Raw genomic sequence first — 72,089 nt, 5'->3', positions numbered from 1 at the left:
ATAATGTTGGTAACACACTGATGTTTTAGTTGTTGCTGAGCAGTGCTTGCACTACATCAGGGACTTTTCAGCTTCTCACACTGCCCTGCCAGGGAGTCGGCTGGGGGGGCACAAGGAGTTGGGAGGGGACACGGCTGGGACGGCTGACCCCAACTGGCCAAAGGGGTATTCCAGACCATAGGACGTCATGCTGAACAATAAAACTGGGGGGTGTTGGCCGGGGGGTGGCGGCTCGCTGCTCGGGGACTGGCTGGGCATCAGTCAGTTGGTGGTGAGCAATTGTTTTTTATTTGCATCCCTTGTTTTTCTTGGGGTTTATTTATCTTTCTTTTTGTTATTTTCCTTTTCATTACAATTGTTATTATTATTATTATTATTTTATTTTATTTCAATTATGAATCCTTTCTTATCTCAACTCATAAGTTTTCTTACTTTTACCCTTCCGATTCTGTCCCTCTCCCACTGGGGTGGGGAGTGAGCAAGCAGCTGTGTGGTGCTTAGTTGCTGGCTGGGGTTAAACTATGACAGACTCTTTAAAACAAATGTCGGTAGGAAGAAATTTCAAATTTACTTAGACTAACTAGCTTTGAGACATGACTAAGCAGGGTGAAGTGGAGAGAGGGATTCTCCTCCAAGTGCCTGCTTAGTGGTTGCAAAATCAAACATGATCACATCATTTCGGTGGTGTATCTATTAGGGTTCATGTTGTGTTTTAGCCATCATGGTCTAAGGCTATAAATAAGAGAAGTTACTTAAGGAAAGGTCACACTTTCATTAACCTAATTGCTATTGTTGGGAAAAGGGTGCTTGTTGAAACTGAAGACAAACTTTTGGGATCTGAAGGCGGGACAGCATGTTTTGCGACTTGTCTTTTTTTCCTTCTGTGTTTGGTAAAAGAGAAACCAAATCTCTCTCCCTACAGACCTACCTTAGCAATATCCTTCATAGAGCACATTTTTGATTTAAGGAATAATTTGCGGTGGTGATTACTATGAAATTTACATCACCATTGGTACCAAAGAATGTGACCTCTTTGTTTGAAAGTATACTTCAAAATAAAAAGTGCATGAAGATTTTTTTTTGTCTTCTGTTTGGCTCCTGTTCCGTGTTGTAGCTTGGGGAGCTCTGCAGAAAAATCACAAATGAAAATTTGATTTTATCAGAGGAATGGGAGGTTTGTGATGTACCTCCCCGAGGATAAAACATCTCATTTAAAAGGAAATTAAATTTTTTCCTAGGGCTTTTAAAAACTATTATTGCCTACTCAAGCTTCCATTCAGGCAACAGTAAAAGAAGGCTAAATATTGTCTAGAGTCTTCAAAGCTAAGTGCTCCAATGTCTTTCCTCTTAAGCTGCCTTTCAAGAAGTGGCATTTCTACCACTTTGCCAAGCAGACCAATGCAGAGAGGGTCTGCAGACACATAAAAATACTGTGCACTTGCCAGGTGTCTTGATTTTGTTATTCTTAGGGACACAGCCCCTCCCTATTTAAACTCCTGTGAGCCACTGGTGTGGAATAACACAATTCATTTTGGTAATGATATCAGAATTTGGCCTGGAATCTACACAGGGACTACGCATACAAATATCTTCTTAAGTCTGTGGGCTTTTTCTTTCCGTCTCACACCAATTCTTTGTATCTCTTACAATGGCAAGCAAAAAGACAGAAATCTCAGAGAGCTCTCCATGAGCAGTTTTATGTGACTTCCATGGCCTCAAAGTCTCTTCTCCCTCCATGTGTAACAAGTTAAATAAGAAATTTAAAAAGAAAAGGAAAAGGAGCACTTACAAATGCCCTGTTGAGGCTCAGTCTAGTTTTCCTCCTCTCTCTCATCTGCCTTTTCCAGAATGATTCCTGAGGGGAAAAAAGCACTTAAAATACACTCTTGGTCCTGATCCAAGTCCCACTGCTTCCTCATTCCTCCGATGATCAAGACAAAAAGCACTTAAATGGGCTCTTTGGGACAAGTCATGCATCTCCTCTCTCTCATCTACCTTTATGCTCCAGGAGGTAAAGGTGCTTGAAAGGAACAGTTTTGTTGATACTCAGCTCAGTTTCCCTCTCCCTGCCCTGCTCGTGTTTTCAGCTGATTCGGTTTTGCAAGTCTCCTCCTCCCCGACAAAATAAATCTCACAGCATATGATATCATGCTAAAGATCTTGAACTGAATGCTACCTTATGGCTTTCATTGCGTTAACGATTGCTGCGTGGGGGAGATACGGATTTTGCAATGACCCGGTAAAGTAGCTGGCATGTCATTTTCTGCTTCCTCTTCGTAGCAGAGATATATCAAGGTATTCAAAACATTAGAACTACTCTTTACTATGCACTGAACCATTGGCCAGGAGCAAATTCAACTTTGTGAAATTATATAAAGGCCAAGAGTATTTTAAGTGCTCTGCTGTACTGACGGTGAAAGGCGAGGCAAAGAGCGCAACGCAGAGGCTGGTCGCAGGACGCTGGGGCTCCCTTCAGCTGCTGAAGCAAAGGCATCTGCTACTGCCGAAGTGCCTTCAGGTATTCCTCACCCCCTCCAGCTGCCAGCCCAACAGAGGCCAGGGCTCCATAGGTCTGCATCCCATCTGCCGGCACTTCGCATGTCCCAGATACTCTTGGGGCATTTAGGGGCATAAGATGTTTGGGCAACCTCGCTGAGCTCTGAGCTCTTTCCATCTGTCTGTGGAGCATCAGACTCTTCTATGCAAAGGAGAGCTTAGATAGATATGGCTAAGAAGTAAGAAGAAAGCTCACTTTCTTCTGCTTATGGTTACATAAGAACAAGGGGAGAGGAAATCAGGAATCAGAAATAAAGCTTTGCAGTAAAATTGGGTTGTCAGCCACTGGTGGTAGAATGAGGAAGAGAAGAGAATACATTCAGTCAGTGTTGTCCTTTTCATCACAGTATTTTTAAGCAAACCTCATTTTTTTTTACTTAAAAAAAAGACTTGCAGACAATTTCCTATCAAATCAAAATCAGAATCAATCTAATCCAATCTAATCAATAAATAGGAATGCTCTGCATCATGTTCATGGCCCCCCAAATTCCTGTTTTATTAGAGTTTTCACTGAAAGCAATGTTTTAGAATCAGCTCTACCATGTCCTTGCCAGTCTGCCTCAGTGGAAGGAGGCAGATCTGAAGGAAACTGTTCGAGAGAAACATCTCCATGGAAGGAGGAGACTAGGCAGCAGGAAACCGTGCTGTGGGTGTGAGACTTGAACAGCCACGAACCCTTTCTGTGAGAGATGTGCAATGCAGCACTGTCATCAACACAGGGCCAGGGTGGTTCAACACCAAACTGTCCTCCCTTATGGCTTCAATTAAGGAATTAACTTTGCTAGCTGGTTGGAAGGGTAGATTTTGATTCTCGGTATAGAACAGCTCTAACAGAAGAACACAAGACAGCTTGCTGGAGCTTCAAGGAAAACTTGCCACAGTCATGTACTCTTCTTTTGGATGGGTCCCCAGAGCAAAGTTTGGGACATATGTCCAGATAAGATATGTGCACTGCACAGCTTAGCACAGCCACTGCATCTCAGCTTTCTATTGCTACAACAGGCAGAACAAAACAGCTCCCATTGATTTTAACAGAGCCAGTTGGGGTCCTAATGAGTGTATCTAGCACAGCAGCTCTGGCTCTGTACCAGCAATGTGAATGTTAAGAATTATGTATATGTGAAGGAGGGTAGTTTGTCATATATTTCTGGAAAGTAGTTTAAAAACTTGGCTTTAATAATGGGCACGTTGACAGCAACTGGGCTTTGCTGGCCAAATCCCTCAGATATCAACCACTCTAGCTTCAGAACTATCTTGACGTCAGAACAAAACAGGCTATTTACTTTTTGAAGTTAAATTAAATCCAGAGAGTATGATGCCATTACAGAGCTGGAGTCCTAGGCCATTTTGTCCAAATGAGCTGAGCAAGGTATAAGTTATGAACAACTCCATAAAACGCAGGGGCCAGTTTTCATTCCTGTGGAAATCAAGAGCAATATCAGTTAAAAAAAGAGTCTATCTGGCCAGTGATGCTAGAGAAGAGCAGCACTAGAGAATTTACAATGCAGAATACATTTCAAACTTATTTCTTTTTCACTCCTCACCATTGCAAATGGGATTGTTGGCAAATAATTGAATCTTCAGATAGTGGTGTAATAAAAGATGATTCTTTCCGGTGAATTAAATCAGTTAAATAATGCTGCTCCAGGTTTAGGTGGGGGTATTCTCCCGCTCTGTGGTGGGCTCAGAAAGTTTCCTTGGGGATCCCCAAGAGAATCTGGGAAAAGAAAGTACCCTGGAGAGGAAGAGCCATGGCAGATATCCTGCTGCTTCTGTTCCCCTTCCGAAAGCATCTTCCTCTTTGTCACCTGATGGAGCCGTCATCCCTCCTGTCTTCATGCTGTTTGCTTGTTCCCCGTGCAGGCGCTCTCCTCACTTGCTTTGGTGAAGCTGCCCCAGGTCCCCTGTATCCCGAAGTGTTGGCACATCCCCTGGCACAGGGACCTCTGCCGCACTGCCTGCCGGGGCCCTCGGCTTCCCTGGGGTCTCTTCTTGCTGCAGAAACACGCTGGATTTATACAAGGTGATCGCTGGGCGGCCTGATCTTCTCACTTGTTCTGATCCTGGCATACAGGCAGCGAGCGCGCAGTGGCCAACCTCATCGTCTGAGCATATCTACTCCAGGGGCCCGTGTGGTGGGAACCAGAGGAGCTCCGGGCCCCAGCCAGCTCCAGGAACGTGCTGTTTGTGCCATTGCTCCTCTGCTTAGACAGAGTGAGTCCCCTCAGACAGCTCCTGGGATGCAACTCTTAGCCCTCCCATGGGCAGAAATTTCGCCTTCGAACCTGCTCCCCTCTTGAGATGGGCAAATCTTCCTCAGAGGGCTCTGAGACCCCATCTCGAACCAGCTCCCCTGGGAAATGGAGGTCTTTCTCCTTGGTGGAGGCTGAAGAGGGGAGTGCCAGCGAGGAAGGAGTGCCCTGGTGTTCCCTGGGCACTGGGCAGACACAGTCAATGGGGGGTTGTTATCCTGGGATTTGGACTGCCCTGAATCCGTCCTGCAAAGCTGTCTCGAATACAGATCGCCTGCGAATTAGTATGTGCTAAATATGTATCAACTTAGACAATAGAAGAAGCTGGCTATTTCTGTAAAGAATTAAATTGAAGAGACAATTATAATCTTTATGCCCTTCAGAAAGGATGAAATAAGCAATTTAACGATTAGTGTAAATGAACCTTTTTGGCTCTTCTCTGAGCTCTACAGAGAGTCATAACAATTCCCAGTGTTAGGTTCATTTACGTAGAGCTTGCTTGTGTTAGCTGATAACACAAAGTAAAGGAGGAAAATAGCTAAAACAGCAGGCAGACGAAACGCAGCTAGCCTGCTCTGTGCCACCAAAAATTCACATTGTAACAGCTGCTGGAAAAGCCTTCTTCCATCTGCACCTGTCCTGGAGACATTACGGTCCCTTCTGCAAACTGCAGACCTGAACACAGTAATTTATGCTTTTTTGATCTCACACTTGGCTACTGTAGGACAAGCAAGAGCTTTGGGAAAAGTACTGCTCAGCCTGATTAAGAAATTCCCTTGCTAGATAGCTAACTCATAAGAATTCATGATTTCAAGACTCCCTCCAGACCAAAACATTGTCTCCATAGCAGTGTGTACAGGCTCAGTGCAGGACATTACGCTCTTACAGAAGAGTTTCTTCCTCTCCTGCCTAAAGTAATGGAAGCCGACTGGCCTTGAAACCAAAAATACTTGCATATTCGGCCAAAGGTATTTCAAAAGTCTTCCCAGAATTAAAAACACTAGCATAAATCCTCCTAAATAGGTGCTTTTGGAAACAGACAAAAAGAACAAATGAGGCAAACTAAAGAAAATGCACAGATTTCACAGAAATGTTACAGGGTGCTTGTGTACCATTCAGTGCCAAGAAGTGTGAGTACCAAGTTTATTTCTTTCATATAGTATTTGTATCACTGTGATGGCCATTGTGGAGTCGCTGAACAATGACAGGTAAATGACGTGTTGTATGGTTGGAATTCATGATAAATGCCATTCTACTAAACCAGACTGAGGGCTCAGAAGATGGGGTCTCCACGCCGGGGTGGCTACCAGCGGTCTCTCACAGGGCTACTGCTCGTCTCCCGTCTACCCCATTTTGTCTGTGCAGAATGGGAAATCTCAGATTTGCTTTATGTTGCTGCCCTGGAGTTACCAGTCTTACCTGGAATTGCTAAATACCAATAATGTATGAAAACTTACAACTGAGTAATAGAGTCCTGATTCTATAAAAACACACACATGGCTGCCTGCAAGCATAGAAGATCTGGTGGAACCAGTTGTGGATATAAAGGCTCTTGGATGGTAAGTGATGCGAGAATAGGTCTTGTAGCTCTTTCATTAGTCCTTTCATGTACTCTGTAAGGCTTCCAGCAACCTCTGTGGGCCGCATTTTTCAACTTTCACAAGGGTTTCAACTTAAGGAAACCCAGTCTTGCAGTCTTGTGATAAATGCTTATTCTCTGGGTAAGCACAAGAGAAAAATGCACATGCTAGTATTTTATAAACATGCCATGAAAAGCTGTTTTGTAGGATAGAGCAGAGAAGTTAAATTTTGCAGTATTCAGTCCCACTTGCAGAATAACAAAAGATGATAGTTGAACAAAAATGCTATTGTTTCGCTGGGAAGCAATTAGGCTGGTGATGGCAGGTCTCAGGTGAGAATGTAGTTCCTCAGTGAGCTATAATTACCTGCTATTTGCCAAAATTGCCATTAGAATAAGAACACTGTCATGATTGAAAACCCTAATTACCTAGGATTTGGAGGTTTGTGGAAACTGTTGTGTTTTTAAAGGGCTAAATACGCTATTAATACAGGTTTTAAATTGGAACTAAATTGAAGCATCCCACAAGTTTTATATGATGTTGTACTACCATTGCTTAAGACGTTGAAGTGCTGGATTTTTTTATAAAGTCTTGATCATAATGGAATAATTTTTCTGGCTGAATTGGACCCACATTGCAGTGTTTTCTTTCTCTTCCAAGGGCCATATGCTTTCACACCGAGAACAAATTTCTCCCTTTACATGGGACAGATCATGAATAAAAATGAAGTGTTGGAGAAACAAAAATAAATGTGACTATGATTATACCATGTTTATGTCCACAGTGGAGAGATGAAAGCAATAACACAAGGCTGTTATTTTAGTAATTATAAAACCAGAATTTGTAATGATTTAAAGGGTAACTTCATAAGAAATATAAGGGCAACATGCTTTGGAGAAGGTTTCAATGGAAGGATCGAAATATTTAGTTTCTTGAAATTGCCTGAGAGGAGGCTTTTACTCTGTGAAATTCAGGGACCCAAAACCGTGGTGGATCTGAATACTTAAGCCACTCTCATACCTCTGGTACCTGAACACTCAGCTTGTGATTTGAATTCAATTCCCTGGGTAGCCATGGGTGAAGGAAATACTTGTATTATTTACACACTTAGAGAGGCAGAATGGCCCATAAGCTTCAAAAGCACTAAATGGTCCTGAATATAAAATAAATAACGTGTCCATAACCTATTAGATTACACTGTAATGTTAACACAGGCAGTTAGGCAGGCACAATAAAAAATAGGTCTGAAGAGGTGAATGGTATGTTTCAAAAAGTGCTAAAAACTTTTAGCAGCTGTTTACCAGGTTTAGTAGAATGAAACAGGTAGACTATGCAGAAGAAGAAACATCTTTGCTCTTAAATGACTTCTAAAAAGCTTTTTTTTTTTTTACTTGGTAAGCTGCATAAAGTGATGAAAATGTAGCTTTTTGAGATGAGCTTCTTATTTCTTACCAACCATGACAGAAAATTAATGTAGCAATCCTTGTGAGAGCTGCCCTGGGGATGTCTAAAGGTTGGTTGAAATTTGATGACAAGGCTGAGCAAAGAAGAGACATGGAGAGTGGGATGAGTAGAAAATGAGGCAGATGAGAGGCAAACCTGCTGCAGAAATGATGATAACATTGTGGATGGATTTGTGAAGGCTAATGTAGAGAGAATGAGTAGAGGAGGAGGCTGACACCATTTGAATGAACACAGTCCAATTCTCTCTTGTACTGGGGTCTCAGTGGATTTATAGCCCTGCAATTCATAAGAAAAGAAACTATGTTTTTTGAAGTGTGGGAGGGGAGCTTTGATAATCACTGGAACAATTTTTTGAGGGTCATCGCGAAGTCCTCAGTAACAGAGATCTGCAAATCAAAACTGAATGCCTTTTTTTAAACTGAGGCATTTGTTCATAAAGGAGCTTCTGGGTTCGGGCATGGATCAGATGACAGGCTGCCATGGTTTGTGTCATGTGAAAGACTGGACTGGATTATCACAGACTTTCTTTCTGGCCTTACTTTTCCACTGGTGAAGGTGAGAAACCTGCCAGCTCCTGAATCTCAAGTTCCTTATTTGTATATTCATAGAATGAACTAGTAAAAACTATTTGTACTAAATTCAAATACAAACTGAAGAGCTGAAAAAATGAATCATGAGAAGTCAAAATAAAATTCTTCTAGGCTTTTGACTTTTGTCTCCCTTCACAGTCATACTGGGAGAATAACATAAGGGCTACTATAAATCTCATCTTCTGATAAAGTTCATTAACACTGTCATCTCCAGTACCAGGCAGTACTCAAAAAATGTACCACATTAGCTACACGAAAGTACATAATCAGTTGCCTCCTGTGGATTTATGTCTGTGTAACTTTGAAAACAGAGTTTGGTCAATATTCAGTTTTTAAAACCACTGGTCATAATACATGGAAGATGAAAACTCTGCCTTAATAATCTGCACTAAACCACTTCCTCAGCTCATCAGCTTCACCTCCTAATTACAGTAATTAATTGTTCATTAATAACACATTATGACTATATTAACTTTTAATTGTGTTGCTTAGTATTCATATAATTAAAAATTGATAGCCTTATTCATTATTTTATTAATTAAAGTTTAATTATATATTTGTTTTTTAATAATTTCTCAGTGCAGATAGGAATAATGTTTCTTTAGGCTGTGGGCTTGGAAGGATTGAACTTCTTCCTGGGCTCCAGTAAGCTAAAGAATCCACTTTTCTGTCACAGGGAGAAATATCTTTTCTATGGCAGTTAGATGAGATTAGACTGGGGAAATTTTTTTAGGGAATGATTGGACACACGGTAGGGTACTGATGTCTACAACAATGGGCCTTTTGTGAGTAGCACTGGGGGAACACAGTTCAAGTATCTTTTACTTGAAACATTCGCAGGGAAAGATTTTGAAAATTGAAAATTGGACTATTTTTATGCTAGTCTAGCAGAAAGCACAGAGGAAAAACAAAAGAAGTACGGAGCAGAAGGCTCATATTTCCCTCCTGTACAAAATAAAGCCTCGCTGAATAGGAAAGGTCAGCAGTCACTCTAATACTGTTTAAGATGGTGTGGACCTGAAGAGAAAATTTAGTAACAGACTTGTGTACAAATGTGTGTGGGCACACATCTGCATGGCACAACACAGATTTAAGAGGATGATACTGTACAAAATAAGAACAGTATAGGTCATTCATTTTCAAGATAATAAGCAGAAGAATATGTAGTTCTCATATTGGAAAGCAGAAAAAAATGGCCATTACTTTGATAAAGGACATTGTAGTTTTCACCCGCATGTTCCCTTTTGCAGTCCGCCTGAGCTGTCACCCGCCAGCTTCTGCCAGCTTGGTCGTATAGACCCACTGAGGTCTGTAGGAAGGACAGATAAATGCTGTGTAACTCTGAAACATGTTTTATGTGGTAGCAAAAAAGACGTCCAAAACCCAAGCAAACAACTCACAAGGAAACTTGTTATATGCCGTCTCAATTGTCATGGGTCCTTTTGCTGCATGGCACGCTGCCACTGGTGGTCAGTATCAAGACAGACCATCAAAGGCATGTTTTGGGGAGGCTCATAAAGGTCCGGCAGAGATGTGCCCCACTGTCCCCAAGGTAAAAGCCATCCTGGGAAGAGCAAATCTCTATGCTTCTCTAGCTGTCAGTAAAACAGATTCCTACGTGGATGCCTAGCTGGATGGTGAGGAAAACATCAAAAAAACCTACTCAGATGTGGACCAGAGTAGGATATGGGGCAGAACAGTGTATGACAGTCCAACCACGGGCTGCAAATACAGACAAAAAGTATGTATTAGGAGCACCTGGCACACCTTAGGCATATCTCCAAAGGACCCTTTCGTAGCTGTGAGAGCTGGAAAGGTTTGCATTGATAAAGATCTGACTACCCAGGGACCATCAGCCCCGAAGTCCCACCCAGCAGCTGTGATGTTGAACCAGACCCCTTGGCTGGGCTGGGGAATTTTTCAGAAAGTCACATACTCTGAATTTTAAGAACATCATAGGAGCAGCCATGATCAGAGCAAAGCTTTAATTTTAGACAAAGATGCTATTTCAATGAAGCCATGAATGTACTCTTTTCTTGTATTTTTACTTTTCTGTGAGCTAATAACTTCCATATACCAAATACTGCCATAGAGATGAAATTAAATGGAGTCATGAAGAAAAAGAATGAGGGATTTCCTGAACTAAGCAGAAACAGGCTAAAAGAATGCCAAATGTGTTTTTTTTAGGAATTTTTCACTATGTTGTACTGAGTACTGTCTACAAGTAATGCCAAGTGAGCTATTTTCCTGGCAAGTAATATGCTGGACTGCAACCATGAGTTCGATTATTGCTTGTACCTCTTGATGATGAAACATCTTGGCTTTCCTTGAAAAGAAATATGGCTTTCTGCTGTGTAGAGAGAGACAGAGGTTCCTGGACTTCAGTGACTGACGCAGAAACCTTGGAATATTAAAAGCTTGTCTGAGAGCCTCAGTCACTCCTGATTGTGTCCGTCTCCCACTCCTGCCCGGGGGAGAGTGGCAGATGGGAGAGACCAGGGAACAAACTGCCGGAAAATATCTTACCAGTGCCAGTGATGTAGAAAAGAAAGATGGGGGAAATGACTGATCACTGCAGTCGAAAGAGGCCAAGTAGAGTTCCTACAAGGTGGTGTAACTGTGGCATTACACAACTGACATTTGATCTGGCTGTCCCAGGAGGGCGATTCCTGCGGCTTATGATCAATGGTTTTTTATTTGATGTGGTGAAGTGTTGCAAGGTGGTACTTGGGCAATACCAATCTCTGAAGAAAAAAAAGATAAAAACAAATAACTTTATTAGCTTAAAAAATAAGAGCTAAATTCCATTGTCACTCATTTTAGTTAAAAATGGTTGGAAGTAGTCAGATTTGACTGGCATGACTAACAGTGCTAACCACAGAAGGATGAGTGTAAACCAGCCTTTCAGAGGTCAGTGAAATTTTCAAAGTTTCCACTCAATGACTGTGTACATTATGTGTGGTGCAGCAACATGGTGAGGGTCTATTAACCAGTGCTTAACTAATGCTAAATAACAATGACATTCACAGAACTACATCATGAATTTATTATGATATGGGCTATTAGAGAGAATACAAAATGAAACTGTAATGAAGGGACATATAAGCCTTTATTTTAATCTTTTCACATGCCCAAATATTTTTTTCTGGAGATCAGCTTCTGCATGGCAGAACAATGTGTTGGCTGGCTGAAGCTCTGCTAAAAGAACCCTTGAAAAACAGATGACAAGCAATTGTCCTCCGAGCAGGGATCTGCAGTGCACATGCTTAGGTTTGAGTTTCAGAAACAAGCTGAGGGATTTTCTTAGTTTCTCCTCAGAAATGACAGCTGCGTGCAGAACAGCCCAGGCAGCATGATGAGTTTATATAACATCCTGGAAATGCAAGATCTCTATGATGGCATCGTACAAGGAAATGTGGTTGTTTCCATTTTACAAATTGAAAAGATCCACACCAGCTTAATGTGGAGTGTGATCTGCATCTCCCCAAAGTCATCGTGCAGCCTTTCTTTCCATGCAAAGGAACTTTAGATTTGACCAGTTGTGCAGATGTGAAAAGTGAGATCCGAGGGGCCAGCTTTGGGATTTCAATGCCTGGAAGTAGGTGTCCAGCTCTAGTAAGATTATTAGGCAAGTAGGTCCCTTGTAGCACGGAGCTTGGCCTGGGACCTTCTCACAGGTGGGACTGACATGGCAGGTGCCAGCTGAGTATAAGCAGTGTTGTGACTTACCCTGTTATCACACAGGAGAGTAGCCATGCATAAGAAGAGTGAGAGAAGCAGTTATACTAAATTGTGGGGAATTTCACAGCTTTGCTTCAGTCAGAATCCAGAGGGGCGGGCAGGTGAGGTTGAAGAAAAACCTGTATTTCGCAGTGTCCTCAGGTCCAGGTGTTTGTTCCATTGCCAGTTCCTCACCCAGGTGAGACCTGACCTTTGGTTGACTCTCTTGGTGCTCTCGCTACCATGGGAAGGAGACCAAGACATGCAGCCCAGATGGGGACAGCAGCGTGATCTGGGAATGGAAAATCATGGCACAAGAGCTTGGGGCATCCCTTCACCACCAGCCAGGGTTGCAGGCTGAATCACCACAGCGAATGAAAGAAATAGGGAGAAATTTCAGAATCTGGGTACACTGTGCTCCAGTCTATTCTGAGGAGTTCCCGAGGTGGTACGAGACTACCTGAGATTTCTTATGTAATGAATATTTTTTATTAAAGACAGAAACTGTCTCTTAGTATAATCAACTTTCCAGTTGCTTAAAAAACAAACAAAACCCCAAACCAAAATCAGACAGTGGAGCCACAGTAAGTAGTGTGAACTGTCTTTTATTCCATTCGTCTTCTCAGGTAATTGAAAAGACAAAGGTAGCAGAAATAGATAAGCTTAAAGACACAGTGGGGTTTTTTTTTTTTGCTTTGCCCAAATTGCGACTGTATAAAATCAACTGACAGAAAGAGATGAAAGTCCCTGAGAGAAGGAGCAAAACGGTCTCCAGAATAAAGCCACAGTTGTAAAGTGGAGAGGAGGAAAATATCAGTGCAACCAAACGTTAGATCTGTTGTAGGTGATACATAAAAAGACAAAGGAAATCATTAAAATAAGAAACATATTTGATAACTAAAGAACAGATGTGGTCATTATCTTCAAAGACCATAAAATTATAGGAAAAAAGAAGAGGGAAGAATTTGAATTCAGAATTAATGTATAAAAGACGACAGGCATGTTATGTGGGATGGATGAAGGAAGGATAGCAGTGAATGGAGGGATGGAAATAAAAACAATATGAATATCTATAAATATTTCTTTCTCAGCTCATCCATCACGGCTGTCAGTGATCACCCAGCCTTGACAGGCAACAGATTAGGCTCAGCTACAGGAAGAAGAGAAGAAAATCCTTTAGTTAAATGCTCTTCTTGCCACTGCTATAGCTACAGCCCCATTCATTTTAACTTGGAAACCGTTCAGGCTTCTAGACAAGAATGAAAATACACTCCTGTGATCCAATTACTATGAATTTTCAGGTGATCAGCCCCCTAAGAATATAAGCTGGAGCAGGCCATAAAGCTGTCAGATGATCTTTGAATTAGGTGCTATGAAGCAAACACACAACCGCCTCATTTGCTTTTTGAAGTTTGCTGTCCTCCTTGTACAGTCTTCCTTGGAGGAAAACGCACTAAATCCAGACTGGAAGTAATAGAGACACACAGAGCTGTCACCAAGCAGTCTTTCATAGGGGAACACAGCAACTTCTTATGTCCAAGTAGCTGAGGAGAAAGGGCTCCTCGAGCCTTTGTTTGCTGGGCACCAGGTGCAGCTGCATTTCCTACAAGAGCCTCACGTTGGGAATGTGTGCGACAAATGGGAGAGGGACGCTTTGCGGTTGAGGAGCAGATGCAGATGCCTACAGCTTTGCAGGTGCCCAGAACTTCTCAGAGTTAAGCTTTTGGAAAATGTCAGTCTTGACCAGCATGGGTGGACAGTATCCGTTTGTATCTTACTCGGTGATGTGTGGGTTATTCTACTGAATAGGCCTGACTGGATGGAAAAACTACATGAAGCTGCTTTTCATCCATACACGGCACGATCACAGAACCTATTTTTTACCAGCCCCTTAAAACAAAAGCTACAATGTGAATTGGTGCCTGCTTAGGTAAATAGTACAACGGCGGGAAGGGAAGGCTTGCAAAGTGCTGTGACATTTCCTGACTGCTTTATTAATTCCAAGTTAAGCACACGCTTAAGTGCTTCACAGAAGTGGGGTCAATGGCACTGACAATTTGCAACACTGAACCTTGTGGCAGTGATGCATAAAGGTTGAGGCACAAGAATTTTTCCCCCCCTTAAGCTGTGGAGAGCTGCATGCTAGCAATGCTTTCCTCATGGCAGTCCTTCCTCCGTCAGTGCTTCTGCTTGGCAGTGAGGATCACTGTTATGTAGGATGTGTTGTTTTTTGGATTACTTGCAAAACAGAGGTCGTGACCATGTCTGGTCATTAAGAATCCCCAGGCACTCTTTGCAAGCAGAGTGACAACTTTAGTACCCCGGCCAAAGTCCACAAAAGGATATAAATTCTACCTAGTCTACCTTAAATCCCCTTAGCATTTCAGTTAGACACTTTATTCCTCGTTTCTCAGCCTCAGAATGAGATTTAGGATTGCTGCTACAAAATGGCTACACCAGAAATATCTCCTCTGTGACTCCAGCATTTCCAGAGCTTTCTGGGTTAACGGCGCTGTATGACTAGGAGGCATCACTGAACTAATTGATTAATTGGTTTATTACTGTATATTTATATTCTTCACTCTTCACACTTTCTGGAGGATGCTGAGTAATTTTCCTTGTTCGTTTCCAAGGGATTTATTAAAATACACTCAAGAATACGCCACCAAGGAGAGAGGGAGGGAAAAGATCCTCCCCAGCTATAAGCTATTCTGACTGGTACCAATGTAGCATAAAATTGAATGTTATTTCCATACATTCCAGCCAAATGTAGCCATCTATAAGAAATAAAAGCATCTCTTAAGACTTTAGATTGTTCTTGAATGTAAAAGAATTTCTTTCTCATAGATAGTTTTCAAACTGGGAGGAATATTATTACTAAATTATATTTTAATAGCTAGTTTGTTGTTTCTGTTTCTGAAGCCATCATAAAGCATCCATAAAGTGGTATTTCTCTTGCATTTTACATGACTCCAGGGCTTGCTGTTCTCGCCTGTCAGGTCTTTTCAAATCACTTAACGTTTACTGGAACAATTCTACACTGCAAGATTTGCTGCTCATCCAGCGTGGTGTTTGTATCACAGCTGCTACACCATTGCCATCTCAATAAGAGGAAGCATTTCTCACCACTTCGTCAGTATATAGCAACATGAAAATAATAATTTCCTCTGAAAATAGAATCCACAAAGCTTTCATCTGGAAAAAATCAAGCAAGGAGTAATCTTGGTTTTATTTGGAAATGTTTGTGGCTGTTAAGGTAAACTTACAACCCGTAGTTAATTTAATAAAACTGTGGTATAATTGTCCTGGGCTGTGATATTGTTGTACTTCTTTTTTGTCTTCAAGAGCAGATTAGAATATTCAGACATACTGAATAATGAAAGAGTTGAGTATTAAGGACATATAATGGAAAGCTTTCAGTGTCATGCCTGGCAGGGCATTATCCAAGCCACTATAAATAGTGAAGAAAATATAGAGAGAGAGTTCTTTATTATCATTCAATCATAAAAGTAATTCTGGCTTATCGGCATATTATTTATTTTGTTGTTCATAGTTCATGGACAATTTGCAGACACCAGAACACACACAAACAAGAGGAAAGGACAATGTTACGTTCGTGTCTTACAAAAAAAACAGTTTAAGGGCAGTCACATTTTCAGGCTTTGTAGTAGCATGTGGTATTTTATTCATTAGCTTTTTTATTAGAGAATAATAGTTTTTACAAATCTCATAAGCTGACCATCTTTACTCATGGAGAATAATATTTGACTCTCAGACCCATCTCCCTTAATTCAATGAAGCAGATTAAGATCCTTTTCTTCTTCCCTTTGTACTAACAATAAATACTTTGCTTTAATATTATGAATTAGGGAGAGGACATAATGGCCATGTCTTAAATGTTACAGCAGTGAATTCTTCAAGTTGTGTTTTACAGGATTTGCAGAATTCCCTTTACTTTCCTGGAGATCTGTGCAGGGAAACTATTGAAAACCATAATCCTGGAAGCACTTGAAAGCCATATTCCTCCCTGATACTTTTCACTGCAACTAGCAGGATGTAGCATGGTAAGGAAGGTGTTCAGTAAAGTGTGTGCTAATGTCACAGCTCAGAAGAAATAAAATGAATGCAGGGAACTCCTGCCCAAATTACCCTTCTCAATCCAGTTATATTCACCTCACTGTATATTTAATTTGAAGTGTAGATCTAATTAAAAGTTAATACATCATTAAAATGATTTGTAATAAGTATATTCAACTCCATGTGAGCATGATACGCTCATTATCAAGTCCAGACTATAACTGGGATCCTTCACAATGAAGAAAATAATTATTCATAACAACTACCTTTCTGGTGACACTCATTCCATACATAAATGTGATCTAAATGTTTGATCTTTTAAATAATTTTAACATTTATGGGGACTTGCTGCTGAATAATTTTTTTCTTGGATGGTATCTGTTGTTAAGAGGAGTATTCCTTTAAATGGGTTCGACTGTGTGTTTTCAAGAGAAGAAAATAAGCCTTCTACAGAATTAATGAAGCTGGCTTTTTAGCCTAGGGTAAAAAGCTGGCTAATGAAGTGATTCATAGTGACAGCCCATGATCTGAGTTATATGAATTATTGCTTATTAATGGGATTAATTGCTTCTCATGCTATTATACAAAATTTATGCACTTGCCCAAAATCTAGGTCTATAATCTGAAACAGAAAGAGGGAAGAAAGGCTGTATTAATTATATGTCATGTCCACATCTCTGAACGTACATACAACAATAGAGACTGAATGAAGGTAATGTTATTAAGAAATGACACGAAGTGAAAACTATAAAACGTGGATAAGAAAGGTAATGGTAAGTTCTACTCAGCTGAGGTAGTGTATCAGATTGCGTTGCTTTGCTAAGGACTTCCATTATCTTTATGCTCTCTTTCAATATGTAATAAAAAGAAAATTTATTTCTTTATACATACCATAGTTCTATACTAAGAATATACAGTGCATCCAAGGAGTAGCTAGAAAAACAAAACTAAAAATCACAGAAAAAAAAAGATCGAATTAAAATCATACTCAACTTAGATATTTTCATTTCTTAAACATGATGTTTTCTTTGTATTATTGTTATTATTTTCATTGCACATGTGCAGCGAGGACTTTGTCCAGATCTAGAAGCCTGACTGCACTGTGCCTTGACCAAGCATAGGAGAAAAATGGGGTCTTATGCCTGGAATTTCTTATGTGATGAAATGGAGAGGATGAGTGAGGAAAATAAGAGATCTGAGTTTTGATCATTCAGAAATGCCGTGTCAGATGAATCTGTTTTACCTGAGCCTGTGTGTATCAAAGATATCTATACTGATGTGTTCTTGCTTGCCATGGCATCTGGGAGCCATGTTTAAAGGTATTTGAGGACCTGATCCTAAATAAGATCAAAGCCATGCCTCCCAGTTATCAGGAAAGTCACAATTAGCTAAAATAGCCAAGCCCCCAGGCAGAAAACTGGGAAATCTCTTCAGACTGAAGAAGCGACCAACTGCAGCTCTCTCAGTTCCTGGCCTGGTGCTCTCACCACTTTGCTTGATCCAGAAGATCGCTACAAACCAAGGCACTCCTGCAAAATAGAACATTTCTTCTCTTGCTAATGGAACTTTACAACAGTGGCTGGCTTGTGATCCTGATTGCACATGGGAGTACCGAGATCACTGAGATCTTTCTTCCACTTTCCCAGAGCTGCTGGGACCATCAATATTACTTCAGTAGTTTCTCACTGTGTATTTTCTAATTTCACTCTTACGGCCCGGTGTCTGGAGACCACACCAGTAGTGCCAATGGTAATGATATTTTTCTAGATATGATCCTGAGGTCTTCTTCATGAAAACAACCTTTGGGGTCATACCACTACAATCCAGCTTCAGAATGAATCCCCTGGGGATCAGAATTTTCTTATTTTCTTTTAATGCTTCTTCCAATCCCTGACTCTGAAGGCCGTGGGTAGTCCTGGCCACAGAGATCCCAGAGAGAGCTGTGGCAATTGCCTTATGGCTTCTCTGGTGCACATCTTAGGTTGGAACAGATCAGTTCTGCCATTATTATTTATAAAGGGAATGGTTTTGTTAATTTCTTTTTCTTTTTTTTTTTTTTTTTTTTTTTTTTTTTAAATTACCAGTATTGAAGACTCTTTTTTTTTGGCACTGTACAAATAAAAAAAGAGACATTTTAATTTACAAAGCATTTTCTGCATAACTAAAAAAACCAGAATCCAAGCAAGAACAGTAACATGCAAGAATGATGGTCTACATGCATCGTAACGGTACTATACATGTGATTTAAGGGGGAAGTTTTTTTACTCTGCATTTTATATTCACCATTTATGTTGCATGTTCCATAGAAAGGTGGAAAATGGGGAGAACAGATATGACTGTTTAACAGGATCGGCAAAAGTAAAGTGTTTGAGGGTAAAAGCGATGGGAAGTTTGGAGAGGACCAGAGGACATCTTAGTGAGACTGAAGAGCAGAAACAATTAACCTACGTACAAACAAGGGCAAAGGGAAAAAATAGCTTATCTCCTTGGATGGGTGTTTCTGTGTAGATAAATGAAACAACCCTATTTTATACATATGCTTCTGTCTTATTCTTTAGGAAGACTTTACTACCTTCTTGGAAATATTCCTACAGCACATGCTGGGAGCCTCTCTGGGGAACACCCTTTGTGTAGCCCAGGAGGCACAGGCTTTCTCAGGAGCAATGGACATGCTGGAGTATGACTTCACCATTTCATTTTATCAGATTTAAATATATCAGCAGAGTTTGGGGAGTAACTTCTTTCTTCTAAAGAATTTTGGAAATATCATTTATAAGGTAAAGAAGCTATTTTTTGTGTCGAAGTTATGGAAGAGTTTTGATTTTGTTTTCTGAGGCATCAAAGCGCTATCTTTTTCTTTCTTTCTTATTCTTAAAATACTAGAGCACAGAGCTGCTTTATACATATATGTAAAATATTATATGTACCTGCTGTTTATTTTATATATATGTACCAGATATATATCTAATAGAAATATGTATCTATTAGATGTATATACTGTTTCTAGACTTTCTGTTCAGAAAGTGCCTGTTTCCAAATGTCCATTTGCCTGTGTAGCTGGCTGGCAAAGTCGCTGAAAGGGCACTCTTTAACCCCCTCATTTAACTTCATCTCTGTCAGCTACTTGCCTCTTTTTCCGATCCTTACGGCTGTTTCAGTTGTGTGGGGGACTACGAGACACACCACTGGAGCCAACGCATTTCCTCAACAGCCGGAGTTGGCAGCGAGAAGGGATTGTGCTAACTGAGGTGCCTCACTGAGGCACAGAGCTTGGCTCTAGACCTCTGTAGCTTTGCTCTATTGCTTACAGGTGAATAAATATTTCTGGGAAGTACCTTGTGAGCACAGTAAAGAAATCAGAGAGTAGGGAGGGGTAGAAAAGTATCATAGTGTTTGATTGCAATTAATAATATACTTAACTCTGCACCAAAGACATTTCGTTCATATTTCACATTCTATTTGCAATTCTTACTTTTCTTGCTTCCCTTGTTGCTGGGTATTAAGTTCTAGAAAAAAAAAATACGCTCTTGGGATTAGGTATATTTTATATATCTACCCGCCTTTAAAAATCATACCATTTGACAAAATAAAAGGCTTCATACAGTTACTAAGTACATCTCAGAGTAGTAACACTTTTCAGTTTTATTAGTCAAAAAGAATTAGTTTCAAAGCTCAGGCCACCGAGAAAATCCTCAGGTGACTGCAGCTACTACCATTTCTGCGAAATAGCTTCATTTCTACACAGAGTTTTCATTGTCTGGGCAGAGGTGACTGCATAAAACACCACTGTGACACAGCCCAGTGCTGTGGATTGTTTGGGTATGAATGAAGTAAATACAGGTAAACTTAATAAACAGCCTTCTTCCACCAAAGCGGCTTAGATTCCTATCAAAATTTGTTGGTTTTGGGGACTAGAGCAATGTTGATCAACCTTCTTGGCCCTGTAAACTGCACCCCAAAGATCTTCACCTGGCAGCCAGCCAGTCAGATACAACACATCAGCAAACTGTGCTGAGGGGAAATGTTGGGAATGGCTCACTGGCAAGAGAAGACAAATACTTTTGAGTAGTGTCCAGTCTCCATTGGGAAACAGCATGGAACTGGGCCTGAAACTGCCAGGACAAAGCACTGATGTTGCCACAGCCTTGTATATCCCCATGGGAGGTCTTGGCTACCCATCATCTCAGTGCCAATGCAGTCCCCCTTCCACCCATGACACAGGATCTACCTTCATGCCAGATGTTTTCCAGCCACTTTGAACTTGAATTTAGAAATTAAGGACTTTTTCCTTGAAGAGCAGTTGCAAAGAAAAAGAAATTCAGAATATGCACACATTCCCATCATTCTGGCTTGGATACCCAAGAGACCTTTCAAAACGGTCTTCCAATTATCCTTCAATTAATGGGTCAAATCCCTCAGTCAGCAAAAGTGAGAGGATCTCCCTGTATAAGGTACTAATGCTGTGCTCATTCCCACCAGCTGAAGATCCAGCCACCTTCACGTGAGCATCAGGTAGGTGCCAGACACCCAACTTGCAACTGCCCCTTTTGCACATGCTAGTGGTTGCACATGGAAAAACTTCCACTTTTTTTTGTGGAAGGCTTCCAGACTGTTGTGCTGAAAATTTGATTCACCTTGAAGAGAAGCTAGAAAACATAATTCCAACAGAGCTTCCTTTAAGAAAAAGACATCAGGCTGAGTTACTTAGTTTGGTAGAACAACCTCTAACAATGCCTTTATTAAAGTTTCATAAAAATGTGTTCCTTTAAACACAGGCTTATATCTGGCTTCCAGAGAGCAATTATAGTAACTATAATGTGACTCTTGTGGTAAAAAGTGACATGCACAATGCAGTGAGGCTTTGAATTTTTAAATCAGTAAGAGCAGCCACTGAGAATATACTTCAAATTTCACCATCAAGGCATACGGAGATGTGTGCTGAGAAGAACTTACACTCTAGTTCATGTTTCACTTGGAGCTTTGAATTTTGTACGGGTTCCTAAGCCTTAGTCCACTGCTGCAAAGAAGCTGCCTCAGGCTTAAAATATGGCAATTGTTCACAGGCTATGTCATTTTCCTCGGCTTTCCTTATGTTACTGTGGAAAAAGTTAGCCCATGGTAAAATATAATCCTTCATTAAACAGTAATCTAATATCATTTCCTTTTTAAGAAGTTGATTAAAGAGCAAGGAGGAAAAAAAGTCTGTAAATAAACTTTTATGTGAATTTGCTTTACCCCATACATTTTTCTGTGTCTTGCTAAAATGAATGCTAAACTCGTACGATAATGTGACTAAAAAAATATTAAAGAATGAAGATGGAAAACAGAAAAAAAATTCTCTTCTGTGGTATCATACCAAAAAAAAAAAAAAAAAAAGACTGAAATTTTTGTTCAGTCTATCAGGGAACATAAAAATGACTCTTGCCAACAATTCAACAACACAGCTGAAATTTCAGGTATGAATGAGGTAAATGAAAATTGAAAAAAAAGCTGTGTGAACTAAGTCCAAGGACCAAATGAACACATGGAAAAAACCCCTTATATACTCAACAAAATTATCCAAACAGTAAAAGAAGCAATATTTGTCACATACTTTCATTATTATAAATTATTCACCCAGCAGTATTTTTTCAAAGAAGTCTGAAAACATATACAGCAGCTTTGAAAACATATTTCTCTAGTTTGTAGGCCACTGGATAGCTTCATAACTTTGGGTTTGGCCACTATATTCATAATGGCCTCCAAGTTTTAATTTGCTTTTTCGGGGGGTGGGGTTGGGGATTCAAGGAAAACTATTGTATTCACGGAGAAAATCCCGTTATAAAAATATTGTGCCAAAACCTACAAATGCAACTGTAGGAAGTAGGGTATTTGTGCCTTAGGAGATCTGGGTTCAATTTCTGGTTATGTGGCAATTAACAGGACGGGACTAGTTAAGGCACGTAGGGTGACTTTTTAAATGATGATGTCAGAAACAGGTTGTCCAAATCTCACTGGCAGCCAACATTTGGGCATATAAGAGTTACAACTCATACCAGATTTATGTGAGTTAGGAAAGTCAACGGCTAAATCTCAAGCCTAAGCGATAGCTGGGCGTCAAAGAATGCGGTTGGGTTCTGGACATGATGGCTGGCTCTGCCTTCAGAGCTCTCCCTGGCAGCTCCCCAGGGCTTGGCGCCAGCACCTTGTTTTGGGAGTTTGGGGCAACTGAAAGTGCACATGGTGCGTCTGTGGTATCACAATGTTTTGTTGGAAATCCAAACATTCTGGGTGGATAGGTCAATTCGACTACGTCTTTTGATGGAAAGCTGGCTATTTTGTGGTGGAAACCTGCCTGAAATCTTGCTCTTCCACTTTGGCTCCCCAGCCCTACAAGGCCATATGGGAACAAAAATGCTCCAGGCCAGCATCTTGAGTACTCTGGAGAAGCAAAGCCTTTTGGAGATGGCGAGGTTTTTTGTTCATTGCCCTTGGTTAGTTACTTATTTTCCCAAAACGCCTGGAAATGTGTGGGCTGGCTGGCTGGTGTCGTAGATCATAGGAAATGGCAGCACCTCTTTCACTCCTGGCCAGCTCTTGAGAAGCTCCCTGACCAGCCAGCTCTGTGGCTTATGGCTTCTCTGAGCTCACCCGGCAATCTAGAAAAACTCTTTGGAGTTTTCAATACAGTTTAGAGCAGGAAACTTAAAAATGGAAATACTTTATTCACAAGAAAATCTCCCCTCTAATCATCGCTGAGCATAATGAGGTCTTTTAAAAGGCCTTCTGCTTCTTATGGTGCAAAACAATTGAATTTTCTTAGAAAAACTCCATCTTCCATCAATTAAAAAATTATAAATAATGAGCCTTTTGAAAATGTTACTCTTTATTTCTCTCTCATAACTTTATCCATAAGTATTGTACTTCCTTGCCTTTCTAGTGAGGCAAATTGTCTCTTTTTTTTTTTTTTTTTCTGAATGTATTCAAAAAATTAATTAAATAGCGGAGTCTTTGAGACCAAAATAAATGTCTTCTATGCCTCAATGGGAACTATGTTTGTTCTAATTCTTTATTTAAAAATAACAGCATAATTTCTGGCAAAATGATGCTTAACCAGCTCCTCGTGGTACAAAGGAAAAAATTAGCAGCTCTGACTAGCAATCAAGCAGGCTCTCAGCTTCCAGCAAATAGGTATCAGGGCAATATCTGCCTCTTGCCTTTTATCCATGCCTACACACTTGTACGCAGCCTCCTGCTCTTCCAGGAGACACACAACCATGCTGTAAATAGAAATTCAATGACCGGGACCTCCTGCTTCAGGCAACATTATGACAACTTGTTTTCTTCTCAATGCTCACTCAGGAGTTTTAGAGTATTGACAGCAGAGTTGAAGTAGCAAAGTTTCTTATCTGCCATCTCCAGCATTTTTTCGTTAGCATGATGAAATTTAACAAGTCATTTCTTGTGGAGGATCATCCTTGGTACGTATATGCTGCAAGTGGCGTTTTGTTTGTGGCCCTACAGTGCGGGGTTTTAGGGAGATATTCACAGGAGGGTTTGGGTAACCACAGTATTAGTGCCACAGTCTTCCCTGGCAAAAATTCCAGCTCTGTTAATGGACCTTCTACCCAAGTGTGCTAAAAATTCAGGACCATGGGTTGTTCCACTGAGAGATACAGGAGATTGAGGAAGTCAGTTTTATGCTCAGAGGCAGATTTTGGCCAAAATCCTGTGAATGTTTCCAACATCCTTCCCAGAAAGCTGACACATATAATCCACATTGCAATCTGCATGTGCTGGGGGGGGGACTGCTACCCTTCCCATCACCACACAACTGAACAATCTTGTTTCATCATGTAGGGAAGGAAAAGACACAGAAAGCGTGATATAAGTCTACACCCAATACCGAGGGCAGATTAAAGGCACAAAATCAAGCTTTCTCTCTGACCCCCAAAATACCTGGTTAAGTGTTTCAGTACTGAGTCTGTTGATATCTGGAGTTCACAGTAGTAGTTCTCAAAGTGTTGTCTGTAGCAAAGGAAATAGCTAAGAAAAACCATTCTTGCCCCATCAGTGCCTCAGAAAAAACAACTACACAGAGATAGCTGTTTAGGCTACAGTTCTGCTTATTTAAGAATTTGATTTCAACTAATCTGGTTGCAGGCCACCTGGCAGGTATTGGCCTGGGCTCATTCATTCCAGCCCTACTAAGCCTTCCTTTCAGCAGGTGCCTTTCGAAGCTGCAAATTGGCCTGAATTAATTTGAGCAGGAAGTTTGTGCTGAAGGAAGAGCTGCTCCTCTCCGAGCTCTTTAGAATAAGCTGTCTCTGTCCCCTAATAAAGCAGAGTTGTTTAGAGCTGATAAAATGAATAATCACCATCAGAATGTCCTTCTGGTTCTTCCAGCCCCCAGCCAAGACAGGGAATCAATACAAATGCCGTTCATAAGGTAACATTATGTGGTTTTGTAAATAAATTAAATGTGTCTTAAAGCCCATGATCTTCCATGAAAATTTTTCTTTCATAACTTCCGACAACATAGGCAAATAGAAACATGTTACTGTTGATCAGAGAACATATATTTGGTTTAAATTATTCAACGTCCTGCTTGTGTTGGGGTACTCTGTAGAGTGTATGAAGCGTAAGGTGGATTTTGCATCTAGGAACATCCTCTTTCTTGTATCACTGCATACCATTCTCAGAGTTTGATAGTTTTGTGTCATAATCAGTACCCTGTGCTGGCTTTGCAGATACCCTTTTATGGAGAGGTATGTTCTTTCCACACTTAAGTTTTCATTCAACTCCTATTAAACATATCATAAACACTTGGGCTGGCAAACTGACAATTATTTTTAAATCTAGAGGGAAAAGAGTCTGTTTCTGTACAACTGAGGAATCTATGCCAAATAGTTTTTCTGAGGTACAATAATTTCCCTGGCTTTGTTTGTCCGTCTGATGTGGTTTTGGTTTTGCCAGCCTCCTGTTCAGATAAATCACCTCCAGAACATATGCGGTACCAGGGCGGCATGCTGCTGGGCTGTGGATAAGGAAAAAGCACAACCCACCTCTCCCCTGTAGGGTACATGGTAAATCTCTCCTGCTATGCAAGGAAGAAGTGATCAGAATGATTTTTCTTGGGAATTGTTTTGACCTCAGTTCTTTTTCCAAACCCTTCATTCCCATGGAAAATGTGGACGTGGCTCTGCTCACACTGAGGCCAGTGAGATGAGGGATAACATCGGCAGAATTTTCAAGATGATCCAAAGCTTGGACTATGTTGAAACACTCATGGGCCCGTTTTGAGTTTTATTGGGCAAAAACCACAGCAGAAATACCAAATTTTAGAACTGGTTTGTAAAGAGCGTGACACAGAGCAGCAGGAGAAACCTCACCTGAGAGCGTCATTCCCCAGCAACTCACTCACTCTTACTCGCTTCCTGATAACTCGGAGAAGTAACGCAGTGGAGTCCCTGGAGTGGGGAGCACGAGGATCACCACTTCCTTCTGAAGTGGCCAGTGTCCTGACACCTCATCACTTGGTCCTGATTTGCAGTCTTCTTCTTGGGTTTAATATTTCTTATTACTTATCAGAAGAGGACAATGTCTGTTGTGGGAGGCCTGGGACTCTGCAGTGTATATAATCTTTTCTGAATAAGGAATACTCCGCTGCCTGCACCAAATAATCTTGAGTGGCCGTGCCAGAACATCTTTCTGTAGTAGATGCACTGATGATGTGGCAAATTTACAGCAGTTATGAAATATCACATCATTAATACTCATTGCTTTGTTAATGAAATAGTTTCACATTACATTTTTAGAAATGTGATTTTCAGATGCAATATTATTTAATATGTATTAGGACTATGATTTCTATTAAGTATAATTTGAGCAATTTTATAGTTCAAAAACATTTGATGTGTGAGTCAATCTAAACATAATATAGCTAATATACCTTAATATTTCTGTGGTGCATCCTTCTGTACAAATTTCAGCAGACTCTAGAATTAAGTTTGCCTATCTATCTGATGCGTCAGGCAAACTCAGTCTTAGTTTACGATACAGGTCTTCCAAAGACACACATCGTTTTAGCTCCACTGAAATCAAATGGACTTGCCAATTTACACTCACACAGGAAAAAGTTTCAGGAAATTTTAATGACAATGAAGGCCCGTTTATTCTAAATTTTTGCATAGTGTTTGGACAGTTGTATGTTCCCTAAATTCCTCTTTATGTGATTTCCTTTTAAAGGAGTGAGAAATAAAATCAGTCTTGGAAAAATGCTGTCTTCTCATCCCTGCATGATTAGACATGCTTATGACAATAGCCCCCATGTATCCACAGGACAAAAATCTGTTAAGCTAGATAGCAGAGGGGAGGCAGGCAGTGCCCCGTGTTAAAGAGGTGAGGAGAAAAAACAGGTCCACAGAACTGATTCACTCAGAATCACACAGGAGGTCACTAGCAAAAACGTGCTCAGGCATCAGTCTCCTAGCTACCAGCTCAATACCTTAGCTCAAGGTCCTTCTGAGTCCATAATGACTCAAAATATTGCCAAGCTGAAGAAGTATCTCACAAATATTACTGGGGTTTCTCATAAGAAGTATATTAAATTATAACAAGGAAGGCACTAGCCCTTATTCTTTCAGCTGAGTTTGTGAAGTGGCATTTCATTGATTCTGTGCTTTGAAACAAGTGCTACTCTGAGAGTCTTTCCAAGACCATGGTGGAAGACCTGCACTGAAGCAGGATAGGGTTGTAAAAAGTAAGATGGATGGATACACACACTGTGATGCTCCAAATTGACCATCTCTTTCCTGCAGTAATGGTCAGCTCTAGACTTTTCAGTTGATCTGCTGTCCCGACACCGCACTCGAGAAAATGCAGATATTTAGGCTATAGTATCATCTAATAAAAACTATAGAGAGACTAAGTAGATTCCCTTTGAACTTTTGGGATGCCACTGATATTTGTTTCAATGTGATGTATCATTCACAGTGTGGGCAGAGAGTGAGGATCCCAGGGGGACTGAGCTGTTCTGCTTCCTCCTGTTTTCATAGGAATTGCATGTGTAAAGCCCTAAATAGGGTAGAAGCCTCAGACATTAAAGTTCTCTGATACGCACACGTTTTGAGACATTAGAAATAACTCTTCATGATTAAACACGTAGATAGCTTTCTGTCACTTCAGTGTGTTTTTAATCAACACATAGATTTAGATGGGTTGTTCACTTCTCGAATTTTCCCATTAATGTTATCCCCAAACACTTGGTTCTTGCTCAGTCAACACTACCACCGACAGCAATGCCAGGTAGGGCTGCAAGGCAAGGACCAATAGCTAAAATCTTAGTACAAGACAAATTCATTAGGCAAACTAAATAATTTAGGCACATTTGAAAAGCAAATGAATGTAGAGGTGTTCCCTTATGATTATTGCTCACATAGATTTTTCTTTAAGAGGAAAAACATAAATTAATAAAGGCCAGAATGTCTTTAATGACAATATTAGCAGCTGCCTTGTGGCTATTAAGACATGCACTCATTGTAAACTTTATTGATTTTTCCATTGGATAACATTCTCTGGTTAAATTGTTATTTGCAGCTATAATCCAGAATGGCTGTGTTGGTCATTATTGTTATAAAATGTGGTCAGAAAGTTTTTCATTGAAGCTCTGACCACATATTTTCAGAAAGACCCCCTAAGAACATCAGGGAGAGTCAAATGCAATCTACAAGTGCAATAGTCACTGCTCCTGTGAAGGTGATGACACTATTCATTAATGGAATGAGTTACAGGCTCTTTAAAAGAGTATACAAATCTGTGAATCATACTACATGTATTCACCAGAAAATTAATGGCCTAACTTTTCACAACTTATTGTGCATCTGGTTGCCACCATTACCACCATGCTCTGTACAAAGACTCTAAAGGGTACCTTAAAGATTGCTTACTGAGAAATTCCAAACCTTGACAGCTTAGGATACCCTTATGATGGGCAGGGCACATGAATTTAAGGGGTTTTCAGAGCACTGAGAGACCATTTCAGAGATTGGCAGCAGCTGCCAAATTCCTATCAAAGATCAGTGTCAACCAAACTTGTAAATGTTTGTGTCTTTCAATCAGTGGCTTTCCTCTATGTTTCATTAACAAGGAGTAATCTTGCCCTAGCAAGACTTGACCAGAAATGATTTTTTGCCACCTCACACAACCATGCTCACTTTCCAGCTAGTTGAGTCTCGCTTGTTGTGCAGTGAATCTTATTCAAAAGCTTTCTTTTCGTACATCTGTTCAACTTAAGGAGTATAACCACAGCCTGGGAACCTTAACATTTCCCCGGTCATCCTGAGGCTTCCCTCTCTTTTGCAAGATGAGGAATGTGATTGTGGCATTCCTATAAAAGAGGCTCCTTGCTGACCCTCAGATGAAATATTTTATCTTAGAACTACTAGTTCTTTGCCTCATTCACTGCGAGAATTTACTGCATTTGCAAATTAAATGCCTGACCCAGAGAACATTCGCCTGAATAGTTTCACAAAGTTTGGCCAAAATCCTCATACATGTACATAAAGGGGTTGACCTTCTATAAGAGGAGAGCTTCAGTCTTGGTAATTTGCTGCTTTATTCAGGAGGAAATGGTCAGTTAAGACTGACAAGGTTTGTTCTGCCCGTCTGTGGCCCTGATTTTTTTCTTGAAAGAATTATATAAGGAAGATATATTTTGAGGGCTTTAAAGGTCATATATGGATGACTAGAACACCTGTTCATAGGAGATGAGAAAATTAAAGAGAAGCTGAAAAAACTCTTTTCTGTTTTCTCCATTATCAGCTGATACCATACAGGAACAAGTTTTCTTATGCTATTTTGAGTCAGAACATTACAATTTATAATGGTTGCTCTAAAGTGACCCTAAAATACCGCGTTGAACACCTTTGCCTTTTTTGTGTCACCATCTGCTACCAACCAAAAAGAATTTGACACACAGTTTGCATTTTGTTTGTCCTGTTTCAAGGACAGACGAGGTCACATCTAAAGCTTTCTCACAGTTTGGTATTCTCAGACTGTCTGAGGCCTTCAAACCCTTTTCCTCGTTGCTGAAGCAGGAAAGAAATCAAAATCCAGAGCTGTGGGAAAGAATTTGGCGCTTACTGGACTCTGTGCATGTGCAATAACCTGTTTCCTGAAACAGTATTTTTCCTGTGAGTATTTCACTGCATACCTAATGTTACAACACAGCAAAGTATGTGGTACCCTTTGGGCACAGAGTAGTGTCCTATGGGACCCAAGACACAAGGCAGTGATTTATTCTCTTACACAGAAATGCCAAAAGATGCCTGAGATACCATTAACGCATTACACTAAAGTAAAACTTGGAGCTTTCAGCAACCATTCAGTAATGGAGGTGACATGTTCTGTTTACAAGAGTTATGTTTTCATATGAATCAAGCAAGGGAGGGCAGAACGCCTCATCAAGTCTTCAGAGAAATTCAAAGATGCGTCACTAGGAATATGGGGCTCCTTTTCTGTTGATCTCTCCAACTTAATACTGCTTTTCTTCCTCCTCCCTTTTTGGTCTTTGGAGGGCTGAGAACCTCCAGGACAGGACCGATCATTTCAGCTTTTTGGGGGGTAAGCACTTACCTTTCAAAAATATAGCCTGGTATTGCCTAAATTCCAGTAGTTCCTAGTTAGGAGCAGAGCAAAGGTGGGTGGCTTGGCTTGGGGCTAGGACACAGAGTGAAATAGTGACTGGTGTCTCTGCACAAGCTTTTCTCTGCAACCGTATTCCAACCACCCAGGCACACAACACCCCCATGAAGACCAAGTGTAGTGGCAGAACACTCCTGCCACGTGGCTCCAGTCCATGCTTTCTTTTGCCTTCTTGGAGCACTCAGTCATGCAATCGGATTTTTAAAAGTATTTAAATATCTCCCGTTTGAGATGCCTAACTACTTTTCAAAATCGAACCATTAAATCAAGGTTCCTTAATCCAAGAGTTGTTGGGAGGATATATACATGATGTTTTGCTAGGTATGCAAATTCTACAGTAATAGAGGTCTTACATATACTGAAGAGGTACAGTGACTTTTGATGCTCTTACAGATCTCGCCTACAGGAGGATAAATGACAACTAATGTATAAAGGAAGTCAGGAAGAGCTGCTTAAGAGTTTGGTGAACAAAGATGTCTTTTTTGATAAATTCTTCATGTCAAATACCAACAAGCTTAAAAAAGGAAGGAGTGCTGTAATTGTGATAACCTGTTCAGGTTACACTACCCTCAGGGAAACTGCTACTAATGACTGAATTAATTAACAAGAAATTGGTTTATGTGTTACAGATTTTAAACCAGCCCCCTGCCCCAATTTCCCTGTCTGCTTATTTTTGCACGAGTGTGAACAAAGAAGCCATTTGCCAATGCTTTGTTAACTTGTTACTCTCACTAAGCATTTAGGTGTACCGTCACGGAACGCAGGGCTGTGTGTATTACAGCTGGGAGCAATGTCTCCTTGTATCAGATACTCTGCAATCATTGTGTAGAAAAGTGTAAAACAAGTACCTTCAGAATCCACGATGCAGTTTTAGGCATTATAACCACTTCTTCCTAAGCTTGTCTACAAGATTTGTGCTGTGGCACTGTGGGAACAGATATGAAGAGATAAATTCAGTGATGCAGCTTCCTATTTAACTTCATACTTTTAGAACACCTTGGAAATGTGATCGCTGGTGCATAATTTATATCACAGGGTTTTTTTGTTGTTTCCCTTAAGTACCTTCTAGGTACATCTCTTGAGCAGATGAATGTCATGGGGGGCAAGTTTTTCCTGTAATTCTTATTCCTTTGGGATTATATGATTATCCTTTCATGCTAAAATTGTTTTATCTTCACAACTATTAATGGGTGTATGCTGCTATTACATGAACTATAAAAATGGTCTGTGTAAAATTACTAGCTCATTTATGTGCAAGATAATGCAGTTTTGTTGGAAAGGGCTTGAGCTGAATAAGCACCCCTGTTTTTAACAGGATTATGTGACAGATGGGGTAGATATAGATAAGGCTGCACAATGCATCTTCAGTCTTTCTTTAACAAACAGAAAGACAGCTCCTTTTCAGCTCACAATTGCAGGCACATTTTGTTCTATTTTGAAAGAATGCAAGAAATATTTTCTTGATTTTTATCTGCCTTTAATTAAGCTTCTTCAACAAAGAAAGCATTTCAAGCTTTATTCAAAACATTTTTCGAGCAAAACAACAAAAAATGCTCTTCATTCAGATACAGACTTGCCTTGAGTGGGAACAGCTAAACTAATGTGCTTTTTAGTTATCTCTACCTCTGATAATGGTAGCAGTAAATGTGTTTACAGGTATAAGATTTTGCATAAATGAAATTGGTAAATCTTGTTTGGCAATTTTGTAGGTCAAGTGATATATATTAGCTTTCTTCCTCAAAGCTACGACGTGACACTGAAGTATTGCCTCTGTGTGCGTATACAGATGGATATGTGTAGATACGCACCTATGCATTCACCATGGCTCTGAATTTATTACCTGGCCCACATACGAGGACAAATCCCTAACGTTAACACTACTTGCTACCACCACACCTATCCAAGGCTGATGTGGAAATGAGGAACTCTAACTGCACATTTGCTCTTCAGCCATCACAACTTCTGCTGCAGTTCCCTGCTCAGAGGTGTACATGGCTCCTGCTGTGGACTCAGGGCCACCAGTCTCATCGTCTACTTCTAGGTCTTCATGACAAAAAAATATCAACATCCTTCATAAAGAAATACCAAAAATGCCGCATTATCTGTTAGAAACTAGAAAACAGAGAGAAACTTAAAGTAAAATCTTGGGCCCCATGGAAATCAACAGGGAGCTCCATGTTGGCTTCCCACTGGCTAGAATTTCAGCCAGGGTTTGTATAGTTTCATTTCTTTTTGAAGCAGAAAATTAGACTGTAGTATTTTTACAGAAGTTATACTTTAATAAGGTATTTTCCCCCTCCTGCTTCTGAATGCAGGTGTTTCTGTTACTTGTATCATTGATCAATAATACAGGTTCATAAATTGCTACACATGTGATTCTCTCAGAACACCCAAAGCCTGAGATCTAGTACCTTGAGACAATTTAGCATCCTTGTAGTGAAAGAATCCTTCTGGGAAAGATAAAACCTCATACATGAAATTACCTCATCAGTCTTACAGATTGGTTGGATTTTGGTTTAAAATCCAGAATTTTGGGGGGGGTTTGGTAGGCTTGAATGTTTCTCTGCCTAGACTGTTGGTATGATGGTATCATTTTCATGGGAAAAAATGCTTTGGTTGAAGAAGAAGAGACATTTCACTTCTGCACAAATGTGTAAAAACATCCCTTTTTGAAGCTGCAGGACTTTTGCAACATTAACACTGTTTGTGTATAGTTTATATGTACAGCTTATACATATTATTCTTATGTAAACAAAACACTTTTAAAAGGTAGAGTATCTGAAGTCTTACGTATTTAGTCTAGAAGGAGAGATGAGTTGTTACAATACAAATCTGAATTTTAAATTGTGAGATTTAAATGATTGCAAAAATCTGGGTGGGCTCTGAGGCACCAGCTTTGCAACCAAATGGTGACACTGTGCATTATCTGAACTCATGTAAAAATCTTTGTACACACATTTAGCAAGTGCAAGATAAAGGACATTGTGATCCATCTATTTTCAGTTGTTTAAAAAATTATTGCTCTTCTGCTGGAATTTTCTATCCTTCGGCTGGAAATTACTGTCCCTCAACCATGATTTGGTATTTCAATGCAAAGTAAAGCTAGTTAGCTTATACCATAAAGTTTGGCTTATTTGGATTTAAATATTCTACTAAAAGAAGAGTGTGGTTTTTTCTGGTACTGATTTAATGAGAGCAGTTTAAGGCCGAGGCTAAAAAGGAGACTAAATTATTGCAGAGTAATTCCCCTTAGGCTGCTGAACACAATGTGATCTGGACTAAAACTCACTTATTCTGGACTGGAGCATCTATACATGCACACCAGAGAGCTTTCCTGGGATAATCTATTCCACTCGAATTACTCCAGTTAATTACTTTGTACTGATGAGTCTTGAAAGTCAGCTCTGCCTTTAGCATTGAAACATTCTCAGAAATACTATGAATTTTCTTGAAACAACTTTACCACGAAATAGCACATTAGAAGAAACAGTCGGGATTGTGAAGCATTACTTTGTGTTTTGAAAACCTTCCTTCTCTTGGCTGTTGGCATAATACATACAGTGCCAGACCATCCCACAGCCAACACTAGAAATACGCTGATTTGCCGGAGAGAAGGATTTGATCCCATTTTTGCCGTTACAGATTTTTGTCTGAAAAGGCCCCCATGCTGCTCACAGTGATGTGCCTGCTTCTTACCCATAAGCCATGCTATTGAACTCATGGGGATTTGCCTGAGTAAAATGCACATGCAAGTTGTTGCTGATTTGGAGCCAAAGCATGCAAATGGTAATTGAACATTGCCCTGTGCGCAATTTACACAGTCTGTAGATGCAAAGGGATGTATGTTCTAGTGTCTTACTGGACCATATGCTGTGTCCCTCTTGGAGGCTTCTCCCTCATTGCTGAGAAGTCTCATTAAGTTAGTATGGGGCAGCAACAATATTAGCAAAACAAGAGCTTGATACACTCTAAGTATGTTTCTTTGCTCATAAGGCTTCTGGCTGTGAGCCTCAAGAGTTAATGGAAATTGGCAAAAATGAGTATGTCCCACTAAAGGCAGCTCATGGCATTAAACAATTATGCAAGAATTTTTCATTGGAAGCGATGAGGGATGATGACATTGCTCTTAATATTTGACCTTCCCAGTTTCAACTGCTCAATACCTCTTACTGTACACAGAAATTGCCAAAATCCCACCTAATGAGCTGAAAAATGACACATGACAGATCTGATGGCTAACTGCAGCTAGAAGAAGAAAGACTGCTACAGAACAAAAATTCCCAATCTCGCTCTTATTTCTCTATTTTTTCCAGTTATATGGAGTGTTTAAATATGTAATTTGAAGGCACAGATAATTAAAAACTTCATTCAAAGCAAGCTGAAGTCAGGCAAAGTTCTGGTGTTTTTAATGTCTTTTTGGCTCAGATCTGCAGTATGTTCACAGTTATTGGGTACTCATAGGATTTCATTTTTTTTCTTGCTGGGAAAGCTGTTTTGGTCTTATTCCAAGGGGCACTGTTTAATTTCCCTTTATTCCTGGTAGATTTACACCCAGTTAACTCTTTTGACTTCAAGGAGAGGCTCCTGAATTAAGCTGGAATAAGAATGTCCCTAAGAATAAGAGGATCATGCCTGCAGCCAGCTGTACCTTTGAGTCAATGTGTAAGAATCACATGTTTATAAACGATGTCATTGGCTCCTTTCTCTTCTGCATTATTTAATTTCATCTTAAAAGGGTGCCACTAAAACTGCTATAATTACTCTAGGAATGGAAAATAACTTTCAGCAGCTCCAGTCCTGTTTCAGTCAGGCAAAAATTATGTCTTACCTGTGATAAGAAACAGTGGAGATGAATAAGTGAAGCATTAAATATTTGTTGATTTTCCTATGCAGCCCCACAGCCTCATGTTGCAGAGACCTTGGGATCTCTCACTTCAAATAGCGTCAATCTGAAAGAATATGTTGCCAAAGGAATTAAACTGAAGAGTCTTACAAAGTTGTTTCTATAACATACCCCTCTTATTGTAACTGGTGATATAATGTAGGAACTTGACTTAAACTCTGAAAACTTTGTGCATCCTCTAAAGGATCTGGATAAATAGCATCAGGTTGGGTTGAGCAAATGGATGGTATATATATATAGCCCGGGGAAAGAGTCTTAGTTTCTCTGTTCTTCATCACTTGTGTTCTTAAACAAGCTTATGATGACTTTCCCCCCCCCTCTACTTTCCTACTTCCTTGACATATGATATTTTGGAGACGGTTTTTGATGCATTGTCATGTTTTTAAAGAAAAAAATCAAAGATTTTGTCACTTCTACTATCACCATATGGTAAGTCTTGATTAGGTTAATGGGATTTTTATAAGGGAGTGAAAATACGGTGGGTGTCTTTGGGGCAAGGGTAGACTTGATGTTTTATCCTACAGCATCTGAAGTCAAAGACTTGGCCAACCAGGACGACAAAGTATGTTGTCTTCAGTGGTTTAAATATAGTAAGCTGAGAAACAGTGTATCTGTCCTCTTTCCCATCATGTCGACAGTTTTGAGGGTAGCTAATTAAATTTCATTATCTCCTAAGAGAGAAGAGGAAATAACAAAAAAATCCATGATTTTAGGAGGTTACAGATGAGCCAGAAAGAGTTGGTCTTGATCCGGACTTTTGAAATGGAAATCATAGAATCTTCCTAGAATGGTTTGGGTTGGAAGGAACATTAAAGATTTAGGTACAAGGTCTCCCCGGAGCCTTCTCTTCTCCAGGCTGAACAAGCCCAACTCTCTCAGCCTGTCTTCATGGGAGAGGTGCTCCAGCCCTCTGATCATCTTTGTGGCCCTCCTCTGGACTTGCTCCAACAGGTCCATGTCCTTCCTCTTCTGGGGGCCCCAGATGTGAACACAGTACTCCAGGAGGGGTCTCATGAGAGCACAGTAGAGGGGGGGAATCACCTCCCTCCACCTGCTGGTCACACTTCTTTAGATGCAGCCCAGAATGCCATGGGCTTTCTGGGCTGCAAGTGCACATTGCTGGCTCATATTCAGTTTTACATCCACTGATAGCCCCAAGTCCTTCTCCGTGGGGCTGCTCTCAATCCACTCATTGCCCAGCCCGTATTTGTGCTTGGGATTGCCCCAACCCATGTGCAGGACCTTGCACTTGGACTTGTTGAACTTCATGAGGTTCACACGGGCCCACCTCTCAAGCCTGTCAAGGGCCCTCTGGTTGGCATCCCTTCCCTCCAGCGTGTAGACCGCACCACACAGCTTGGTGTTGTCGGCAAACTTCCTGAGGGTGCACTCAGTCCTGCTGTCTGTGTTGCTGACAAAGACGTTAGAAAGTGCTGGTCCCAATACCGACCCCCATGGAACACTGCTCATCACTGGTCTCCACTTGGAAATCGAGCCACTGACCACAACCCTTTGAGTATGACCACCCAGCAATTGCTTATCCACTGAGTGCTCCATGCATCGGATCTATGTCTTTCCAATTTAGAGACAAGGATGTCGTGCGGGACAGTGTCAAATGCTTTGCACAAGTCCAGGTAGATGACATCAGTTGCTCTTCCCTTATCCATCCATGCTGTAAACCCATCGTAAAAGGTCACCAGATTTGTTCAGCACGATTTGCCCATAGCAAAGCTGTGTTTTCAAGTATACAGAAGAAACTTACCCAGCCTTACAAGACTGTTTCTTTTTTTTTTTTTTTTTTTTTTTTTTTTTTTTTTAGTGTTGTTAAGCTGCATCCAAATAGCCTTTGGATTCCTACACAAGAAATAAAATGTTTTCAAAAGATATACTGATTGAGCCAAATTTAGAGATGAGATTATATTTCTTTATGACTTTACAGTCTTTTAGCTTTTCTTAAGGAATGTATGTGACTGAGGCTTAAGATGTCTGAACAGGCATGACAGACGTAGGGAGGAGCTGAGAAGGTTTCAAAGGCTGAATTTAAGTAGTCTACTTCAAGTTGCTAAAGATAAAAGATGAGAAGGGCTTAAAGTTCAAGCACTGCCATCCAACTAAAGGCAACCACATGGTATTTATGGACTTGAATTTGGGCAAAACATATTTAAAACCACATGCAAAACAGTATTTAGGCAAATCTTTAAAAACTTCTAGCTCAGTATGTATAACTAAAAAGTCGTAGTTATTTATGGGCCAGTGTATGCTGGGTGAGCATAGGATATGAGCTTCACACAAATTTTTTTGGTAGATTTTTCAGTTTTTATGGTTCTAATTTTACTGTGGTTAAATCATAAAACAGAACCACTTGGAAAAATACCTGGATATTTCATGTGGGGTTTTAAGAGTGGAGCTGCTGGCTGTACTAGTAAACAGCACAAAAGAGCACCATGAAGTGTGGCTCCAGTGCAGATGAAAAGGGCTCTAAAATCTAGAGTTGTGTGTTGTGCAGCATGCACACACATACACAAGCTTACACTAAATTTCTGCTGGTTTGGGAGGGAAATCTGCTTTCAAATTGATTAAGAGGGCACGCCTAATTAGAAACATTTATCACATGTACACTCACAATTGCTTTTTTGTTTTCACTCTTCATTTGAAATTGTATAAATCACAGGAAAATAAGTATCTCGTATCCAAAATGTCCATCTCTTTGTTCTTTTTTATTTGATTGCAGTCAGATGAAAAGCACTGCTTTGAAATAGAGGCAATGGCCAGAGGCCCACTGATTGCCTGTAAACAGAAACAAAAAAGGGGCACTGGTAACATTTAGAATGGTTTATCAGTGATCAAAGCACAGGAGGTGCTGTCTAGACAGCCTAGGTGTGGACTAGCAAATGGCTTTCATTAAGGGTCCTCTACTCTGGTGCCATTGTTTCAGCTCTGCTCTTCTTCAGGCCAATCTGTGATTGATTTCCAGAGAGGTGCCCAAGTGCCTGTGGCAATGGGATAAAGCTTACAGGACTTTGCTTGTTCTGACAAGGCAGAGTAGCTGCCTATCACATTAGCGCAAAATGACACTTTCATTTACGTCCACAGTGCTTTGAAACAAATACTTTCAGCTATAACAATTGCTCTTTGCAGCTTGAGCTCTGGAGTCAACTTCTTGTGTTCCAGAGAGTAAAAGCTTGTGAAATAATTTCTGAAGTATCCTATAGCTAAACAGGGTCATATTCTGACCTCTCTGAGAACACTGTACTTTCCTCTTCTTGCATAGTCATGTCTTTTGCTTTAAGGATGTATTTTATTCATAATGTTGCTGAAGTTGTTTTTTGGGGTGGGGGAGAACAGCTTCTCTTTTTGCCCATACGAATTCCTGTACGCATCCCACATGTGCTGTGCCTGTCTGTAGGGATACTTGGCACTCACGAACTGATGTACTAAATCACAGGACTCAGATTATTCCAATGGTTTCACTACAACCCCTAATGTGAAAATGCAGGACTAAGTTAACTTAGAAAAAGGCCTCATGTTCAGCTGGTGCAAATTACCAAATTACAATAAACTACCAAATTACCAACGCGCAGGAGCTGCAGATGCGGTCCGTGTTGTCTCAGCTTTTCCACTTTGTGCTTGCTTTGTTTCATAGGTGACCCAATTCCACTGCTCAGCTGCAGCTGCCCCTGGAAAAACTCATAGAGAAGAGGGCAGGGAGATGTGGCAATCCTGCCTGTGTTGATGTCTTCTCTGTTATTTCCTCAGGGTCGTTTTTTTGTCTTGCGGATTCCACCGAGGTTGTGGACCTCTTGGTAGTGACAATATAAGGCAACCCTCAGAAGGCTCCTGTTACTGCTAATAGAAGAAATATATGGACCTCTAAGGTGAAAATCAGTGCTCCATGCCCAGCACTGAGGTGCCAGATGACCTTGTGATCTCTATGGCAGAACTAGTGGCTCAGTGTGCTTGGGTAGGGAGCTCTGAGCAGGATCACTCCCTCCAAGGCACCCACGGGCTCCTTCAGTTACTTTGAAGCAGTCTGAAAATACTGAGCAGCAGAAATCTAAAATGCAGGAGCAGGCAGTGAAATTATATGGGCAGCTGCTGAATGAATTAATCATCCTGGGTTTTTTTTTGTTGTATTCTTTTTTAATGCTATCAAACTATTACTGTGACTGTTGCCGCACAACAAAAGTCTTTGTGAGGCTACATACACTACTGGCTAGTAAGACCTCCATTAATACCCTCCAGACTAGGGATAATAGGCATTTACGGTACAGAAAAAATTTTGACCAGTGCTTTGACTTCAAGTGGAAAAGCCAATTTTTTCAGGCTTTTTGAGGGGGATCCTGAAAAACAGAAGATGGAGAAATCAGCCAGCTGGTAGCTGGGGTCGAAGAGGACATTGAAAAGAAATGGCCTGTAGCTTGAGTAAGACACAAAAGAACTTCACCAGCTCCAGATGCTGGCTCAGCCAAGCCAGTGTAAAATAAAAAGAATTGGTTTCAAGATGGTGATTTGGCTACGGGATCTCTATCTATGCAATATTAAGGGAAGAGCAACGCAGTGTTAAAGGCATGTGCAAAGTCTGTGTGCCATGTGTGTGCCTGTCATGTCAAGCTATAAACCAGAAGACTCATACCATCGGCCCTGGGAACAGGGGATTTTAAGTCCCAAGCTCAGAACTCACCCAGGCTGGATGTGGAGCTGGTGTCTGGGTGTCACCTCTCAGGACAGCGGTCTGACAGCAAGCTCAGGTGAGTCCGTGCTCTCCTTGGACTCCAGAGGCTTCGAGGACTCACTGGATCCAGTAGATGTAGTCACCCATACTATTTCAGTCAATAAAAAGTGTGGTTCAATTAAAGGAAATTGCCCAATGATTTTTTTCCCCTAACGTTTCAGCCTTTTTTTTTTTAAAATTTACATTTTTTATTACAAAAGACAAAGGCAAGGTTGAAGAAGAAAATCTTTTGCAAATATTTGAGTTCTGCTCACCATTTTCATGTTTGCTTGTGTTTGCTCACGCCAAACGTGTGGGTCATTTGCTTTTGGGATACATATGTATGCATCTAAACATAATGTTTACAAACTTCAGACCATTGTGAAGTTTTGCACAGGCCTATGTTACTGAAATGTCACGACATATTATTGCTATTACCTCTCTGGTATAAGTTTAATATTATGATTGACATTGTTGAAGGCCGAGGTTAAATAAAAGGTTAAAGCAAAAAATTTGCAGTCCTAACAAAATGGCAAGAACTGGGAAGACTGTTAAAGTTTCTAAACCTCCAATTTATTCTGTTTTAACCCATTTCATTTCTAGTCCATTGTGGATTCACTTCTGGTTAAGAACTATTAGAAGAAAAATTCTTAGGTGATATTTGCAAAAACAAGGACTGAAGACTGTGGGGCATGGAAAAGTTAGTAAAACATTTTTTTTTTTTTTTGCAAGTCTGTGTCTGGGTTGGTGATGCAGAGGAAGGAAAACTCATACTGAAGGAAGTCTCCACATTCTTTTCTTCTATATTTAGTGATCAGAAATGGTCCTTTCTTTGGTCTGATTTATTGGTTTCCTCAGCACTTCAGTGGTGAAGGGAGTGTAAGCTGAACTGGGAAACTCTTCAAACCATTTTGAGTAATTATCTGCTCTTTACTGGAAAATCTTTCCCAAATGAAATCTTTGGAATTCACACATTCACGAATTAGTAGTTTTATGCATCATTTCCTCAGCATCGTAAAAGAAATGGGGGTGATACCACAGAAGCAGTCAGTGAATTAATTTGTAACAGGCTTTCACTGGCCCAGTGAAAAGGATGAAGATAAGTTTCTTAGAAAAGATCTTTCTAGCTTTCTTAGAAAAGATGTTTCTAACTTTCTTAGAAGTTATCTTTACACTACAGTTTTTGAAATCTTTTATGTTTATGTAAATATTGCTTCTTTTTGAGAGAAGTGCTTTTTGAAGTGTTTTTCCAAGGAATTATTCTTTTGGATGATAAAATTGTGTGAATGGTAAAATTGTGTGAATGCCCCCCAAAAGGCACATTTGTAACATTTTGGTTACAGTTACCATTCCCTACCACTAGCGTTGTGCCTTGTTTAGGTTTAGACTGTTAAATGTTTCTAAGTGTTCCTGTGCTCAAGTCAACTTTACCATGACTTAGATCTCCTTAAAGCCAAAGCTTCGTACTTGCTACAGTAGATCATGCCTGTCTATGCTGACCTTTTCAAACATTTCAGACACAGCTTTTTAACAAACACGTCCTAATGAAATGCCATAGATCTTATCCAGTCAACTTCTCTGAGAGCACACTTTGCCAGGCATTTGCTCGGAAATGTCCAACGATGTTTTGCAAGAGCAGATTACGTGCCTGCAGCTGAGGTTTGTCCAGCAGTGCAGAGCTCTTCACACCATTGCCAAGAGCTGGCTTTCCATCGTATCTGGTGCAGTTTTCCACTGTCTTTTGGACAAGTCTTTGACAGCGTTCAATTAGCTCCTTCCTACTTCAGTGAGCGGCGTGGTGGCTACCACATTCGCAGACCTGCCCCATTTCTGAGCTGTGGTCTTATTTGGATCAATCTTTGCCTCTTTCCTTCTCTCATTACCTCTTTTCCTTTGCTTCTTTTGGCCAGCATAAAATATTAAGACACCCTATCACCCACCATGCTCTGGATTATTTCAGATATACTCCCCTCCTTCCCTCTGTCTGGCCTGTTACTGTTCAGGCTGAACTGCCTCATACTGTGTGTAGCCCCTAAGCAAATTTGAAACTTAAATAACCTCGATAAATCTCATCCCTTGCTCTGGCATGTGGGTGTCTTACGAGACCTGTAATGAGATCAGGGTCTCAGCCGCTGTGAGATTCCTTTTGCTGCCTGCAGCTCTCGCAGTCAGCTGGGAAAGGATGATTTAATCATTTAAGAAATGCTAAGCGGACAGGTGTGTCATTTTTTCACTTCTGTGCTCACTTCTCAGTGCCACAATTCAAAGGGCAGTTCCTGGCCCCAGGACATTAGTTATTTTTTTAATACAAAGTAGCACTTCCAAATGTATGTTTTTCCTGGGTATCCCCTCTGCTTTCTGACTGTCTGGAATTTTTCTTTTAGAAAAACAATGTCACTTTGAATCAGAAAGGTCTATTTGAATGTAGTCTCCAACATCACCCAGTTCCTCTTTCTCTTGGCTTCTTTCTCAGAAAATAAATCTTTCTTTCTTATATGAGATTTATTTCTTCATCACTCCGGGGAGTGCAACTTTCCTTTATAGCTTTAACAAAACAATGTCACTCTCATTCTTTGCATTCCAGAACTTTGGATTAGTTGATTTAACAGTGATTAACTGCGCTAAACGTTACCAAATATTGATCTTCACATAAAAAGCCAAATGATCTACAATGTGAACCAATGAAAAAGTAATAATTTCAGAAATCTTATTTAAAAATCCAAACTCAAATATAAGTCTATGGTTTTTAATGATAAAAATAATACACTAAATGTTTTATAATACCAGTTATTCACTGCTTGTTGACTGCTATTAATATAATAAACCTTTATTCCAATGACCTTTTCTGTAAAATAAGTGAACAGCTATTGCAAAACAAAGCAATAGTCTTACTCTGATATAAGCCAGATCCTTCAGTGATGTAAATGGAGACAATTAACATTAGCTAGGGATCTGACTCTTTCTTCTTAATTAGGATTCACTTAGAATTCACCTGGAAAATTCTTTAATAACCCTTTCTTCCTAACAAAGAAGCATGTGGTGGAATTTTAATGGCTCCATTATGTTAACAAAACACAATGTGATTATAGTGATGATGGGAATTTGGCTGTACTGCTTGAAGAACATCTGGTTTAGAATAAATATGCAAATTTCTTCATATATGTGTTAATCTGTCAAGTCCAAAGGATGCCAGAGTTTAGTGAGACCAAACACTGAAGTGTAGTAATCAAATAGAAGAGGTTGGCAGCAATTTAGGCTTACATCATATAGATCTATTCACTCATATTTACCTTGAATGTTGTTGAAAAAGGCACTGTAGGCTATATGCTATACGTTGCTTCCATATACAAGCACATCAGTATCAGAGACCTTGATGTTCATTCTGATGTTATTTACACCAGGTTAATCCTTGTGTAATGTAATCAGTGAAAGTCAGTGCAATGTAATCAAAGTCAATGCAGCTATACTGATTTAATCTTGTCTCGCACACAAACTGATTGACTTCAACGGTATTGATCCTATTCATCAAAGCAATGAGTTTGAAATCAGCTTTTGCATTACTAATTCCCTTATTAAGTGAACCATTATTATCATATGTCATTAGAGTCCTCTCCACTTTCAACAACTTCCTGAAACTTCAATCATACTATTTTTATGTTGCTCTAAATCAGGAAAAAGTTCTTTGTTGCAAAATTGGAGGACTTATTCTACAGCTCCCCAAAATGCAGGCAAACCCCCATTTTTTCTATGGATTTGTTAGAGTGAAGTGTCTTCTCTCAAAATGCTGAGCTATCAACGGTGACTGTTATGACCACTGCCTGGCTTCTTTCTTGCCACCTCTTATTTCGTGATGGCCATATTAGTTTATAGACAATGTTGGAAAGTAACTTCTTTTCAAAAAGCGCCTTTTCATGGGAAATCATAGAAGCACAGAGTCATAGAATGGTTTGGGTTGGAAGGAACCTTAAAGATCATGTAGTTCCAACCCCAGTGTCATGGTCAGGGACACCTTCCACTAGACCAGGTTGCTCAAAGCCCCGTCCAACCTGGCCTTGAACACTGCCAGGGATGGGGCATCCACACCTCCTCTGGGCAACCTCTTCCAGTGCCTCACCACCCTTCCAGTAAATAATTTCTTCCTTACATCTAATCTGAATCTACCCTCTTTCAGTTTAAAGCCACTCCCCCTTGTCCTATCACTACGTGCCCTTGTAAAAAGTCCCTCCCCAGCTTTCCTGTAGGTTCCCTTTAGGTACTGGAAGGCTGCTACAAGGTCTCCCCGGAGCCTTCTCTTCTCCAGAGAAGAAATGACGTTGGAGATGCCAGAAAAACAGTGTAGCATCCTTCCGAGCTTCCTCTCCACAACTGTGGTGGCCCAGCCGAATGTCCTCGGAAACAGTGATCACTGTTGCTGTAGAGTGTGCTCGGCGAGGTCTGCCAGGTAAACCTCTCTGACCGCTGGCAGGGCTGGTGCTGAAGTCCTGGTCCCTCATGCTGACTAGATGCTGGGAAGCTAGTTGGAGATCAGCAAGTTGGCAACCTTCTTTTGGTGACGGATGTCCCGCAACACAACACAGTGAACAAGTGGCGTGGGTATAATGATGGGTGTTTGTCAGTCCTGAAGTAGGTGGGCCGCTTCTCACGTTCTTTGTGGGAAGCCTTGCCTATTGTGGGCCTGCAGGTGATATCCCTGGTGTCCGTAATTCCCAGTAGTGGTCAAGAGCTAAAACTATATCAAGAGATGTTCTGGGGTAGAGAAAGGCATTACTTAATTGTTTGAGGTTATCACTAGGAATTGAGAAACATCCCAGATCCCAGGTTTCCTCTTTGGGCATACACGTACTGACTTTTTCGGTTTGATTGCCTCAAATTAGGTGTCTTCATGAGATGCCTGTTTTTCAGTAGCTGTTGAATATTTAGTTTTTCTTTAGGCTATATCATACAGAATGATGCTGCTTGCTGTTAAAGAGCATGAGATAGGGCTGGTACTAAAAAAAAATAAAATAATAAAACCACAGTAGAAAATATTAGTTTCTATGACTAATTCAGGAAAATTTTATTGTGCCAGGCCCGAACTATACTTCAAATGGATTTCTCAGATCCCCAAAGAGAACAGAAGGAGGTCAGTCTCCTTTACACTGTCCATGCTAGCATGCAAGCATGTGGTTATATTACATCCTAGTGATTAGATCTTTTCAGAAAATCCCGGGAGTCAGTCAAAATATCTCCAGATGGGAAGTGCAGCTCTGTCTAGCCTACAGCACCATGCTGTGATTTAAAACCATGATGAAGCCCCTTGTGAGTGGGAGCCTATACACTTAGCTTAGCCTGTGTACTTAATTTTCAGGATGTTTGCAGTCCCAATGAAATTAAGTTTTCAAGGCCTGAGCTTGTCTTCATTTTTATTTAATGGTTATCAGCTGGCTTCTTTAGGTACTTGACATGATTTACATTATTAGGACTTAGTTCAATAAACTATTTCTGAAGGCTTTCTGTAAAGAGTTTATTTAAAGAACTAAAATTTGTCCTACTGATAGACACACATAAAGTTGAAAGATTAGCATAAGGATGCTTCAGAAGTGTAAATTGGCATAAAACCTTTCATACTAATGTGTACATTATTTGTATGGTGGTCTACAATGTTTTTAGCAATTCTCTTTAGTGAGGTTGAACTGGCTCTTTCTTCAAAGGTGTAACAGTGCTGTCTTTGGTGGAATTATTCCAGGAAAGAGAAACAGTTGATGAATTTTGTAATGCTAACTTTAGTAACAATTTAAAATGTATGTTTTTCTGGTAATAACCTTGAATTGGTTGTCTTGAAATGTAGACAAATGTTAAGTATTAAAGCACCTTCAGATATGGGAAAATGAGTATGTTATGATTTATGTTTCCTTCATTCCTATCACCTTAAATAAGAAAAATGTTAGTTCTCAATTGCCAAATCGCTGTATCTGGTATTTGTTAGATTATGATTAACAATAACCATTGACAGCTAGCACCTCAGAGCAAGCCAGCTCTTCTCATTATACAACTGATAATTTGGACAAGATTTAATCAAACAATGAAAATATACAATGTTTATCTTAGCTACTATGCAGGTCTTCACAGATTGAGGTTTTTTTGTACAGATGGGCAACCAAACATAAGAAACATTTCAGCTGACCCCCCGAAAACAGGTGCAAACCTAGCTTTAATGGGCATCTGTACTTTGGCTGGCAATAGCCTCACAAAGGGCCCCTTTGCCTGTTGGTTTTTTTTTTTCTTTCTTTCTTTTTTTTTTTTTTTTTTCCCCTACCAAGAGTGGGAATAATTTGTGCAGATGGAAAGTATGATAGAAGTATTGTTTCTAGGGCCATGTTTCTGAGTGGGATCTCTTTCCAAGCCACTCACAGAGTGGCTTCTGCAACCCCCCCCAAGAGCAGCCAGCCAGGGAGAGGGAATAACTTCACCCCCTTCCTCTTCTCCTTATCCTTTTGTATTTTGGCTGACACCTGCAATATATTAATCAGTCAGAATCTGGCCTGTAACAAACTGTGCAAGAAAGCAACTTACATTCTATTGAGTGACCATAATGTCTCACTGCACTAAACATGCTCATTAAAAACAGGCAAACCCATTAAGTTAATATAAAGTAAGAACCGTTCCAAATACTTAAAACTGGAATTGCAGCCAAAATTCCCACAGAATTGGAAATGATTAAGCTATATTCTGTATTTAGTACATAAGTACACACGTGTGAATTTGAACACATTCATATACAAGGAAATGTATATGCAGTTTGGAAGCACAGCCTGTGCTTCCCAGTTGCAAAAGGCTAGGAGGTATTGCTGTCGCAGGGAAAACTGTTCTGTGATGTTTCTGGTCCTATGGGAGCCCTGACCTAAGAAATGAGTATTTTTACATGTTAGCTCCACTCTTCCTTATTCTTCCTTTTACCACAGAAAATAAAAATAAAACAAATTGAAAGAGTTTTGCTGTCTTCCAAGAAAGGAATGTATAGAGTCCAGAATGAGTGACAGGAGACGTAGGACCACTACTAATGAGTTAAAGGAATGGGACTTTGAATTAGTCTTAGCAGCAGTTGCTAAAGGATGCAAATGTCTATGAAATGAGCAAATGCCCTGGGCAAATATTCCACTGCTCACACTAGACTTACAATGATGGAAAAAAGTAAATTCTAACCCCATTTTATGATCTCTGAGTGTAGATACATTTCTGCTGCATTTACTCCAAATTCCAGAGTGCTTCCAGTGGCTCCTGTGTTGAGTTTCTCATCACAACAGCTGGGTCCTCCTGCAGCAGGAGGAATCGCGCAGGAAAGATCTCCTCCAAAGCCCAATCAAAGTAGCTAAGGGAGTCAATGGGAAAAATTCTGACTTTAATGGTTAATAGGAGGCAATAGCAACACCAACCTATAGAAGCATCACAGAAGATCTGCATTTAAATATAGAGCCACACCTCATAAATGCTAACAGCTTATATATTCACTTAATATAACATTTCTGAACGATTCCTGAGGAGACTCTTGTGAGCCTTGTTAAGAGCCACAGTGCTCCCCAGATGAAGAGTTACAGAAATATGTTCCCGTGGACATATGTAATTACAAATGGTCTGCAGAATAAATAGTAAAGAGACTTGAGGACCCAGGCCATGAAGAAGTAAATCACCTGTGACTATACCAAAGTATTAGTGACATGCAAGTGGAAAATCCCCAAGCATCTGTAGAGTACCCTCATGCAGTGTACAGAGGCTTTGCCGTGGTTATAATGAGGCAAAGAACCTCACCTGTGCACTGCAATTGCGAGTAAGATGTCCCACAGGAACTTGTGCACCAAACTGGGAGGAATGATGCCAATTAAGTGTCTCAAGGCAATATAAGTTAAAGGTTTCAAGTTTTAGAAATGCTTAGGAGCGCGCAGACTTGGCAAGAGGAGTAGGGGCTTGCCTGTCCTCCAGCATCAGTGCTTTCTTAGTCTTTCTTTGGCTGTATCACAGAGTTCAGCTCTGAGAGAGCTTTCTGTGGCTATGTACTTTGCCACCAGCTCCATCCAATAAAACAGCAGTGGGGATTTTAAAGGGGTAATTAATACAAAAAAGTCATTCGGATTAAAGCAATATCAGTCTTTACCAGTTTTACAAAGAAACCAACAACTCAGCAGTTGTGGCCTTATTAGAAACATGAGTTAAAGTTATGATTAGTTTACCAAAAAAGAGCTACCTACTGTTGTCGGGCTGAGGAAAAAAGAGGCAAAAGGGCTAAATGGGTAACTGGTGACTGTAGTGTGATGAGGCCAGAACTTTCTCTGACTTATAAATAGCCCAGCCAAAGTCTGGGATGAAGTGTGCTGGGGTCATACAAAGTATTCATGGCACATGCCGGAATTTCACAATCTCATAATCGTAATCCTTGCTTTCACCCTTTCATTTATTAACTGCTGTATTTCTTGTGCCAAGTCTGTAGTTAAACTGCACATTCTCTGGGAAGCAAATGTGTTGTCTTTATATTCAACAAGGTGCCTGTAACACTTTTGGGAGCCACAATTATTGTAGTATAGTTCTCTACATTGTTATAGTATTCATCTCCCAAAGAGCCTTTCTGACACATCAGTTACACTCTACAGTATTCTCTCCTCTCCTCTCCTCTCCTCTCCTCTCCTCTCCTCTCCTCTCCTCTCCTCTCCTCTCCTCTCCTCTTTTCTCTTTTCTCTTTTCTCTTTTCTCTTTTCTCTTTTCTCTTTTCTCTTTTTTTCATGCAAAAAGAGAAGAGCATAATGCCAGATGCATCAAACTGCTGGGTTTACAATCTGCTTAGCAACACAAGCAGCCTCACTGACAACGATCCCAGCGAGAGGAAACATTTCACAATAAAGCCATTAGCCATGATGTGGTCTGAAGTTCCAGATGCAGGTCTCTAAAAGTCAACTTTTTTTTTACCTACCTGATTTTATATGAAAATCCCTGAGAAGTCTGTGCTGCTAAACCCACATGCACCCTTTCTATTGGTCCATTTATATTGGGAATGATATGCCTATATTTGGTGCTTGCAAAAGTACTGAACACTTTGGAGAGCATGTGGAGCTCATTTGCATTTATTTCTTAAAACTGGGGGAAAGGTATTTATTTTGTGAAAACAGTCATTTCCTTGTGAAAAATACGTAATTTTTTATTTCCCTCACAGTATTTTAGAGAGAAGAAAAACATACAGCCTTTCCCGCTTCCCAGTTCTCTTTATTAACTTTACATATCTGGCAGAAGAAATGTTCCTCAAAATGTCTTCCATATGATCCATTTCAGCTAATTGTATTCTGAATATCCAATTAATCTGAATCATCTCTACTGAGATCTTTAAAGGCCTGATTACATTAGAGAAATGTGTAGCTGCCTAATATTACATCATTGATCAGATGATACCAAATGATGATCCATGTCAGTAAGTAGTTGTGAATTACAGGCATACATACAACCAAGTATTTAATTTACAGACTATGTATTTATGTCCACACAGCCAACATAAATGTACTCTGAAGGTGCCATAACTTAAATATTCTGACTCCTGATTTGACTTCTGTATTTCACAACAGTTCTTTGAGTCAGTGAATATTGTAATAAGTGATTTTAGGGAAACAAAACTGAAAAAAAACCTCTAAGCCATCAAGGCAGTGCAACAGATGCCTAGTTTAGAAGGGTCGCAGCATGTTTCCCTGGCTTCCAGGGAAAACTGACTTCTACAGTAGAAGACGTAAAGCTGGAGTGATACTGTGACTGAGGAAGAGAGCAGAAGAGATGAAGGACCATGTCCATGTCTTGGGACACAGCAACAGCAAGAAACTTTATTACTTAAGGATGCCACTGCTATGAGGGGAAATACTTGAAGAATAGGGTCTCCTCAGCATGAATAAGCCAGGCTGAATTGTTCAACAGGCAATGGTTTTGTTAGAAAACAAAATCCCAGGAGGAGTGCATCTCATTTTTTCACAGTCAGCCTAAGAAAAGATAGCCTAAAATAAGACCAGACTACAATCGTTCTTTGAGATTTTTATTGACAGATATGAAGAGAAGAAACTAATTTTAAATCTTTCAAAACTGATTGCAAACATGAATCCCTTTTAGGAATGAGATAATTTTAATGGAATAAGCATTTTAGCTATATTTAGGATTTATGACAGTTCTCTAAACAAAGCTGCCAAGTAAGAATAAAATTTTACTTGGCAAATTTAAGCTATGTTTTGTTTCAAAACATATGGTGTAGAAATTTGGGAAACTCATTTCATGATGCTTGAATTCTCCCCTTAACTTCCCTTTACCATTGTATCAGCTTAGAGGTACACAGCATATTTTACCGGAATCTAACACCTCTTTGCCACAAACCCATCCTTCCAATACTCTGCTGCTTCTTCTCAGACCTGCTGCACCATTCTTGTCTCCTTCTGCCTTTATAAAGAATCTTTAATTGGGAAAAGCTACGATAAATCTGTCTCTCTGCCTTCTTTTCTCTTTCATTTGGTTTCTTTTACTACCTTTCTCTCTGTATTATTTTGTGTCTGTTTTTCCTAACCTGTTGCAATTTGCCATTATCCAACCTTTTCTCCCTCCCACCTTGGATTCCCAAAATCTAATTCCACCAGCTGATGGATTGTTAGAAAACTGACAGAAGAAATGCCATCACTTTCTTTACAGAAATGAGGCTGAATGTCAAAGTGGGATTACTTCAAACTCTAATATAATTATAAGTTTTCTTCATTTAGGGTGAAATTCTTTCTTCTGGAAAAACCCTGAAAAAACCCTACACACTCTCATGTCATTCCTTTAAATTCAGCAGCGCATTGAGCTACCAATATCATTGTGGAGAACAGGGAATATTTTCTTCATGGGGAAGAACCTTACCCCAAATTTGTCCTCATATTATATCCTTCAGTAATGAGGAGGTGGCTACTAGCTGTTTATATTTTCTAACATCATTGCCTACTGTTAATACTACGTTTTATTGCCACGCTTCAAATAATTGACATATAGTTGAGCTCTTTGTGCTTTATGTTGTAATATGCTGTAATTTAATTTTGCCACATTCCATAAATATCCACTTTACGGAGGTCAGAAAAACTCAGCTGCTAGAAATCTCCTTGCTGCTTCCTTGTGCAAGACATTAGCCCCAGTTTGCCAAATCAACAGTGCATCATTTAATTCTTGTTTATATTTATTTTCTTCTATCATCTGTGAAACTATGTATAATATATGGGCTATCAGAAGTAATACATATTGAAATATTCTTCATAAATCTGAAACAATATTTCAGGTTTCCTTATATTCACATCACATTAAAAAATCTAGAAATTTTCTTTTTTAGCAATAGATGTTGGCTTTGGTCCTTGTATTAACCACATGGAATTTTCTAAATAAGTAAGAATTCATTGTCATTGTCTCTTATCTAATTCAGTGGAAGCCTGGTAACGACTAAACTCCATTGGTGGTGGTATCCTGGTATGACTTGGAGCCTTCACAGAAGGTCCTTTGTGACCTTTAAATACCAATGGTTGGTGATGAGGGGTGTCCAGGGATCACTAAGTTAAGTTTTGGGTGTAGCCAGTTACACTCCCTGTATGTCTAGTTGCCAGATGGTTTGTTGGGAAGTAATTCTGAGAAGCAGCACTGCTGCTTAACCATCTTTTATTTCTGTTATAATTTCTTATAAATAAAGCTGTGGCTTTACTTTTTCTCTCAAGCGCCTAAATCTGGTTTTGCTCCCTTAGAAGTTAACCTCTTCCGGCCTCCCACAAGTTAGTTTCTTTTTTCCATTTAATATTGTGAGAGGCAGTGTCCTGATTCAGTAATGCGTTGTTGCATTCCCCTGCTGTTTGTCATGCCCAGGTGTTGGTTGTCTCTTGTCTTTCACTTCCATTGCAAATTATTTTGGGCAAGGGCCAGGTGCTTGTTCTTTGCTCACTGCCCAACACAGTGTAGAGACAGAAGACTGGTAAAAGCAATTCGGGTGTGTGTTTATGTGCAAATATCCAATTTGGACAGTTTTTATTCCTGGTAAACATATTTCTGGAGTTATTATGTATCCTCCTGTTTGTATATGCTTTGCAGAGGTGGAACGTGAGACTGGTGACATGGGTAAGCATGCTACCGACATTCATCTACAATGTTACAATGAGGGAAAGAATTTGTTTGGCCAAAACAAACATCTTCACTGCAAATTTAATTTATTAAAAAGATGTAAAAAATATGTGCCATTTATAAATCTATAAGCTATTCAGAGAAGGGAAATATAATTAACAATTCCAGTCACTTTTAAAGAACAAAATCTGTGTACTCGTGAAATCCTTGTATCATACTCTATTTAGCTACAAAGCTCCCATTTGCAGTAATATCATGGTTTCGCTATATGTTTTTGTCCTGCTTACTGTAATGAAAGAATTTCTTTATTGTTAAATAATGAAAGCAGAGAGCAAAAGAAAATAAACTATAAATTATATTTCTGCAAAGAAAAGAAACCAGAGCTGCTTAAGCAAACCGGCCTTTATGTTATATTGTGAGAATAATAAGTACGACGTCAAGGTCACCATTAGAAATATTTGTGTGTGTGTGTATGCATTTGCAGCCACATCCAAACACACAAAGCCTCAGCTGATTCTGCAGAGGCTGTGGGGATTTTCTCTATTTTCTTTATTTAAAGACAAAGCTCCCAGCAAAGAAAGCTTAAGGGTAGAAGCTGCACATTTACGGTTACTCAGTGTTGTACGGGAACATACCAGAGTGTAAATATCAATCATTCCTTTATGCTCCTGATTTAGCATTTTCTATTTATTTATTTTGTTTTGCTTTTGCTTAGCAAAATCCCCAGATTTCAAGTTTTGTCCATGTGAGAAACGAGGGAGGTTTTACATAGCTAATGTTTATTAGTGAACTAATTGACTAGTTCCCCTCTCCCATCCTTAAGTGCTCTCATATTTTAGACAATCACTCTGTGTCTAATTTGTCCACTTTCCAAATCGCTTTCCCAACTTTCGCTGATGAAGTCAATAGGTTGTAAGACCACCATGACGGCCTCTGCCGCGAGCTCGGCATTAGGGGAGTGTTGCATGTTTCAGCCTCCATAGCCTGGAGTAACTATTAGTTCTAATTGTTGAATGGTTGAACGCTTTGAAGGACAAACGTATGTCCTAAGGCTGTGGCCCTGATGAATGCAAGGGTTTCTTTCACTTGTCATTAGTAATTGAGGGTAAATTAATATTTACTAAGCAGAGTTTCACAGAAAAGGGAATGCATGAGAAATCTAAGGAAAAAAATGCCACAGGAGAAAATGTTGGTTCCTTTAACACTTTGAACTCAGTTGACAGCAATTAAAAAACAGCTAGTGGAAACTTGGGATAAGCTTAATAATTTTATTATCCCCCACCCCCCCCCCCCCCCCCCCCCCTTATTATAACCATCATTGTCTCTCCCTTGGTATATAAACATTATAAACATTCCAGATGCGTAGTATATGTAATTAATGGGTGATACCCTGCTAGCTAGAAGTGTAGAACTGCTGATTTTTACAAAACCGATTTTATTCACAATGTGTGAACATCCATCATGTCTGTTTGTGCATTTACAGAGAAGCTACATAGGCGCCCACTCCTATGTAGCATTCTATTTATTTAATAAATCTGAAAATGCGACACATTTCAGCAAACTGTGACCTTTAAACATCAGAGGTTCTTGTCATATGATATGTGTATACATACACATTCACACTTTTGTTTGATGTTTCCTTAAAGCATCATTAAAGCCCTGAAGTGATCCATATGTAGACTGAATACTTAATGCTGATTGAATTAAATATGGAGTAGGCACTACTCAGTGCAAGTCTTCCCAGTCAGCTCCATAAGAGGATTTTTTTTCAGTGTTCAGCTATTCAGTGACACCAAATGGAAGCACAGAACTAAAACTGGCAGGGTGTCCACCCCAACAGAGCAGCAGACATAAACCAGTATATAAATTGGCAAAGGGGCATCTTTGAATGGGATCAAATCCTAGATAATTCAGTTGACTCAGAGTCTTGACTCCACTCCCAAGCCTCTGCCGTTCAGCTTTGCTGACTGAGCCGGGGCAGAGCCCCCTTGCAGGGGCACACTGTGCTTGCAGGAGCAGTTTTCTGCCAGTGGAATGACCTCTCCTCCAGCCAGACACCAGCTCGGATGCTTTCCCTTGCTGGGGCCCCGTCACCCCGGGACCTGCGCTGAAAAGTGATGATAGGGGATTCTTCCACACTCAGGCACAGCTAGTTTAGCCCAGTTTCGTAGCACAGAACTGGTGTAAAACAAGGTGGGCTTCACTCTTGTGAAGAGAGGAGAGGAAACTTTGTGTAACCAGTTCTTTCCCCCAGTCCGTGGAACGTGAGGAGCTAATGCGTCCCCGGCATCACAGACAACAAACTATAGGCTCCTCTATCTTAATCGAAGCGTCAAAGACACGGGGACATTCTGGCACCTGCCAATCCATGCATTTAAATGTCTTTATGGTCACGTCCTCATATCCCTTGACAAATGGAGCAGGAGTTAGGATTGCAACTTTATGGAAGTAAAAGATGCTTTCAGATGAAAGAAATCTAGCCTGGACACTTAAACCAGATTTAAGTCTGCTATTGCTAAGAAAGCCACATGAAACATCCTTACTGGAACTTAAAAGCCCCAAATTAAATGTCATTATACAGCACATACATTGGATTCGTCTGTTTAAAGTTCTTTGGAATAAAGCAAAAACATTTTCTTTTGGCATATATATTTGAGGAGAAACTTTTTTTTACAAAGCAGCCATGACATTGACTCTTTAATGTGGAAACAGCAAAAGTCACTGGCAAGACTGTGTGAAATCTCAGCTTAATCTTCATTAGTCATACAAATCTGTTCCTCATTTTGAGACATTTCTCCTTTTAAGTAAAATGCTTTCACAGGTAGCCCTGCTAGAAGTCCACTTCCAAACATGTGAAATTATGAAATATTATTTTTTTTCCTGGAATATATGACTCCTTGTGGAAGATACTCCCTAGGTTTCTCTAGCTTAGAAAGAAAAGTACAAAACCACCCTCTAAAGTCCCAGTGGAGACTCATAAGACACCAATATGTCCTGCTCTTTGACAAAACAAATGTTACAGGGGAAGCAGTGAAATTTACACCCGGGTCACTGGTGGGTCCTCTGCTGCCCTGCCTGCAGCGCCCCGAGCTGGCTTCCTCACCCATCCAATACTCACATCTGATTGCCAGTATGGTACATGTCTTTCTGCTCGCAACAACTGATCTGTTTTTTTCCTTCTGACATTGTAAATCTTTTTCTTTAAATGGGGAAATGTTTCCAAGGGCTTAATTAATTTAGTATAACAAGAAATTAGTCCAAAACGAGGGGAAAAAAACCCCAACCAAACCCCTTCTCACGTTAACTCCTGACACTGTGCTATACAATTTCAAAGAAAGCATGCCTTACTAGGGGCTTTAAGAGCTCAACTTCCCATTAACACCACTAATAAAAATGTAATTAGAAATGTAGTTTCATTTTCTCCCTCCAGCAGAGCATTACTGCATTCCTCCCCTGCACAGGCTCAGTGTTTTGGAGGTTGTAGTTAGCAGCCAGAAAGATGTGTCCTTTTGGCGGAACTTACCACTTTATGAAAGATGTGGTCAAGATCCCAAGGAACTGTATTGGTACCAGATGTAGTCTTGTCACTAAGTCTTAAACCAAGACTCTCATGAATCTTAAGTTTCCATTTTCTCTCTCTGCTCTGTTACAAGGAAAAGAGTCTAAGTGAATTACTGTCGATGTCGCTAGCAGAAGCAGTTTTTATTTGAAAATAGACGTCATCGTGGGAAAATGTTATACAAGAAACTATGTCGAAACACATTTTTACTAAATTAGGCAAGCTGAAGTTGTCATGTCTTAATTAAATGAATGCTCGCATAAATATGTTAGTATCTCTAGTCAGAATCGGTAGTCCTCAAAGTCAACGCTGCGTTGCCAATTTAGTTTCTAGACAAAAGCACTGGCTTTTTAACATTAGTGCTGTACGTGTTGCAAAACAAAACAGAAACAATTCTCATTGGTGAAGGATTTCAATAAACTTTAATAATATCCACATGTACAATAAATATTTCTGGGCCCTCAAGCACTTATATTTCCTTTTGAACTTGTGAACAAAAATTGATTCAAGGTGACAAATTTGTAATCCATTATGATGGATGGAGCTGCCTTTTAAAAAAAGATAATGGTATATCATTTATATTTTCTCCGTGAGTAGATTTGGAAAAAAATTATCTAAAAGGAAACCAGCTGTAATGTAATAAAGTAAATAGAGTCAACTGTAATATTAGTTTTTATTGAAGCAAGTGCCACTTAATTAGGAGTTCAAAGAAAGGCAAATGATACAAATATTGCTTTTGGCTACCACAACTGTCCTTGTAGCCACTTGGACTAAACCAATATATTAATTACGTATCTAACTAACATCAGTTAAGTAAATTATGATCTTTGAATTAAATTTTCAAGCTGGAAAAACAAGTGTCGTAAGATTAAACACAAACACGTGTGAATATTGCCGAACATACTTGCAAAGTACAGCTTTGACATTAAAAGCTCAGATGCTATAGTTTTGCAATTCATAACAGAAAGCAACTGTTGCACGTGTGGTGTCATGGCAAAAGTTGGTTTCTTAATGGTATTTAGTGAATTTACATATTTATTCCCCATTGCCTTGTAGTTTTATTTAACCCTCTTCCATTAAAATTCAAAACATTGTAGTAACAGATTCTGAAGGCAGGGAAGATGATTGTATTCAGAGCTCATGGTGAGGGTGCACACAATATGATGTTGAAAGCCTTGCAAGGAAAAAAGGCCATAATAAAGATATCCGCAGGGTGACATGGGAATAGTAACTTTCAGCCTACCTCTCCTTCTCACCACGAAGTGACACCGAGTGTGTGCCGTCTTGGAGTAAATAGAGGCAGCGTTTGGCCACAGGTTTGAGAGGAGGCAGGTTCTGCCCTGTACTTATTTGTTTGTAAGAGAATAATAACAAACCTGTGCTAAGGTGACTAGAATGGATACCTGTCAACACAGCATACTTTTGCTCAAAGAAGAGAGGAGGCTTTATGGGAAAAATCACACGAATTAAAGGGTGTTTGCCAGGTAAATGCCACTGGCTTGCTGCACCGACTCGCTCTGTGTGAAAAGCAGAGAGGACTTTTCTTTTGACTGTGTTCCATAGTGTAATATCCAAAATAAAAAGAGAAGATAATCGTAGACTGTGTTTTCAACTAAATTATGAGAGGTGCCACACAGTGGTGATCCGCAGTATACTTTTCCTATTCTGCAAGGCTTTTACGGGCCTTATGTGAAATACAAGAGAAAGACGTAAAACCAACAATAATGTGTAGCTAATAAGAGCTAAGAAAAGTATAGCAAAAGTATGCAATAAGTAGTTAGTGATATAAGCCATTACAATGAGCCCTTCTTATATATCCGAAGCCAGATGCTGTTCCAAATTACATCACTGTAAATCCAGAATAGTTCCACTGAAGCCAATGAATCTACTCCAGATGAGAGAAGAATTTTGTCTGCGATCTATTCACTTCAGACCAGTTCATATCCATATGCCCATAGTTTTTTAAATGAAGAAAATACCTGATCCAGTGATCTCCAGCATAGCGTTTGTCTAAAAAATCAAGCTTCTCTAACAGGTGAGTCTCTGCCTACCACATTACTATGAGCTTATTGACTGAAATCAACAGACTGAGTTCATGTTGAAGGGGGAGGTATGGTAAACCATCTCTTACTTCTAATTGCACATATATAGTGCCTTGAAACCAGAATCCAGTACAGGCTATTTAAAAGACCTGCTTCTTATACATAGTTGTCAAAGTACAGCAGAAATTAGAGAAGGTTATGGCATGTCACAGCCCTCTGCCTTGCACGTACAGTGTATTTAGATCTACAAAGCAAGGGCAATTGCAGCAGATATGCTCTTTAAGCACATCTGCATGAATGATGGGCAATGGCAGGACTTCATAGATGCCAGGTCTCCCTTCCACATCACTTTTGTGGCGCAGCAGAAATTCATCATCACAGAAGCTTGCAGACTTATATCCTCTAGAGAAAATGGTAAGAAATAAGGTACAGGTTACACAAACTCAACAATTTTTCAAGCATATCTGCAGCATACCTAATGGTGAGTGATGGGATGTTCTATGTATGTTAACAAAATTATTTTCCTCCTGATTTGCTCATAGATAGTCACAGCATTACAGAAAGTAATTTGCTTTGCATTAACACAGCAGATGAGAGAGTTTAGTAGGAGCAAAGATGTAGTAAGGGGATTTAAAGTGCTTAAATCGGTCACCTTTCTCTCCTGCATGACTGATTAATAGTCAGATGTCTCCAAAGGGCTAAGGCCTTGTCAATAGAAAGCAGAAATTGCAGGGGTGTTTCTCATCTCTTCCTTGAGGGAGTTCAGACTTCTGATTCAAGACTGTAAATGTGCAGCTTTTATCCACTCAGAGCATCAGCTCCTCTTGTCAATATAGCTATCTAACTGAGCAAGACTCACCATTTCTAAGACTCACTCAGATTAGCCAAAAAGTTGCTTTTTGCCTAAGAATGCAGGTATTTGCGTGTAGGTGTTTGAATATGTGCCTGGGAAATGGAAAATGTGGGTAAGATTCCTTACATCTCCAGAGGTAATTTGAATTATAAAGACAACCAGCCACACCAACGCCTGTTCAACCTTCCACCCCTGTTTAACCATTAGAGTTGAAGACCCCTGCCTCTTTCATGGATGGCATTTTTCCTCCTCGCTCTTGAAGGTACACCACCCTGTAGCCAGGGGCCAGCCTTCACCAGACCAGAAGAGGAACTGGGAAGGAGTCTGTTTCTACAATACAGTGGCAGGGACCTAATGTGGAAGAGGAATACGGGACCTTCTGTCATGCTTGCTCTTGATCTTTGGTCATTTGGTGGTTTTTCAGCTGCTCTGCGATGCTGGCTACATTTTAGAGCTGCATAAAGCGAAGGGGAATAGTCCTGGGAGCAGAGCCCAGTTCCATCTTTCCAGCTGAGTACCAAAACCATGAGGCTGTGCAGACCAATCCCCTTAGCTTGCCCTCCTGCTGATGCTTTGACTTTTGGACACCAGAGGAAACAATGGTTCGACTTCAGCAGGAGGGCTAACAGTCCCTGTCCTGCTGCCCAGCCCAGCTGATAGCCTGGGGGTTTGCCTCTTTCTCTCAGAAAATGAGCTTGGATTTCCTCAGGGTGGGAAGGTTCCTGATCCTTAATTTGTCACTCCATGGATTAGAGCTGTTTGGCAAAGGTGAGCTTTTCTAGAGAGCTTTCTGAGGGAATGTGTCCATAGCTGTTGCCTTTGGTGCTGATCTCGGTACTGGCTGTGTGTGAATTTGCTCAGGATATGCCAAACCTTGGATCCCTTTCAAGACATGGATCCTTATACAATAAGGTCCTATACCACAGGTTCTATGCCACGACCTCTGCCATAAACACCTCCCTGTCTCAGGTCTCCAGGCACCTGCCTGCGCAGACAGAAACGTGTTTCGGCACAAGGATCCAGGGCCTGAGCAGCTGAGGTTCTTGCCAGTCTTACATGGAAGTACCAAGCAAAGCTAAGTATTTCTGGGATTAAGGACTGTCAAAGACTATGAGTTCAGTTGCTCTCTGAGGACCTGCATGGCACAGAAATGGTGTTGTGGGAGTCTCCACAGCTTGAGAGCTGCAGGTGCAGACTCCAAGTACTTCTAGCTGACATATCACCTGAGAAAGCACCAACCATCTCCTGCTCCCTGGTTTCCATGGGGAGCAAACTGATAACTACAGCCCAGGTGGGAGCTATGGTGCACTTTGGTAGTTAAGCGTCAGAGAAGAAGGACTCCCATTCTAGCTGACTTCTGAGCATTTAAACAGGAGTTAGAGTTACTCGGTCTACTGCCTTAATGGTATTAAGTAGAAGTTGTTCCTCTGATCTCTGAACTCCAAGATGACTGTCTAAGCTGAATTCGCTACAAGAGATTCATCTTTATTATAGTATTATAATATGAGATGGAATCCACAGAACGTTGTGCACAACTGCAGATATTATCTTCAGCATGGGCTATTACTTTTCCTTTCCATTGTTTTGCAGTTTGTAAGGCTCGCAGTCAGTTTATCTCCCAGCAGAGCATAGATAATTCCCTTTGATTTGAGGGGTTACATGTAACATGTACAGGTGTGCTGGTTTTGCCTGGGATAGAGTTAATTTTCTTCATAGTAGCTAGTACAGGGCTATGTTTTGGATTTGTGCTGGGAACAGTGTTGTGTTGATAATCCAGACATGTTTTTGTTACTGCTGAGCAGTGCTTACACAGAGCCAAGGCCTTTCTGCTCCTCACCCCTCCCCACCAGCGTGTAGGCTGGGGGTGCACAAGAAGTAGGGAGGGGGCACGGCTGGGACAGCTGACCCCAACTGACCACAGGGATATTCCAGACCATAGGATGTCATGATCGGTATATAAATCTGGGGGAAGAAGAAGGAAGGGTGGGACATTCAGGGTGATGATGTTTGTCTTCCCAAGTCACCGTTAGGCGTGATGGAGCCCTGCTGTCCTGGAGATGGCTGGACACCTGCCTGCCATGGGAAGTGGTGAATGAATGCCTTGTGTTGCTTTGCTTGCATGCGCGGCTTTTGCTTGACCTATTAAACTGTCTTTATCTTAACCCATGAGTTTTCTCAGTTTTACTCTTCTGATTCTCTCCCCTATCTCGGGGTGGGGTGGGGTGGGGTGGGGGGTGGAGTGAGCGAGTGGCTCTGTGGTGCTTGGTTGCTGGCTGGTGTTAAACCATGACAGTCCTTTTTGGTGCCCAACGTGCGGTTCGAAGAGTTCGAGATAACAATGGGTTTGATTGGAATGTGCTAGATCGAATTTATAGCTGTATTGCTGCTTAGCTCTTAATTGGCAGGCTCCTGTGCTTGCCATGGGGCTTGCTTGCCTTACTGTATATCAGAGTCTAGTGCTCGTTAGTGGCTTCTTTTTGCTTTCACTGCTTGCTGTATTGCTGCGCTGTTTATCATTTTACTCTGCCGTGCCTGGGAACATTTTCATAACAGCAACGGCGATGCGCCTGGGTTGGCAGATAGCCAGGGCACCGCTGCTGTCTCTGTGCTGCTGTACTGGACAGGCTGGAACTCCACTTGAAGGGACTGTGACCTGTGGATGAGTCCATGTGGGAGCAGCACATCCCAAAGCGTCTGTGGCTCTGGTTATGTCTGTGCAGCAGCAGGTACAGCTCTGAAGGGATTGTGGCCCAAGGATAAGTCCACGCTGGAGAAGGCACACTTTGAAGCATCATCTGTGGCTGTGGCTAATTCCATGCTGCAGCAGGTATACCTTGAAGCATCAGTGGCTGTGCATGAGGTCATGCTGGAGCACCCCAAAGCATGTGGCCATGAATACGCCTCCACTCGGAGCAGGTCCACCCCTAAGGGACAGCAGTCTGTGGATAAGTCCAAGCCGGAGCACTGGCAAAGGGAGTTCATGGCATTGTTAAACCCTATGGTCTGGTCCAAAGGAACCAGGGGTGGAGATTGTCATGGAAATATCTTTACATTGTCGCAACCCACGGTTTGAGTTGCATGTTATAGTAATTACTATAGCAGCGCCCAAGAGGAGAATAGGACCTTCATATCTTCTTTTAAAAGTGATCAAAGAAATGCTGAACAGGCATTCCAGTTTTACACTGAAAATTAACTGAATCGTGGAGTTGTTCAGCAAAGAATGAGACAACAATTCCAAAACTGTGATAAACCCTCTTCTAGTGGTTCTACTATTAGACTGAAAATTATAGGATTCTTAAAAACTCGTATACAAAACACAATTTATGCACTTCTCTGCTTTGTTCTGCAAAGTTGTGCTGTTGAATGTCATCTTTTTGGCAACACATGCCAACAACAACTTACAGTGGTAGAAAATAATGTTGAATGCTGTTGTTGAAACAGAATGTAGTCATGGTGTTGACTCCTGCTGGAATTCTGCTGGAGCTCTGCAACATCACCACTGAGCAACACCTCTGTGTGTTGATTTTCATCAGTTTTACGTGCTGTAAAATTCAGCTTCAAATTGATCCTCATCTCTGTTAGAATAGGGATTTTTTTTTCCTACTTGGCTATTAACTAGAGGGGTAAAGATAAGGTAAGTGAAATTACCTCCTTAAGAATGTAAATGTCTTTTTAGAATAAATATAAAGACTGAACATAATGCATGAGTCTTAAATCACGCAGAGCCTGATGTAACTACCAGTGACAGCTGAAATGCATATGCTCTGTTATATGATGCTATTAAATAGCAGTAGAAAGTTCCAAATTTTTAAGAGTTATAAAAGTTAGAGAAGACAGAAAGTCCTTCAGGGAAGAACTTCTAAATATTTTAAGGGTATATTAGAAATCAGAATGGTGAAGGAGAAAGCAGGGGAAGGAGCACAGCACATTTTTGCAGCACATTGAAAATTCTCTTTCTCTTAGGGGATATTTTTAGCTTTCTTTTAAACAGTATTTTCTATCCATAAGTAATCTAGGATAGTGTTTGTTTGGCTAAATATTTCACTGCACATATACTTCAAAGTTACCTTTCCCTATGTATTACCTGCCTGATGAAAAAAACGACCATTGACCTTGTGGCTGGAGGCAAGGGTGAAAAAACAACTACATGTAGATTAAAAATATTTTTCTGAAGCGCACTGAGGTCATGAATTTTAAGTAACTTATTTCACATTTCAGAGCAAAATCTGTTCTATTTTCTTCCAGTGTTTTTTGCAGAACATGTAAGTAAACCCTAGACTAAAACTATATTGGCTTGAAGTTAACAGCTTGACTCTCCAAGCAATGTGACCACAGTGCAGTAAATTTTTTTTGGTGAAATAAGGTCTTTTACCTCATTCTTGGCCATTTTTATTTCTGTATGTTTTAACTCTCGTAGCTGAAGAATGTCTGTTATTTTCTTCATTAAAGATCATGGAACCATTTTTTTTCCTAAAGGAAATTTGTATAGATTAAGTCATCTGGATGACAATCTTGGCTTTGGGTCTGATTGATGAGGAGTATAAGTAATGTGCACAGCTATGTGCATCCATTTCATGTGCTTTGAGTTTTAACTCTTTGGAAACCATTGTGCCTGTTGCCTATGAGAGCTTATTCTCTCACTTTTTCTCAGAGTTTATGTGAATTGTTAAACCAGCTGATAAACTGTGCTCAGTAACATGCAGAATATACCCCGGGCTGGCAAGATCAGTCAAACTTTTGGAGGTGATCTGACAGTTTTCTGTGGTTGGTCTATTGGAGCACATCTGGGGTGTTCAAACACAAGGTATTACTGTCAATTTGGGCATGGTCATTTCAGGTGGGGTATGCTGACTGCCCTCTGGAAGGACACATGTCCTAGGTAACACAAAGCATCCAACAACGTTGTAGGTGCATGTGCTTGGTAAATCCTGCACTTAAGTGTCTGTAAGTCAGCCCTGACTCATACTAACACACCCTCATGGAAGGCAGAGGCAGATGGTGACTGGAAATCATGTATCATCCCTTGGTGTGGTGACTTAGCCAGGTCAAAAGATGCCTACACAAAAGGCCCTTCTTTTCCATGCTTGTTGGAAAGTAACTAAGAAGCCAATTTTGTCTTCTTCTAAGTATCTACGGCTACTGCATGAAGCATTCAATAGAATAGAATAGAACAGAACAGGCTAGACTAGACTATTGCAGATGGAAGTGACCTACAATGATCATCTAGTCCAAGTGCCTGACCACTTCAGGGCTGACCAAGAGCTAAAGAATGTTATTAAGGGCATTGTCCAAATGCCTCTTAAACACTGACAGGCTTGGGGGCATCGACCACCTCTCTAGGAAGCCTGTTCCAGGGTTTGACCACCCTCTTGGTAAAGAAATGCTACCTGATGTCCAGTCTAAAGCCCCGCCCCCGGCACAGATTTGAACCATTCCCACATGTCCTATCACTGGATCCCAGGGAGAAGAGCTCAGCACCTCCTTCTCCGCTTCCCCTTCTCAGGAAGTTGTAGAGCGCAATGAGGTCACCCTCAAGTTGATCAGAGGTTTCCTGGTGTTTCGCCCAGTGAAACATGCTAGTGCAAAGAATCTGCCACAATCTTTTTCTTACTAAGGATCTCCAAAATGCATTGTATTGTGTTTTGGGACTTTTCAATAAAGGGATTTCAAGTAAGAGAATGTAAACAGAATTTATCATGAGATGATAACACCAAAAGGAATAGCTGTGAACAGACTGGAAAAGAATTTATGTATGTGACATTGTCTGCTCATATCTGGTGCATATTGTAATCATCATTATTTGAATTATTCTTTTCCTTTCTACTCGACAGGACTATCCATTATGAAAACTGTTATTGTTTCAATAAGAATACAAGTTGTTCTGAGTTTTGGGAAGCAGATTATAGCTATTGTTGCCAGTTCCTAAAATGCCTGTTGGGCATTACTATTTTCTTCAGTAAATAAAGAGTTTAAAACAATAATTGTTATTTGTTAGAATGAACATATTTGAATCCCTTCTTCTTGTCCCTATAGCGCAGGGCCTTTCAGTCAGCATTTTCTATTTCTAGCTACTACCAGCATTTGCAAGCTGAAAATGCTTTAGCAGTCAGGATATGAAAATGAGAGATGCCATAAGTTAGTGATGAAGGAATAGTTGATTTTGAACTACTATTATTTTCATCATCTGTAAGGAACAAGTGTGGGATTTGTAACAGCCAAAACCACCAGTACTGCAACTGAAGGCCAAACTACTTAAAGCAGGAATGGGAGCAGCCATCTCCTCTGCAGATCAGGCATACTAGGTTGTTGGTAATGGATACTACTGAAGATGGTATTGGTAGTGGTATCACCTGTCTTAGCCTAGATTATGAGTCCTGTGTGTACCCAGCTCTCCTTGATATTGGTGGGAACTAGGTACCATAATATCTTTGAGTATTTCAGCACTTGGGGATTTCCACTCAAGCCTGCAAGCCCTCTGGGCAGAGCTCTTGCCATGGTCTGAGGAAGTTCCTTACATAGGAATTGTGACTTGCCAGACCTTTGAAGTATTTTTGTTTTTAAAGACATTAAAACTTTTCTCCTTTGGAGTCTCTCAAGGGATCTTTTCTCTTCTCTTCTCTTCTCTTCTCTTCTCTTCTCTTCTCTTCTCTTCTCTTCTCTTCTCTTCTCTTCTCTTCTCTTCTCTTCCTTCTCCTTCCTTTCTCTTTTCTTCTTTCATGAATAAGTCAGTCATTCAAAGAGAATTAGAGGAAATTAATTGCACATGGTGTTAAACTGCAGGAGGCCAGCTCAAAGAATTTCCATTATTAGTTTAAAAAAAAAACAGCCCCCCAATCACTGTAGCTGGAGCTCACTGCACTTGAAGTCCAGTTTCATAACTATCTGATAACACTCAATCTGAAAAATTGCTGGCATATCTGTCATGTTATGGACCAATTTATGAAGGTCTTTCAAAACACAAAGTTAATCTACAGAGCCTTGCTGTCCTTGACTGTACTACAGTAAATAGTAACATGGCTTTAAAACTAAATTGTTCACCAGGACACTATCAATTTTGATGCTGCTAACTACGTAACATAATACTGAATTTTTTTTATTGTTGGCAGAAGAATTCAGAAAAAGATAACAATAAAAGTAGGCAAAAGAAACCCCAAACCAATCTCTGAAAAAATAATTAAGTAAAAGAGTGTATCTTCCCTGGACCTGACAGCTGTTTTCTGCTAGGTTACACCCCTTCTACATGTCTGAGCTTAGAACTTGTGATCCACAGTAAGCCACTGTCTTTAGGTAGGGTTGTGAGAGAAAGGGAAGGTTGGAGATTCCTCTTGCCAGAGGAGATTCCCCATTATTTCCAGCCTGTCGGTGGATGAACACCATTCCATAAAGCTTCAGCTCCAAACATCATGTATGTCCTGGCATCTATGCATCACCTCTGCTCCTCTGAGATCTCCAGTCTCACCCTTTGGTTCCGCATGTCTGGTTCCATGCAGGCTCTGTCCAAAGAAACGGCACAGGATGACCATACTCTTAATTTCAGGGTCAGAGGCAGAGATATCTGCAACAGGTGGCCTGGACACCTCCATCTAGCTGGGCAGTTGAAGCAGAAAAGATTGACTCTTGCAAAGAGGGATTCCACTCTAGGAAATAATCCCCCACACCTGCAGAGTCTGGGGGCCAACTGGCTGAAAAGTGGCTTTGGAGAAAAGGCCCTGGGGGCAAAGGCGGCCAACAGCCTCCTGGGCTGCATTAGGCAGAGCATTGCCAGTAGGTCAAGGAAGGTGTTCCTTCCCCTCTGCTCAGCACTGGTGAGACACATCTGGAGTGCTGGGTCCAGTTCTGGGCTCCCCAGGACAAGAAAGACATGGACAGACTGGAGCAAATCTGATGAAAGGCCACAAAGATGATCAAGGGATTGGCACATCTGTTAATGAGGAGAGACTAAGAAAGCTGGGACTGTTTACCCTGGGGAAGAGTCACGGGAGATCTTATCTATGTGTATAAATACTCAATGGAAGAACTTAAAGAAGAGGGAAACAGGCTTTTCTCAGTAGTATCTCATGAAGCAATGGGCACAAACTGAAACACAGGAAATTCCATTTAAATGTAAGAAAACAATTGGTCAAACACTGGCACAGGTCACCAGTGAAGGAGGTTGTGAAGTACCCCTTCTTGGAGATATTCAAAATCTGACTGGACATGGCCAGGGCAACCTGCCCTAGTTGGCCCTGCTTTGAGGAGGGAGCTTGGACGAGATGGTCTCCAGAGGTCCCTGACAATCTCAGCCATTCTATGATTCAGTGTGGCATGGGATAGTTTTGAAGTCCAACATGGGAAAACCTTAGTTAATCTTCTTCTGTATGTATGGCACTATTTTACCTTGCCTTCCTTTCCTCCTACAAGTGGGAGTAGCAAAATAGCTGTCCTTAGTGTCAACTGAAATGAATCTTATGGATGCAGGATGGATTTCGGGTCTCTCATTGGAAATCTCCTAGGAGGAAGACAGAGCAAAAATCATTCTGCAGAACTATTTCCGATGTAGTGTGACTATGCTTGAAAATAAATATTTTACTATATTTGTAGCTCTTGTGCTCAGAGCAGCATTTTAAGGAGTAAGAATACTAGTTTTAAGAGACTTTTTTAAACATAGAGAACATAATCTCAAATATGCATATGGACACAGGTTTTCTACCTATTCACACTCAGTAGCACTCTACTTCACAAATGCTCCTTTTATCTAGTTAAAGAACAGTGAAATACCGTTTGTCAAGAAGGGGTAACGCCATCCGATCTGTATAACCACTGCTCAGACCACAAGAATTCTTCGTAAGTGTATACTACAACTGGTCTTCCACTTTTGGTTTTGCTTTTTGTGTGTGTGTGGGGTTGTTTGTTTGTTTTAGGAGTGCTTTTCACATGCTGTATTTTCAATGCAAATGTTTTCCACAATCTAGTTTAAATATTTTGTCTTTTACTGAAAATATGTGAAGTATCTTTTACTTCAAAATATTGTATTAGTTACCAGTTCAGTGTATTGACAACAAAAATAAATGCAGGGCTTGTCATTAAGCTACTTTGAGACATAAATGTGAAAATGTATGTTTTATCAATTTCTTTAAAAAGACGACTTTAACAGTATTTCTACCTCAAGACAAGTTTTATTCCATGTACTTTGAAGTCAGAAAACTGCAGCTGTTAAAATCTGAAGCGTCATAAAATCACATGAGGAAAAATATTTTCCATACAGAAAAGGTTGCTTAAATTTTTCATATCAACTGGATGAAAGCAACAAAGCAGGGATTTATAAAGTCTGGTATCACAATTCTATCTATCTGCTGTGTTTCTACTACTGAAAAGATGACATACGTACTTCATAAGTTGCATTTAATTCCAGTGTACAATATCACTCTTAAAGCTCCTCACAGATTGCAATGAAGCAGGAACTGGGATAGAATATGTCAGGAAAATATCAGGGGAAATACATTTCTCCGTTGTTATTGGTATCAGCTGTTGGCAGTGTGAAATCCTCAGGGAATAAATGTACCCTCAAGGTCTCATTCTGTATTATTACACACAACATACAGGTACATTAGTTACACTGTCTTTCTTCAACACACACCATGTGGTATTCGAATACCAATTAGCATTCTACATTAAGCAGAGAGCATCCTGGGGCTGCCTGTATTTAATTATTTTAGTATGCCATTCTGTCTGATTATACGTGTAGCTGTTCAATTTACCTTGTGACATATTCTGTATGAAATGGTTAGTGAAGGTAGTCTTCAAATTAAACACCATCCCTGTGGGCAACAGTACCATAATATGAATGACAGAAGCAGATATCATAATCTCCTACATAGCCTTACTCTTTCAGCAGGTGTGCTTCTGAATACTCACACTTTCCTTGTGTGTTTTTGTATTTCTCTGCTCATGTCTCCTCACTGGGTGTTTGTTCATTTGGAGTCCTCTGGTTTTACTTTCCCTGCTTTTAAAACCCCAACTGCATGTAGTAATAGAGCCTTGTACTGGTGCACTTTCTCCATTACCTCTCTCAGGACAAATACATGAGGATCAGTTTAGTCCCTCTGAAGCTTCATCGCGGGCTCCAGCTTTAGCAGGATGAGATTCATTACAGATGTACCAGGTTACGGTGACCTCTGGTTTTGCCCTTGAGCTGGGGGTGTAGCACCTGTGACACACCACTCGCGCATCGGAGCTACTGCTGCAGATGGGCGCATAGAGAAAGTAACACTGAGAAAGCAAATGAGGAGAGGTTTATGGAACATACCGCGGAGGGTGAATTAAGCTCCTCTTGCTTAGAAGAAAGAAATGTAATCTTTAAGTAGAGTTGGTTTTCACACTAACCTAACAAATACCTTTCCCTAAAGGACTTTTGCATGTAGCTTGGAAAAATTCTTAACAGCTGGCAGGGGAAAATGCCAATGCTCAGTAGCATCTCTGAAAGATGGTCCTTAAGGGCATGTCTCCAGCGATGTTAGACTTACTGAGCCTGTGCTCAGAGCAAGCTGGACACGGTGCGGCTGCAGCTCAGGCACCAGCATCACCGACCAGCGCTGCGATGGGGGATGAAGGGGACCACAGAGGATGGTCCATGTTGACCTCCTCCGAACCACCCAGCCTCACCTCCAGGGCCCCAGGGATGCTTCCCAATCAGAATGTTTCTCCAGTTCATCCAAATTTGTGGGAACATTATAATTCCAACAAAACTCACCTGGGTTCCTTTCTGCCACCTTCCTGACACCAGCTATCCTCTCCCTTCCCTGGCAGGCTGGTTAGAGAGCTGGGGGTCCCAGAGTACCCAGGCTTCCAAAGCCTGACAACCAGGAGCGTCAGTAAGTACATCCTATATTCCTTGGGGAATGCAACCAGAAGTGTCACTGTGTAGTTCCCATATTCCTGTGGGAATTCCCGGTGCCTGGAGAGCAATTTTTAGTTCGATAGTAAAACACTTATTGCAAGGAAGAACATTATTAATTTCCTTTTTTTTTTCTTTTTCTTTTCTTTTTTTTACTAGAATGCTACAGAATGTCACTCTCATAATGGAAATAAGGTTTTTATTCCCTTCACCCCTCTCTCTCTCTCTCTCTCTCACACACACAGAGTTTGAAAAGATAATTGTTTCAAACTCTTTAACGTGTTTGTACAGGTAAAATTACCTGCCCCGCCTGACCCCCAAAAGAACAGACCTAAATCTCAATACTGGGCCTTTGTGGCTGATTTGATGGTTATACCATTTCTGTCACTGGAGGTGACATGAAAGCTCCTCTCAGTGAGGCAGAAGTGGGGCATGTAGGAATTTTACAGCATTGAATATATGGCCTGAGAAAGCGAGTTCTGGCATAGTGAGAATCGGGTGTTCACTCAGGTCCACTCTTCTGGCAAAACCTTTCCTTTACAACCAAAGCAGACGACAAACAAACCAGTTACTCATGCCATAGAGAGTAATGCTTAGGTGGCATAAACTTATGTTGTAAACCTAGAGCTCTTATTGTTAAAGGGAAGATAATGATGTTATACCATTAGTCAGCACTATGGAAAAAGAATGAAGCACTGAAAAGTGTCCACAGACTAATCTTGCCAGGGTGTTTTTGGGTTTCCTTTTCTTACAAAAGCAAAATCCCTATTATTTAAAAAATAGCAATATCATCAAAACTTCCTTTTTGTTTTTCAAATTTTGCCATGTTGTTTTATTCACTTTTAATTTTTATTATTATTTCATAGAAGTGTCTTTTTAGTGATAATTAAAAGAATCCTAAAAGATCTTTGGCTGAAGGTTTTGGCTAAAAATTGTAGAAAAGAGAATGAGAAAATAAAATCCCACAAAACAAACTGGATTCACTTTAATTTTTGCAAAACATAAATACTTTGAAATCTTCTTCCAAAATATTTTCCATACTCTAGCCTCTTTTAGTGATGATGATAGTCAGCTCTGTATCAGTTCTTCACTTAACTCAGATTAAACCATTCCCATAGGCTTCCTTATACTGTCTCCTTTTTTGTACTTAAACCATTCCCATAGACTTCCTTATACTGTCACATTTTTTGTACTCTGGTAGAAAAACAGGGGTACAGGAATACAAATGGCTATAGGAAATACAGTGTAGCTACAAACGCTTGCTGGCCAACTGCTTGAGATAGCTGTGATCAGACGCATGAAACCTGGCAGAGGATGGCAGCCCTGTTCGGCTGGTAGCAGGTACTTGTCCTACCAGGATTCATTTGGGGATCAGGCTATTCGCCCTCAGCTTTGCCTCAGCCTGAACCTTCTGGCAGTGTTTCTCACTAAACTCGGAAGATTACTAAAAAATTAGGTTGCATTGTACGGTTTCTGTCCTTAATTTCTCATTCGCAGTTTTCTTTCTTCCCATTCTGCTCCTTTGCCCACAGTCTGTCCTCATTTGTTTATATTTCTGAGCCATTTTCTGCGTGTTCACCCCAGAAATGCAAGCTCAATATTGCTTTAGTTGAACATAAAAAAAGGACATAGTTTCATAGACTTGAAACTGGGACCCTGCTTCCCCAGCCACATGAGCTGTAGTAGAACTAAGAGCTGCAAGAGAAGTAATTCAGCAGGGCTCTGAGCTTCGAGCAAGACACGATGTCCTTTTTCACCTTTTTGATTCTTTAAGCTTTTCTATCACCCTCAGTGCTTTCCCAGCTTGCCAGGGCATTTATATTTTACAGGTTTTCCCACAGAGTTATTTACTGAGTAATGTCTTCACTGAGGATATTTAACTTCAAGTCATAAATGGAGACTTGTTATTTTTATTATTCTGTAAAAGCCTTTTGTCCACTTTGTTTAGCATCATGAGCCTTTGCCTACAGTGAATTCCACTAGCACTACAACCAAAGTATCACAGCCAACAACTCACATTATACGTGAGCCTTGAATAAGGCTGTGGACTAAGCCATGCAAAGAATCAGTGAGTGGTGTTCTTCCCTCCATTGCTTGCCAGCATTATTTAAAAGCAGTGCCAGAGCATTTTTCACTTAAACCCTATAAATATAGCTCTTTGAACATGTTCTGTTGTTGATTTGAAATTTAAACATTTCATTTAGCTTCCCATTAAAACAAAAATCTCACAGGCTCCTCTGAAATGTAACATGCTCTGAGGCAGCTTTCCATTGTGAGGGAGAGTAACGGCTAAAAGAGAAGGGGTTTTTTTTTCCTTTTTCTAAATTGAGAGTTGGAAATTATTTTAAATGGCATTGTTTACTGTAGTGAATAAGTACGAGCACTAAAAGGGTAGTTCTGCATCCAATATACTCTAGCAACTTCTGCTTTAAGGACTTTTTTTTTCTGAATCACTGAAATGAAAGACAGGATTGCTACTGATTGAAAAATGAGTGGTACCATGCACTAAGAGCCTGTCCCAGAGCCTGCTGAAGCCGTTGGAAAGCTTTACACCAGGAAAGAGACATGCCTCCACTGGATCCTTGGGGAAATACATCCGGAGAAGGGCACTGAAATCTGCTGGGAAGATCCTCGAAGGGGATGAAGGTCTGCTCATCTCCAAATAGTGCAGGAGGAGCCAGGGCAGTAAGGGAATTTGGATCAAGGCCGTGAGGCAGAACAAAGACCTCTGCCAGGTTTGCCTTCCTCCTGTGGTGTGCTCTTGTTGTCTATTCCAGAGCGCGCTCATTCTTCTTCATAAAATATAAATAAGCTGCATTGAACGTATTGGGTTGGTTTTCTACTGAAACTATTCCAAATCCTGCATCTCTTCTTTTCCCCTTCAAAACAGATCCATCACAATTTGAAACCCCCCAATCTTAAAGAGTAGACAGGAATTTCTTAGATATAGTAGTCTCCTTTTCAAAATGGGTGTTCACTTACAGCTGCTATTATTTGCCTAATTTCCCTATTCCCAGAACAATTTATATATCCATCTTTCGTGCCAAGATACAGTGAATGAGCAACTGTTTATGCTTTAATGAGTACAAACGAAATTAAAAACCTACAT

This window comes from Accipiter gentilis, chromosome 3, assembly GCF_929443795.1.
Source record: "Accipiter gentilis chromosome 3, bAccGen1.1, whole genome shotgun sequence".
NCBI lineage: Eukaryota > Metazoa > Chordata > Aves > Accipitriformes > Accipitridae > Astur > Astur gentilis.
The sequence above is the reverse complement of the archived record's forward strand: the minus strand, read 5'-3'. Positions refer to the sequence as shown.